Source organism: Phyllobates terribilis, unplaced genomic scaffold (genome assembly GCF_046119375.1).
Source record: "Phyllobates terribilis strain yellow unplaced genomic scaffold, ASM4611937v1 Scaffold_2__4_contigs__length_985480577, whole genome shotgun sequence".
Taxonomy (NCBI): domain Eukaryota; kingdom Metazoa; phylum Chordata; class Amphibia; order Anura; family Dendrobatidae; genus Phyllobates; species Phyllobates terribilis.
The window spans coordinates 567,334,187-567,406,275 of NW_027362762.1; positions in this window are offsets into that span (position 1 = coordinate 567,334,187).

Consider the following 72,089-nt stretch of genomic DNA (forward strand, 5'->3'; position numbering starts at 1 on the left):
ACTTTCAGATAGGGGAAATGTCAGTGAGCATTCCGATTTCAGTTCCAGAGCGATTCGCCCGATGAGTCCTTGATATTTATTCGTTTTCAGCCAATTTTCTGTATTTTTTAAAATTTCACTTTTTTGTGAAAATATACACTAAATGAGGGAATAATATGTGTGAGGGTACCCCAGGAGAGTTCCAAATGTGTGTGGGTAGAATATATATCGCACGGGGTAAAATTGAAAAAAGTTGAAAAAATTTTTTTTTTGGACTTAGTCATTTTTCCGGCGTTTATCAGACTTTCAGATAGGGCAAATGTCATTGAGCGTTCCGATTTCAGTTCCAGAGCGATTCGCCCAATGAGTCCTTGATATTTAGTCGTTTTCAGCCAATATTTTGGATTTTTGAAAATTTCACTTTTATGTGAAAATATCCACTAAATGAGGGAATAATATGTGTGAGGGTACCCCAGGAGAGTTAGAAATGTGTGTGGGTAGAATATATATCCCACGTGGGTAAAATTGAAAAAAGTTGAAAAAATTTTTTTTTTGGACTTTGTCATTTTTCTGGCGTTTATCAGACTTTCAGATAGGGTAAATGTCAGTGAGCGTTCCGATTTCAGTTCCAGAGCGATTCGCCCATTGAGTCCTTGATATTTAGTCGTTTTCAGCCAATTTTCGGGATTTTTGAAAATTTCACTTTTTTTTTAAAATATCCACTAAATGAGGGAAAAATATGTGTGAGGGTACCCCAGGAGAGTTCCAAATGAGTGTGGTAGAATATATCTCCCACGGGGGTAAAATTGGAAAAAGTTGAAAACATTTTTTTTTTTGGACTTAGTCATTTTTCCGGCGTTTATCAGACTTTCAGATAGGGTAAATGTCAGTGAGCGTTCCGATTTCAGTTCCAGAGCGATTCGCCCAATGAGTCCTTGATATTTAGTCGTTTTCAGCCAATTTTCGGGATTTTTGAAAATTTCACTTTTTTGTGAAAATATCCACTAAATGAGGGAATAATATGTGTGAGGGTACCCCAGGAGAGTTCCAAATGAGTGTGGGTAGAATATATATCCCACGGGGGTAAAATTGAAAAAAGTTGAAAAAATTTTTTTTTTGGACTTAGTCATTTTTCCGGCGTTTATCAGACTTTCAGATAGGGTAAATGTCAGTGAGCGTTCCGTTTTCAGTTCCAGAGCGATTCACCCAATGAGACCTTGATATTTAGTCGTTTTCAGCCAATTTTCGTGATTTTTGAAAATTTCACTTTTTTGTGAAAATATCCACTAAATGAGGGAATAATATGTGTGAGGGTACCCCAGGAGAGTTCCAAATGAGTGTGGGTAGAATATATCTCCCACGGGGGTAAAATTGAAAAAAGTTGAAAACATTTTTTTTTTGGACTTAGTCATTTTTCCGGCGTTTATCAGACTTTCAGATAGGGGAAATGTCAGTGAGCGTTCCGATTTCAGTTCCAGAGCGATTCGCCCCATGAATCCTTGATATTTAGTTGTTTTCAGCAAATTTTCTGGATTTTTGAAATTTTCACTTTTTTGTGAAAATATCCACTAAATGAGGGAATAATATGTGTGAGGGTATCCCAGGAGAGTTCCAAATGTGTGTGGGTAGAATATGTATCCCACGGGGGTAAAATTGAAAAAAGTTGAAAAATTTTTTTTTTTGGACTAAGTCATTTTTCCGGCATTTATCCGACTTTCAGATAGGGGAAATGTCAGTGAGTGTTCCGATTTCAGTTCCAGAGCGATTCGCCCAAAGAGCCCTTGATATTTAGTCTTTTTCAGCCAATTTTCTGGATTTTTGAAAATTTCACTTTTTTTGTGAAAATATCCACTAAATAAGGGAATAATATGTGTGAGGGTACCCCAGGAGAGTTCCAAATGTGTGTGGGTAGAATAAATTTCCCACGGGGGTATAATTGAAAAAAGTTGAAAAAATTTTTTTTTTCGACTTAGTCATTTTTCCGGCGTTTATCAGACTTTCAGATAGGGCAAATGTCATTGAGCGTTCCGATTTCAGTTCCAGAGCGATTCGCCCAATGAGTCTTTGATATTTAGTCGTTTTCAGCCAATTTTCGTGATTTTTGAAAATTTCACTTTTTTGTGAAAATATCCACTAAATGAGGGAATAATATGTGTGAAGGTACCCCAGGAGAGTTAGAAATGTGTGTGGGTAGAATATATATCCCACGTGGGTAAAATTGAAAAAAGTTGAAAACATTTTTTTTTTTGACTTTGTCATTTCTCTGGCGTTTATCAGACTTTCAGATAGGGTAAATGTCAGTGAGCGTTCCGATTTCAGTTCCAGAGCGATTCGCCCAATGAGTCCTTGATATTTAGTCGTTTTCAGCCAATTTTCGGGATTTTTGAAAATTTCACTTTTTTGTGAAAATATCCACTAAATGAGGGAAAAATATGTGTGAGGGTACCCCAGGAGAGTTCCAAATGAGTGTGGGTAGAATATATCTCCCACGGGGGTAAAATTGAAAAAAGTTGAAAACATTTTTTTTTTGGACTTAGTCATTTTTCCGGCGTTTATAAGACTTTCAGATAGGGTAAATGTCAGTGAGCGTTCCGATTTCAGTTCCAGAGCGATTCACCCAATGAGTCCTTGATATTTAGTCGTTTTCAGCCAATTTTCGGGATTTTTGAAAATTTCACTTTTTTGTGAAAATATCCACTAAATGAGGGAATAATATGTGTGAGGGTATCCCAGGAGAGTTCCAAATGTGTGTGGGTAGAATATATATCCCACGGGGGTAAAATTGAAAAAAGTTGAAAAATTTTTTTTTTTGGACTAAGTCATTTTTCCGGCGTTTATCAGACTTTCAGATAGGGGAAATGTCAGTGAGTGTTCCGATTTCAGTTCCAAAGCGATTCGCCCAAAAAGCCCTTGATATTTAGTCTTTTTCAGCCAATTTTCTGGATTTTTGAAAATTTCACTTTTTTTGTGAAAATATCCACTAAATGAGGGAATAATATGTGTGAGGGTACCCCAGGAGAGTTCCAAATGTGTGTGGGTAGAATAAATTTCCCACGGGGGTATAATTGAAAAAAGTTTAAAAAAATATTTTTTTGGACTTAGTCATTTTTCCTGCGTTTATCAGACTTTCAGATAGGGGAAATGTCAGTGAGCATTCCGATTTCAGTTCCAGAGCGATTCGCCCAATGAGTCCTTGATATTTATTCGTTTTCAGCCAATTTTCTGTATTTTTTAAAATTTCACTTTTTTGTGAAAATATACACTAAATGAGGGAATAATATGTGTGAGGGTACCCCAGGAGAGTTCCAAATGTGTGTGGGTAGAATATATATCGCACGGGGTAAAATTGAAAAAAGTTGAAAAAATTTTTTTTTTGGACTTAGTCATTTTTCCGGCGTTTATCAGACTTTCAGATAGGGCAAATGTCATTGAGCGTTCCGATTTCAGTTCCAGAGCGATTCGCCCAATGAGTCCTTGATATTTAGTCGTTTTCAGCCAATATTTTGGATTTTTGAAAATTTCACTTTTATGTGAAAATATCCACTAAATGAGGGAATAATATGTGTGAGGGTACCCCAGGAGAGTTAGAAATGTGTGTGGGTAGAATATATATCCCACGTGGGTAAAATTGAAAAAAGTTGAAAAAATTTTTTTTTTGGACTTTGTCATTTTTCTGGCGTTTATCAGACTTTCAGATAGGGTAAATGTCAGTGAGCGTTCCGATTTCAGTTCCAGAGCGATTCGCCCAATGAGTCCTTGATATTTAGTCGTTTTCAGCCAATTTTCGGGATTTTTGAAAATTTCACTTTTTTGTGAAAATATCCACTAAATGAGGGAATAATATGTGTGAGGCTACACCAGGAGAGTTCCAAATGAGTGTGGGTAGAATATATCTCCCACAGGGGTAAAATTGAAAAAAGTTGAAAACATTTTTTTTTTGGACTTAGTCATTTTTCCGGCGTTTATCAGACTTTCAGATAGGGTAAATGTCAGTGAGCGTTCCGATTTCAGTTCCAGAGCGATTCACCCAATGAGTCCTTGATATTTAGTCGTTTTCAGCCAATTTTCGGGATTTTTGAAAATGTCACTTTTTTGTGAAAATATCCACTAAATGAGGGAATAATATGTGTGAGGGTACCCCAGGAGAGTTCCAAATGAGTGTGGGTAGAATATATATCCCACGGGGGTAAAATTGAAAAAAGTTGAAACTTTTTTTTTTTGGACTTAGTAATTTTTCCGGCGTTTATCAGACTTTCAGATAGGGGAAATGTCAGTGACATTTCGATTTCAGTTCCAGAGCGATTCGCCCCATGAATCCTTGATATTTAGTTGTTTTCAGCAAATTTTCAGGATTTTTGAAAATTTCACTTTTTTGTGAAAATATCCACTAAATGAGGGAATAATATGTGTGAGGGTATCCCAGGAGAGTTCCAAATGTGTGTGGGTAGAATATATATCCCACGGGGGTAAAATTGAAAAAAGTTGAAAAATTTTTTTTTTTGGACTAAGTCATTTTTCCGGCGTTTATCAAACTTTCAGATAGGGGAAATGTCAGTGAGTGTTCCGATTTCAGTTCCAGAGCAATTCGCCCAAAGAGCCCTTGATATTTAGTCTTTTTCAGCCAATTTTCTGGATTTTTGAAAATTTCACTTTTTTTGTGAAAATATCCACTAAATGAGGGAATAATATGTGTGAGGGTACCCCAGGAGAGTTCCAAATGTGTGTGGGTAGAATAAATTTCCCACGGGGGTATAATTGAAAAAAGTTGCAAAAAATTTTTTTTTGGACTTAGTCATTTTTCCTGCGTTTATCAGACTTTCTGATAGGGGAAATGTCAGTGAGCATTCCGATTTCAGTTCCAGAGCGATTCGCCCAATGAGTCCTTGATATTTATTCGTTTTCAGCCAATTTTCTGGATTTTTTAAAATTTCACTTTTTTGTGAAAATATGCACTAAATGAGGGAATAATATGTGTGAGGGTACCCCAGGAGAGTTCCAAATGTGTGTGGGTAGAATATTTATCGCACGGGGGTAAAATTGAAAAAAGTTGAAAAAATTTTTTTTTTGGACTAAGTCATTTTTCCGGCGTTTATCAAACTTTCAGATAGGGGAAATGTCAGTGAGTGTTCCGATTTCAGTTCCAGAGCGATTCGCCCAAAGAGCCCTTGATATTTAGTCTTTTTCAGCCAATTTTCTGGATTTTTGAAAATTTCACTTTTTTTGTGAAAATATCCACTAAATGAGGGAATAATATGTGTGAGGGTACCCCAGGAGAGTTCCAAATGTGTGTGGGTAGAATAAATTTCCCACGGGGGTATAATTGAAAAAAGTTGCAAAAAATTTTTTTTTGGACTTAGTCATTTTTCCTGCGTTTATCAGACTTTCTGATAGGGGAAATGTCAGGGAGCATTCCGATTTCAGTTCCAGAGCGATTCGCCCAATGAGTCCTTGATATTTAGTCGTTTTCAGCCAATTTTCGGGATTTTTGAAAATGTCACTTTTTTGTGAAAATATCCACTAAATGAGGGAACAATATGTGTGAGGGTACCCCAGGAGAGTTCCAAATGAGTGTGGGTAGAATATATCTCCCACGGGGGTAAAATTGAAAAAAGTTGAAAAATTTTTTTTTTTGGACTTAGTCATTTTTCCGGCGTTTATCAGACTTTCAGATAGGGGAAATGTCAGTGAGCGTTCCGATTTCAGTTCCAGAGCGATTCGCCCAATGAGTCCTTGATATTTAGTCTTTTTCAGCCAATTTTCTGGATTTTTGAAAATTTCACTTTTTTGTGAAAATATCCACTAAATGAGGGAATAATATGTGTGAGGGTACCCCAGGAGAGTTCCAAATGTGTGTGGGTAGAATATATATCGCACGGGGGTAAAATTGAAAAAAGTTGAAAAATTTTTTTTTTTGGACTTAGTCATTTTTCCGGCGTTTATCAGACTTTCAGATAGGGTAAATGTCAGTGAGCGTTCCGATTTCAGTTCCAGAGCGATTCACCCAATGAGTCCTTGATATTTAGTCGTTTTCAGCCAATTTTCGGGAATTTTTGAAAATTTCACTTTTTTGTGAAAATATCCACTAAATGAGGGAATAATATGTGTGAGGGTACCCCAGGAGAGTTCCAAATGAGTGTGGGTAGAATATATATCCGACGGGGGTAAAATTGAAAAAAGTTGAAACATTTTTTTTTTGGACTTAGTCATTTTTCCGGCGTTTATCATACTTTCAGATAGGGTAAATGTCAGTGAGCGTTCCGATTTCAGTTCCAGAGCGATTCACCCAATGAGTTTTTGATATTTAGTCGTTTTCAGCCAATTTTCCGGGATTTTTTGAAAATTTCACTTTTTTGTGAAAATATCCACTAAATGAGGGAATAATATGTGTGAGGGTACCCCAGGAGAGTTCCAAATGAGTGTGGGTAGAATATATATCCGACGGGGGTAAAATTGAAAAAAGTTGAAACATTTTTTTTTTGGACTTAGTCATTTTTCCTGCGTTTATCAGACTTTCAGATAGGGGAAATGTCAGTGAGCGTTCCGATTTCAGTTCCAGAGCGATTCGCCCAATGAGTCCTTGATATTTAGTCGTTTTCAGCCAATTTTCGGGATTTTTGAAAATTTCACTTTTTTGTGAAAATATCCACTAAATGAGGGAGTAATATGTGTGAGGGTACCCCAGGAGAGTTAGAAATGTGTGTGGGTAGAATATATATCCCACGTGGGTAAAATTGAAAAAAGTTGAAACATTTTTTTTTTTGGACTTAGTCATTTTTCCGGCGTTTATCAGACTTTCAGATAGGGGAAATGTCAGTGAGCGTTCCGATTTCAGTTCCAGAGCGATTCGCCCAATGAGTCCTTGATATTTAGTCGTTTTCAGCCAATTTTCGGGATTTTTGAAAATTTCACTTTTTTGTGAAAATATCCACTAAATGAGGGAATAATATGTGTGAGGGTACCCCAGGAGAGTTCCAAATGAGTGTGGGTAGAATATATATCCCACGGGGGTAAAATTGAAAAAAGTTGAAAAAATTTTTTTTTTGGACTTAGTCATTTTTCCGGCGTTTATCAGACTTTCAGATAGGGCAAATGTCATTGAGCGTTTCGATTTCAGTTCCAGAGCGATTCGCCCAATGAGTCCTTGATATTTAGTCGTTTTCAGCCAATATTTTGGATTTTTGAAAATTTCACTTTTATGTGAAAATATCCACTAAATGAGGGAATAATATGTGTGAGGGTACCCCAGGAGAGTTAGAAATGTGTGTGGGTAGAATATATATCCCACGGGGGTAAAATTGAAAAAAGTTGAAAAATTTTTTTTTTTGGACTAAGTCATTTTTCCGGCGTTTATCCGACTTTCAGATAGGGGAAATGTCAGTGAGTGTTCCGATTTCAGTTCCAGAGCGATTCGCCCAAAGAGCCCTTGATATTTAGTCTTTTTCAGCCAATTTTCTGGATTTTTGAAAATTTCACTTTTTTTGTGAAAATATCCACTAAATGAGGGAATAATATGTGTGAGGGTACCCCAGGAGAGTTCCAAATGAGTGTGGGTAGAATATATATCCGACGGGGGTAAAATTGAAAAAAGTTGAAACATTTTTTTTTTGGACTTAGTCATTTTTCCGGCGTTTATCAGACTTTCAGATAGGGTAAATGTCAGTGAGCGTTCCGATTTCAGTTCCAGAGCGATTCACCCAATGAGTCTTTGATATTTAGTCGTTTTCAGCCAATTTTCCGGGATTTTTTGAAAATTTCACTTTTTTGTGAAAATATCCACTAAATGAGGGAATAATATGTGTGAGGGTACCCCAGGAGAGTTCCAAATGAGTGTAGGTAGAATATATATCCGACGGGGGTAAAATTGAAAAAAGTTGAAACATTTTTTTTTTGGACTTAGTCATTTTTCCTGCGTTTATCAGACTTTCAGATAGGGGAAATGTCAGTGAGCGTTCCGATTTCAGTTCCAGAGCGATTCGCCCAATGAGTCCTTGATATTTAGTCGTTTTCAGCCAATTTTCGGGATTTTTGAAAATTTCACTTTTTTGTGAAAATATCCACTAAATGAGGGAGTAATATGTGTGAGGGTACCCCAGGAGAGTTAGAAATGTGTGTGGGTAGAATATATATCCCACGTGGGTAAAATTGAAAAAAGTTGAAACATTTTTTTTTTTGGACTTAGTCATTTTTCCGGCGTTTATCAGACTTTCAGATAGGGGAAATGTCAGTGAGCGTTCCGATTTCAGTTCCAGAGCGATTCTCCCAATGAGTCCTTGATATTTAGTCGTTTTCAGCCAATTTTCTGGATTTTTGAAAATTTCACTTTTTTGTGAAAATATCCACTAAATGAAGGAATAATATGTGTGAGGGTACCCCAGGAGAGTTCCAAATGTGTGTGGGTAGAATATATATCGCACGGGGGTAAAATTGAAAAAAGTTGAAAAATTTTTTTTTTTGGACTTAGTAATTTTTCCAGCGTTTGTCAGACTTTCAGATAGGGGAAATGTCAGTGAGCGTTCCGATTTCAGTTCCAGAGCGATTCGCCCAATGAGTCCTTGATATTTAGTCGTTTTCAGCCAATTTTCGGGATTTTTGAAAATTTCACTTTTTTGTGAAAATATCCACTAAATGAGGGAATAATATGTGTGAGGGTATCCCAGGAGAGTTCCAAATGTGTGTGGGTAGAATATATATCCCACGGGGGTAAAATTGAAAAAAGTTGAAAAATTTTTTTTTTTGGACTAAGTCATTTTTCCGGCGTTTATCAGACTTTCAGATAGGGGAAATGTCAGTGAGTGTTCCGATTTCAGTTCCAAAGCGATTCGCCCAAAAAGCCCTTGATATTTAGTCTTTTTCAGCCAATTTTCTGGATTTTTGAAAATTTCACTTTTTTTGTGAAAATATCCACTAAATGAGGGAATAATATGTGTGAGGGTACCCCAGGAGAGTTCCAAATGTGTGTGGGTAGAATAAATTTCCCACGGGGGTATAATTGAAAAAAGTTTAAAAAAATATTTTTTTGGACTTAGTCATTTTTCCTGCGTTTATCAGACTTTCAGATAGGGGAAATGTCAGTGAGCATTCCGATTTCAGTTCCAGAGCGATTCGCCCGATGAGTCCTTGATATTTATTCGTTTTCAGCCAATTTTCTGTATTTTTTAAAATTTCACTTTTTTGTGAAAATATACACTAAATGAGGGAATAATATGTGTGAGGGTACCCCAGGAGAGTTCCAAATGTGTGTGGGTAGAATATATATCGCACGGGGTAAAATTGAAAAAAGTTGAAAAAATTTTTTTTTTGGACTTAGTCATTTTTCCGGCGTTTATCAGACTTTCAGATAGGGCAAATGTCATTGAGCGTTCCGATTTCAGTTCCAGAGCGATTCGCCCAATGAGTCCTTGATATTTAGTCGTTTTCAGCCAATATTTTGGATTTTTGAAAATTTCACTTTTATGTGAAAATATCCACTAAATGAGGGAATAATATGTGTGAGGGTACCCCAGGAGAGTTAGAAATGTGTGTGGGTAGAATATATATCCCACGTGGGTAAAATTGAAAAAAGTTGAAAAAATTTTTTTTTTGGACTTTGTCATTTTTCTGGCGTTTATCAGACTTTCAGATAGGGTAAATGTCAGTGAGCGTTCCGATTTCAGTTCCAGAGCGATTCGCCCATTGAGTCCTTGATATTTAGTCGTTTTCAGCCAATTTTCGGGATTTTTGAAAATTTCACTTTTTTTTTAAAATATCCACTAAATGAGGGAAAAATATGTGTGAGGGTACCCCAGGAGAGTTCCAAATGAGTGTGGTAGAATATATCTCCCACGGGGGTAAAATTGGAAAAAGTTGAAAACATTTTTTTTTTTGGACTTAGTCATTTTTCCGGCGTTTATCAGACTTTCAGATAGGGTAAATGTCAGTGAGCGTTCCGATTTCAGTTCCAGAGCGATTCGCCCAATGAGTCCTTGATATTTAGTCGTTTTCAGCCAATTTTCGGGATTTTTGAAAATTTCACTTTTTTGTGAAAATATCCACTAAATGAGGGAATAATATGTGTGAGGGTACCCCAGGAGAGTTCCAAATGAGTGTGGGTAGAATATATATCCCACGGGGGTAAAATTGAAAAAAGTTGAAAAAATTTTTTTTTTGGACTTAGTCATTTTTCCGGCGTTTATCAGACTTTCAGATAGGGTAAATGTCAGTGAGCGTTCCGTTTTCAGTTCCAGAGCGATTCACCCAATGAGACCTTGATATTTAGTCGTTTTCAGCCAATTTTCGTGATTTTTGAAAATTTCACTTTTTTGTGAAAATATCCACTAAATGAGGGAATAATATGTGTGAGGGTACCCCAGGAGAGTTCCAAATGAGTGTGGGTAGAATATATCTCCCACGGGGGTAAAATTGAAAAAAGTTGAAAACATTTTTTTTTTGGACTTAGTCATTTTTCCGGCGTTTATCAGACTTTCAGATAGGGGAAATGTCAGTGAGCGTTCCGATTTCAGTTCCAGAGCGATTCGCCCCATGAATCCTTGATATTTAGTTGTTTTCAGCAAATTTTCTGGATTTTTGAAATTTTCACTTTTTTGTGAAAATATCCACTAAATGAGGGAATAATATGTGTGAGGGTATCCCAGGAGAGTTCCAAATGTGTGTGGGTAGAATATGTATCCCACGGGGGTAAAATTGAAAAAAGTTGAAAAATTTTTTTTTTTGGACTAAGTCATTTTTCCGGCATTTATCCGACTTTCAGATAGGGGAAATGTCAGTGAGTGTTCCGATTTCAGTTCCAGAGCGATTCGCCCAAAGAGCCCTTGATATTTAGTCTTTTTCAGCCAATTTTCTGGATTTTTGAAAATTTCACTTTTTTTGTGAAAATATCCACTAAATAAGGGAATAATATGTGTGAGGGTACCCCAGGAGAGTTCCAAATGTGTGTGGGTAGAATAAATTTCCCACGGGGGTATAATTGAAAAAAGTTGAAAAAATTTTTTTTTTCGACTTAGTCATTTTTCCGGCGTTTATCAGACTTTCAGATAGGGCAAATGTCATTGAGCGTTCCGATTTCAGTTCCAGAGCGATTCGCCCAATGAGTCTTTGATATTTAGTCGTTTTCAGCCAATTTTCGTGATTTTTGAAAATTTCACTTTTTTGTGAAAATATCCACTAAATGAGGGAATAATATGTGTGAAGGTACCCCAGGAGAGTTAGAAATGTGTGTGGGTAGAATATATATCCCACGTGGGTAAAATTGAAAAAAGTTGAAAACATTTTTTTTTTTGACTTTGTCATTTCTCTGGCGTTTATCAGACTTTCAGATAGGGTAAATGTCAGTGAGCGTTCCGATTTCAGTTCCAGAGCGATTCGCCCAATGAGTCCTTGATATTTAGTCGTTTTCAGCCAATTTTCGGGATTTTTGAAAATTTCACTTTTTTGTGAAAATATCCACTAAATGAGGGAAAAATATGTGTGAGGGTACCCCAGGAGAGTTCCAAATGAGTGTGGGTAGAATATATCTCCCACGGGGGTAAAATTGAAAAAAGTTGAAAACATTTTTTTTTTGGACTTAGTCATTTTTCCGGCGTTTATAAGACTTTCAGATAGGGTAAATGTCAGTGAGCGTTCCGATTTCAGTTCCAGAGCGATTCACCCAATGAGTCCTTGATATTTAGTCGTTTTCAGCCAATTTTCGGGATTTTTGAAAATTTCACTTTTTTGTGAAAATATCCACTAAATGAGGGAATAATATGTGTGAGGGTATCCCAGGAGAGTTCCAAATGTGTGTGGGTAGAATATATATCCCACGGGGGTAAAATTGAAAAAAGTTGAAAAATTTTTTTTTTTGGACTAAGTCATTTTTCCGGCGTTTATCAGACTTTCAGATAGGGGAAATGTCAGTGAGTGTTCCGATTTCAGTTCCAAAGCGATTCGCCCAAAAAGCCCTTGATATTTAGTCTTTTTCAGCCAATTTTCTGGATTTTTGAAAATTTCACTTTTTTTGTGAAAATATCCACTAAATGAGGGAATAATATGTGTGAGGGTACCCCAGGAGAGTTCCAAATGTGTGTGGGTAGAATAAATTTCCCACGGGGGTATAATTGAAAAAAGTTTAAAAAAATATTTTTTTGGACTTAGTCATTTTTCCTGCGTTTATCAGACTTTCAGATAGGGGAAATGTCAGTGAGCATTCCGATTTCAGTTCCAGAGCGATTCGCCCAATGAGTCCTTGATATTTATTCGTTTTCAGCCAATTTTCTGTATTTTTTAAAATTTCACTTTTTTGTGAAAATATACACTAAATGAGGGAATAATATGTGTGAGGGTACCCCAGGAGAGTTCCAAATGTGTGTGGGTAGAATATATATCGCACGGGGTAAAATTGAAAAAAGTTGAAAAAATTTTTTTTTTGGACTTAGTCATTTTTCCGGCGTTTATCAGACTTTCAGATAGGGCAAATGTCATTGAGCGTTCCGATTTCAGTTCCAGAGCGATTCGCCCAATGAGTCCTTGATATTTAGTCGTTTTCAGCCAATATTTTGGATTTTTGAAAATTTCACTTTTATGTGAAAATATCCACTAAATGAGGGAATAATATGTGTGAGGGTACCCCAGGAGAGTTAGAAATGTGTGTGGGTAGAATATATATCCCACGTGGGTAAAATTGAAAAAAGTTGAAAAAATTTTTTTTTTGGACTTTGTCATTTTTCTGGCGTTTATCAGACTTTCAGATAGGGTAAATGTCAGTGAGCGTTCCGATTTCAGTTCCAGAGCGATTCGCCCAATGAGTCCTTGATATTTAGTCGTTTTCAGCCAATTTTCGGGATTTTTGAAAATTTCACTTTTTTGTGAAAATATCCACTAAATGAGGGAATAATATGTGTGAGGCTACACCAGGAGAGTTCCAAATGAGTGTGGGTAGAATATATCTCCCACAGGGGTAAAATTGAAAAAAGTTGAAAACATTTTTTTTTTGGACTTAGTCATTTTTCCGGCGTTTATCAGACTTTCAGATAGGGTAAATGTCAGTGAGCGTTCCGATTTCAGTTCCAGAGCGATTCACCCAATGAGTCCTTGATATTTAGTCGTTTTCAGCCAATTTTCGGGATTTTTGAAAATGTCACTTTTTTGTGAAAATATCCACTAAATGAGGGAATAATATGTGTGAGGGTACCCCAGGAGAGTTCCAAATGAGTGTGGGTAGAATATATATCCCACGGGGGTAAAATTGAAAAAAGTTGAAACTTTTTTTTTTTGGACTTAGTAATTTTTCCGGCGTTTATCAGACTTTCAGATAGGGGAAATGTCAGTGACATTTCGATTTCAGTTCCAGAGCGATTCGCCCCATGAATCCTTGATATTTAGTTGTTTTCAGCAAATTTTCAGGATTTTTGAAAATTTCACTTTTTTGTGAAAATATCCACTAAATGAGGGAATAATATGTGTGAGGGTATCCCAGGAGAGTTCCAAATGTGTGTGGGTAGAATATATATCCCACGGGGGTAAAATTGAAAAAAGTTGAAAAATTTTTTTTTTTGGACTAAGTCATTTTTCCGGCGTTTATCAAACTTTCAGATAGGGGAAATGTCAGTGAGTGTTCCGATTTCAGTTCCAGAGCGATTCGCCCAAAGAGCCCTTGATATTTAGTCTTTTTCAGCCAATTTTCTGGATTTTTGAAAATTTCACTTTTTTTGTGAAAATATCCACTAAATGAGGGAATAATATGTGTGAGGGTACCCCAGGAGAGTTCCAAATGTGTGTGGGTAGAATAAATTTCCCACGGGGGTATAATTGAAAAAAGTTGCAAAAAATTTTTTTTTGGACTTAGTCATTTTTCCTGCGTTTATCAGACTTTCTGATAGGGGAAATGTCAGTGAGCATTCCGATTTCAGTTCCAGAGCGATTCGCCCAATGAGTCCTTGATATTTATTCGTTTTCAGCCAATTTTCTGGATTTTTTAAAATTTCACTTTTTTGTGAAAATATGCACTAAATGAGGGAATAATATGTGTGAGGGTACCCCAGGAGAGTTCCAAATGTGTGTGGGTAGAATATTTATCGCACGGGGGTAAAATTGAAAAAAGTTGAAAAAATTTTTTTTTTGGACTAAGTCATTTTTCCGGCGTTTATCAAACTTTCAGATAGGGGAAATGTCAGTGAGTGTTCCGATTTCAGTTCCAGAGCGATTCGCCCAAAGAGCCCTTGATATTTAGTCTTTTTCAGCCAATTTTCTGGATTTTTGAAAATTTCACTTTTTTTGTGAAAATATCCACTAAATGAGGGAATAATATGTGTGAGGGTACCCCAGGAGAGTTCCAAATGTGTGTGGGTAGAATAAATTTCCCACGGGGGTATAATTGAAAAAAGTTGCAAAAAATTTTTTTTTGGACTTAGTCATTTTTCCTGCGTTTATCAGACTTTCTGATAGGGGAAATGTCAGGGAGCATTCCGATTTCAGTTCCAGAGCGATTCGCCCAATGAGTCCTTGATATTTAGTCGTTTTCAGCCAATTTTCGGGATTTTTGAAAATGTCACTTTTTTGTGAAAATATCCACTAAATGAGGGAATAATATGTGTGAGGGTACCCCAGGAGAGTTCCAAATGAGTGTGGGTAGAATATAGATCCCACGGGGTAAAATTGAAAAAAGTTGAAAAAAATTTTTTTTTGGACTTAGTCATTTTTCCGGCGTTTATCAGACTTTCAGATAGGGCAAATGTCATTGAGCATTCCGATTTCAGTACCAGAGCGATTCGCCCAATGATTCTTTGATATTTAGTCGTTTTCAGCCAATATTTTGGATTTTTGAAAATTTCACTTTTTTGTGAAAATATCCACTAAATGAGGGAATAATATGTGTGAGGGTACCCCAGGAGAGTTCCAAATGTGTGTGGGTAGAATATATATCCCACGTGGGTAAAACTGAAAAAAGTTGAAAAAATTTTTTTTTGGACTTAGTCATTTTTCTGGCGTTTATCAGACTTTCAGATAGGGTAAATGTCAGTGAGCGTTCCGATTTCAGTTCCAGAGAGATTCACCGAATGAGTCCTTGATATTTAGTCGTTTTCAGCCAATTTTCGTGATTTTTGAAAATTTTACTTTTTTGTGAAAATATCCACTAAATGAGGGAATAATATGTGTGAGGGTACCCCAGGAGAGTTCCAAATGTGTTTGGGTAGAATAAATTTCCCACGGGGGTATAATTGAAAAAAGTTGAAAAAAATTTTTTTTTGGACTTAGTAATTTTTCCCGCGTTTATCAGACTTTCAGATAGGGCAAATGTCATTGAGCGTTTCGATTTCAGTTTCAGAGCGATTCGCCCAATGAGTCCTTGATATTTAGTCGTTTTCAGCCAATTTTCGGGATTTTTGAAAATTTCACTTTTTTGTGAAAATATCCACTAAATGAGGGAATAATATGTGTGAGGGTACCCCAGGAGAGTTCCAAATGAGTGTGGGTAGAATATATATCCCACGGGGGTAAAATTGAAAAAAGTTAAAAACATTTTTTTTTTGGACTTAGTAATTTTTCCCGCGTTTATCAGACTTTCAGATAGGGCAAATGTCATTGAGCGTTTCGATTTCAGTTTCAGAGCGATTCGCCCAATGAGTCCTTGATATTTAGTCGTTTTCAGCCAATTTTCGGGATTTTTGAACATTTCACTTTTTTGTAAAAATATTCACTAAATGATGGAATAATATGTGTGAGGGTACCCCAGGAGAGATCAAAATGTTTGTGGGTAGAATATATATCCCACGGGGGTACAATTGAAAAAAGTTGAAACAATTTTTTTTTTGGACTTAGTCATTTTTCCGGCGTTTATCAGACTTTCAGATAGGGAAAATGTCAGTGAGCGTTCTGATTTCAGTTCCAGAGCGATTCGCCCAATGAGTCCTTGATATTTAGTCGTTTTCAGCAAATATTTTGGATTTTTGAAAATTTCACTTTTTTGTGAAAATATCCACTAAATGAGGGAATAATATGTGTGAGAGTACCCCAGGAGAGTTAGAAATGTGTGTGGGTACAATATATATCCCACGTGGGTAAAATTGAAAAAAGTTGAAAAATTTTTTTTTTGTACTTAGTCATTTTTCCGGCGTTTATCAGACTTTCAGATGGGGTAAATGTCAGTAAGCGTTCCGATTTCAGTTCCAGAGCGATTCGCCCAATGAGTCCTTGACATTTAGTCGTTTTCAGCCAATTTTCGGGATTTTTGATAATGTCACTTTTTTGTAAAAATATTTACTAAATGAGGGAATAATATATGTGAGGGTACCCGAGCAGAGATCAAATGTTTGTGGTTAGAATATATATATCACGGGGGTAAAATTGAAAAAAGTTGAAAATTTTTTTTTCAGACTTAGTCATTTTTCTGGCGTTTATCAGACTTTCAGATTGGGGGAAATGTCAGTGAGCGTTCCGATTTCAGTTCCAGAGCGATTCGCCCAATGAGTCCTTGATATTTAGTTCATTTTCGGCCAATATTTTGGATTTTTGAAAATTTCACTTTTTTGTGAAAATATCCACTAAATGAGGGAATAATATGTGTGAGGGTACCCCAGGAGAGTTACAAATGTGTGTGGGTAGAATATATATCCCACGTGGGTAAAATTGAAAATAGTTGAAAAATTTTTTTTTTTGGACTGTCATTTTTCCGGCGTTTATCAGACTTTCAGATAGGGCAAATGTCAGTAAGCGTTCCGATTTCAGTTCCAGAGCGATTTGCCCAATGAGTCCTTGATATTTATTCGTTTTCAGCCAATTTTCGGGATTTTTGAAAATTTTACTTTTTTGTGAAAATATCCACTAAATGAGGGAATAATATGTGTGAGGGTACCCCAGGAGAGTTACAAATGTGTGTGGGTAGAATATATATCCCACATGGGTAAAATTGAAAAAAGTTGAAAACATTTTTTTTTTGGACTTAGTCATTTTTCCGGCGTTTATCAGACTTTCAGATAGGGCAAATGTCAGTGAGCGTTCCGATTTCAGTTCCAGAGCGATTCGCCCAGTGAGTCCTTGATATTTAGTCGTTTTCAGCCAATTTTCTGGATTTTTAAAAATTTCACTTTTTTGTGAAAATATCCACTAAATGAGGGAATAATATGTGTGAGGGTACCCCAGGAGAGTTCCAAATGTGTGTGGGTAGAATATATATCCCACGGGGGTAAAATTGAAAAAAGTTGAAAAATTTTTTTTTTTGTACTTAGTCATTTTTCCGGCGTTTATCAGACTTTCAGATAGGGTAAATGTCAGTGAGCGTTCCGATTTCAGTTCCAGAGCGATTCGCCCAATGAGTCCTTGACATTTAGTCGTTTTCAGCCAATTTTTGGGATTTTTGAAAATGTCACTTTTTTGTAAAAATATTCACTAAATGAGGGAATAATATATGTGAGGGTACCCGAGCAGAGATCAAATGTGTGTGGGTAGAATATATATCTCACGGGGTAAAATTGAAAAAAGTTGAAAAAATTTTTTTTTTGGAATTAGTCATTTTTCCGGCGTTTATCAGACTTTCAGTTGGGGGAAATGTCAGTGAGCGTTCCGATTTCAGTTCCAGAGCGATTCGCCCAATGAGTCCTTGATATTTAGTTCATTTTCAGCCAATATTTTGGATTTTTGAAAATTTCACTTTTTTGTGAAAATATCCACTAAATGAGGGAATAATATGTGTGAGGGTACCCCAGGAGAGTTCCAAATGTGTGTGGGTAGAATATATATCTCACGGGGGTAAAATTGAAAAAAGTTGAAATTTTTTTTTTTCAGACTTAGTCATTTTTCCGGCGTTTATCAGACTTTCAGATTGGGGGAAATGTCAGTGAGCGTTCCGATTTCAGTTCCAGAGCGATTCGCCCAATGAGTCCTTGATATTTAGTCGTTTTCAGCCAATTTTCTGGATTTTTAAAAATTTCACTTTTTTGTGAAAATATCCACTAAATGAGGGAATAATATGTGTGAGGGTACCCCAGGAGAGTTCCAAATGTGTGTGGGTAGAATATATATCCCACGTGGGTAAAATTGAAAAAAGTTTAAAACATTTTTTTTTTGGACTTAGTCATTTTTCCGGCGTTTATCAGACTTTCAGATAGGGCAAATATCAGTGAGCATTCCGATTTCAGTTCCAGAGCGATTCGCCCAATGAGTCCTTGATATTTAGTCGTTTTCAGCCAATTTTCTGGATTTTTGAAAATGTCACTTTTTTGTGAAAATATCCACTAAATGAGGGAATAATATGTGTGAGGGTACCCCAGGAGAGTTCCAAATTACTGTGGGTAGAATATATATCCCACGGGGGTAAAATTGAAAAAACTTGAAAACATTTCTTTTTTGGACTTAGTCATTTTTCCGGCGTTTATCAGACTTTCAGATAGGGTAAATGTCAGTGAGCGTTCCGATTTCAGTTCCAGAGCGATTCGCCCAATGAGTCCTTGATATTTAGTCGTTTTCAGCCAATTTTCGGGATTTTTGAAAATTTCACTTTTTTGTAAAAATATTCACTAAATGAGGGAATAATATCTGTGAGGGTACCCCAGGAGAGTTCCAAATGAGTGTGGGTAGAATATATATCCCACGGGGGTAAAATTGAAAAAAGTTGAAAAAAATTTTTTTTTGGACTTAGTCATTTTTCCGGCGTTTATCAGACTTTCAGATTGGGGGAAATGTCAGTGAGCGTTCCGATTTCAGTTCCAGAGCGAATCGCCCAATGATTCCTTGATATTTAGTTGATTTTCAGCCAATATTTTGGATTTTTGAAAATTTCACTTTTTTGTGAAAATATCCACTAAATGAGGGAATAATATGTGTGAGGGTACCCCAGGAAAGCTACAAATGTGTGTGGGTAGAATATATATCCCACGGGGTAAAATTGAAAAAAGTTGAAAAAATTTTTTTTTTGGACTTAGTCATTTTTCCGGCGTTTATCAGACTTTCAGATAGGGCAAATGTCAGTAAGCGTTCCGATTTCAGTTCCAGAGCGATTCGCCCAATGAGTCCTTGATATTTAGTTGTTTTCAGCCAATTTTCTGGATTTTTGAAAATTTAACTTTTTTGTGAAAATATCCACTAAATGAGGGAATAATATGTGTGAGGGTACCCCAGGAGAGTTACAAATGTGTGTGGGTAGAATATATATCGCACGGGGGTAAAATGGAATTTTAGGTTGGAAAAATTTTTTTTTTGGACTGTCATTTTTCCGGCGTTTATCAGACTTTCAGATAGGGCAAATGTCAGTGAGCGTTTCGATTTCAGTTCCAGAGCGATTCGCCCAGTGAGTCCTTGATATTTAGTCGTTTTCAGCCAATTTTCTGGATTTTTAAAAATTTCACTTTTTTGTGAAAATATCCACTAAATGAGGGAATAATATGTGTGAGGGTACCCCAGGAGAGTTCCAAATGTGTGTGGGTAGAATATATATCCCACGGGGGTAAAATTGAAAAAAGTTGAAAAATTTTTTTTTTTGTACTTAGTCATTTTTCCGGCGTTTATCAGACTTTCAGATAGGGTAAATGTCAGTGAGCGTTCCGATTTCAGTTCCAGAGCGATTCGCCCAATGAGTCCTTGACATTTAGTCGTTTTCAGCCAATTTTCGGGATTTTTGAAAATGTCACTTTTTTGTAAAAATATTCACTAAATGAGGGAATAATATATGTGAGGGTACCCGAGCAGAGATCAAATGTGTGTGGGTAGAATATATATCTCACGGGGTAAAATTGAAAAAAGTTGAAAAAATTTTTTTTTTGGAATTAGTCATTTTTCCGGCGTTTATCAGACTTTCAGTTGGGGGAAATGTCAGTGAGCGTTCCGATTTCAGTTCCAGAGCGATTCGCCCAATGAGTCCTTGATATTTAGTTCATTTTCAGCCAATATTTTGGATTTTTGAAAATTTCACTTTTTTGTGAAAATATCCACTAAATGAGGGAATAATATGTGTGAGGGTACCCCAGGAGAGTTCCAAATGTGTGTGGGTAGAATATATATCCCACATTGTTAAAATTGAAAAAAGTTGAAAACATTTTTTTTTTGGACTTAGTCATTTTTCCGGCGTTTATCAGACTTTCAGATAGGGCAAATGTCAGTGAGCGTTCCGATTTCATTTCCAGAGCGATTCGCCCAGTGAGTCCTTGATATTTAGTCGTTTACAGCCAATTTTCTGGATTTTTGAAAATTTCACTTTTTTGTGAAAATATCCTCTAAATGAGGGAATAATATGTGTGAGGGTACCCCAGGAGAGTTCCAAATGTGTGTGGGTAGAATATATATCTCACGGGGGTAAAATTGAAAAAAGTTGAAATTTTTTTTTTTCAGACTTAGTCATTTTTCCGGCGTTTATCAGACTTTCAGATAGGGGAAATGTCAGTGAGCGTTCCGATTTCTGTTCCAGAGCGATTCGCCCAAGGAGTCCTTGATATTTAGTCGTTTTCAGCCAATATTTTGGATTTTTGAAAATTTCACTTTTTTGTGAAAATATCCACTAAATGAGGGAATAGTATGTGTGAGGGTACCCCAGGAGAGTTACAAATGTGTGTGGGTAGAATATATATCCCACGTGGGTAAAATTGAAAAAAGTTTAAAACATTTTTTTTTTGGACTTAGTCATTTTTCCGGCGTTTATCAGACTTTCAGATAGGGCAAATATCAGTGAGCATTCCGATTTCAGTTCCAGAGCGATTCGCCCAATGAGTCCTTGATATTTAGTCGTTTTCAGCCAATTTTCTGGATTTTTGAAAATGTCACTTTTTTGTGAAAATATCCACTAAATGAGGGAATAATATGTGTGAGGGTACCCCAGGAGAGTTCCAAATTACTGTGGGTAGAATATATATCCCACGGGGGTAAAATTGAAAAAACTTGAAAACATTTCTTTTTTGGACTTAGTCATTTTTCCGGCGTTTATCAGACTTTCAGATAGGGTAAATGTCAGTGAGCGTTCCGATTTCAGTTCCAGAGCGATTCGCCCAATGAGTCCTTGATATTTAGTCGTTTTCAGCCAATTTTCGGGATTTTTGAAAATTTCACTTTTTTGTAAAAATATTCACTAAATGAGGGAATAATATCTGTGAGGGTACCCCAGGAGAGTTCCAAATGAGTGTGGGTAGAATATATATCCCACGGGGGTAAAATTGAAAAAAGTTGAAAAAAATTTTTTTTTGGACTTAGTCATTTTTCCGGCGTTTATCAGACTTTCAGATTGGGGGAAATGTCAGTGAGCGTTCCGATTTCAGTTCCAGAGCGAATCTCCCAATGATTCCTTGATATTTAGTTGATTTTCAGCCAATATTTTGGATTTTTGAAAATTTCACTTTTTTGTGAAAATATCCACTAAATGAGGGAATAATATGTGTGAGGGTACCCCAGGAGAGCTACAAATGTGTGTGGGTAGATTATATATCCCACGGGGTAAAATTGAAAAAAGTTGAAAAAATTTTTTTTTTGGACTTAGTCATTTTTCCGGCGTTTATCAGACTTTCAGATAGGGCAAATGTCAGTAAGCGTTCCGATTTCAGTTCCAGAGCGATTCGCCCAATGAGTCCTTGATATTTAGTTGTTTTCAGCCAATTTTCTGGATTTTTGAAAATTTAACTTTTTTGTGAAAATATCCACTAAATGAGGGAATAATATGTGTGAGGGTACCCCAGGAGAGTTACAAATGTGTGTGGGTAGAATATATATCGCACGGGGGTAAAATGGAATTTTAGGTTGGAAAAATTTTTTTTTTGGACTGTCATTTTTCCGGCGTTTATCAGACTTTCAGATAGGGCAAATGTCAGTAAGCGTTTCGATTTCAGTTCCAGAGCGATTCGCCCAATGAGTCCTTGATATTTAGTCGTTTTCAGCCAATTTTCTGGATTTTTAAAAATTTCACTTTTTTGTGAAAATATCCACTAAATGAGGGAATAATATGTGTGAGGGTACCCCAGGAGAGTTCCAAATGTGTGTGGGTAGAATATATATCCCACGGGGGTAAAATTGAAAAAAGTTGAAAAAATTTTTGTTTGTACTTAGTCATTTTTCCGGCGTTTATCAGACTTTCAGATAGGGGAAATGTCAGTGAGTGTTCCGATTTCAGTTCCAGAGCGATTCGCCCAATGAGTCCTTGACATTTAGTCGTTTTCAGCCAATTTTCGGGATTTTTGAAAATGTCACTTTTTTGTAAAAATATTCACTAAATGAGGGAATAATATATGTGAGGGTAGCCGAGCAGAGTTTCAAATGTGTGTGGGTAGAATATATATCTCACGGGGGTAAAATTGAAAAAAGTTGAAATTTTTTTTTTTCAGACTTAGTCATTTTTCCGGCGTTTATCAGACTTTCAGATAGGGTAAATGTCAGTGAGCGTTCCGATTTCAGTTCCAGAGCGATTCGCCCAATGAGTCCTTGATATTTAGTCGTTTTCAGCCAATTTTATGGATTTTTGAAAATTTCACTTTTTTGTAAAAATATTCACTAAATGATGGAATAATATGTGTGAGGGTACCCAGGGAGAGATCCAAATGTGTGTGGGTAGAATATATATCCCACGGGGGTAAAATTTAAAAAAGTTGAAAAAAATTTTTTTTTTGGACTTAGTCATTTTTCCGGGGTTTATCAGACTTTCAGATAGGGCAAATGTCAGTAAGCGTTCCGATTTCAGTTCCAGAGGGATTCGCCCAATGAGTCCTTGATATTTAGTCGTTTTCAGCCAATTTTCTGGATTTTTGAAAATTTCACTTTTTTGTGAAAATATCCACTAATTGAGGGAATAATATGTGTGAGGGTACCCCAGGAGAGTTCCAAATGTGTGTGGGTAGAATATATATACCATGGGGGTAAAATTGAAAAAAGTTGAAAAAAATTTTTTTTTGGACTTAGTCATTTTTCCGGCGTTTATCAGACTTTCAGATAGGGTAAATGTCAGTGAGCGTTCCGATTTCAGTTCCAGAGCCACTCCCCCAATGAGTCCTTGATATTTAGTCGTTTTCAGCCAATTCTCGGGCTTTTTGAAAATTTCACTTTTTTGTAAAAATATTCACTAAATGAGGGAATAACATCTGTGAGGGTACCCCAGGAGAGTTCCAAATGAGTGTGGGTAGAATATATATCCCACGGGGGTAAAATTGAAAAAAGTTGAAAAAATTTTTTTTTGTACTTAGTCATTTTTCCGGCGTTTATCAGTCTTTCAGATAGGGTAAATGTCAGTGAGCGTTCCGATTTCAGTTCCAGAGCGATTCGCCCAATGAGTCCTTGACATTTAGTCGTTTTCAGCCAATTTTCGGGATTTTTGAAAATGTCACTTTTTTGTAAAAATATTCACTAAATGAGGGAATAATATATGTGAGGGTTCCCGAGCAGAGTTTCAAATGTGTGTGGGTAGAATATATATCTCACGGGGGTAAAATTGAAAAAAGTTGAAATTTTTTTTTTTCAGACTTAGTCATTTTTCCGGCGTTTATCAGACTTTCAGATAGGGTAAATGTCAGTGAGCGTTCCGATTTCAGTTCCAGAGCGATTCGCCCAATGAGTCCTTGATATTTAGTCGTTTTCAGCCAATTTTCTGGATTTTTGAAAATTTCACTTTTTTTGTGAAAATATCCACTAAATGAGGGAATAATATGTGTGAGGGTACCCCAGGAGAGTTACAAATGTGTGTGGGTAGAATATATATCCCACGTGGGTAAAATTGAAAAAATTTTTTTTTTGGACTTAGTCATTTTTCCGGCGTTTATCAGACTTTCAGATAGGGCAAATGTCAGTAAGCGTTCCGATTTCAGTTCCAGAGGGATTCGCCCAATGAGTCCTTGACATTTAGTCGTTTTCAGCCAATTTTCTGGATTTTTGAAAATTTCACTTTTTTTGTGAAAATATCCACTAAATGAGGGAATAATATGTGTGAGGGTACCCCAGGAGAGTTGCAAATGTGTGTGGGTAGAATATATATCCCACGGGGGTAAAATTGAAAAAAGTTGAAAAAATTTTTTTTTTGGACTTAGTCATTTTTCTGGCGTTTATCAGACTTTCAGATAGGGCAATTGTCAGTAAGCGTTTCGATTTCAGTTCCAGAGCGATTCGCCCAATGAGTCCTTGATATTTAGTCGTTTTCAGCCAATTTTCTGGATTTTTAAAAATTTCACTTTTTTGTGAAAATATCCACTAAATGAGGGAATAATATGTGTGAGGGTACCCCAGGAGAGTTCCAAATGAGTGTGGGTAGAATATATATCCCACGGGGGTAAAATTGAAAAAAGTTGAAAAAATTTTTTTTTGGGACTTAGTCATTTTTCTGGCGTTTATCAGACTTTCAGATAGGGTAAATGTCAGTGAGCATTCCGATTTCAGTTCCAGAGCGATTCGCCCAATGAGTCCTTATTATTTAGTCGTTTTCAGCCAATTTTCTGGATTTTTGAAAATTTCACTTTTTTGTAAAAATATTCACTAAATGATGGAATAATATGTGTGAGGGTACCCCAGGAGAGATCCAAATGTGTGTGGGTAGAATATATATCCCACGGGGGTAAAATTTAAAAAAGTTGAAAAAAATTTTTTTTTGGGACTTAGTCATTTTTCCGGCGTTTATCAGACTTTCAGATAGGGCAAATGTCAGTGAGCGTTCCGATTTCAGTTCCAGAGCGATTCGCCCAATGAGTCCTTGATATTTAGTCGTTTTCAGCCAGTTTTATTGATTTTTGAAAATTTCACTTTTTTGTGAAAATATCCACTAAATGAGGGAATAATATGTGTGAGGGTACCCCAGGAGAGTTCCAAATGAGTGTGGGTAGAATATATATCCCACGGGGGTAAAATTGAAAAAAGTTGAAAACATTTCTTTTTTGGACTTAGTCATTTTTCCGGCAATTATCAGACTTTCAGATAGGGCAAATGTCATTGAGCGTTCCGATTTCAGTTGCAGAGCGATTCGCCCAATGAGTCCTTGATATTTAGTCGTTTTCAGCCAATTTTCGGGATTTTTGAAAATTTCACTTTTTTGTAAAAATATTCACTAAATGATGAAATAATATGTGTGAGGGTACCCCATGAGAGATCCAAATGTGTGTGGGTAGAATATATATCCCACGGGGTAAAATTGAAAAAAGTTGAAAACATTTCTTTTTTGGACTTAGTCATTTTTCCGGCGTTTATCAGACTTTCAGATAGGGCAAATGTCAGTAAGTGTTCCGATTTCAGTTCCAGAGCGATTCTCCCAATGAGTCCTTGACATTTAGGCGTTTTCAGCCAATTTTCTGGATTTTTGAAAATTTCACTTTTTTGTGAAAATATCCACTAAATGAGGGAATAATATGTTTGAGGGTACCCCAGGAGAGATCCAAATGTGTTTGGGTAGAATATATATCCCACGTGGGTAAAATTGAAAAAAGTTAAAAATTTTTTTTTTTTGGACTTAGTCATTTTTCGGGCGTTTATCAGACTTTCAGATAGGTCAAATGTCAGTAAGCGTTCCGATTTCAGTTCCAGAGCGATTCGCCCAATGAGTCCTTGATATTTAGTCGTTTTCAGCCAATTTTCGGGATTTTTGAAAATTTCACTTTTTTGTAAAAATATTCACTAAATGAGGGAATAATATGTGTGAGGGTACCCCAGGAGAGTTCCAAATGTGTGTGGGTAGAATATATATCCCACATGGGTAAAATTGAAAAAAGTTGAAAAAAATTTTTTTTTGGACATAGTCATTTTTCCGGCGTTTATCAGACTTTCAGATTGGGCAAATGTCAGTGAGCGTTCCGATTTCAGTTCCAGAGCGATTCTCCCAATGAGTCCTTGATATTTAGTCGTTTTCAGCCAATTTTCTCGATTTTTGAAAATTTAACTTTTTTGTGAAAATATCCACTAAATGAGGGAATAATATGTGTGAGTGTACCCCAGGAGAGTTCCAAATGTGTGTGGGTAGAATATATATCGCACGGGGGTAAAATTGAAAAAAGTTGAAAAAAATTTTTTTTTGGACTTAGTCATTTTTCCGGCGTTTATCAGACTTTCAGATAGGGCAAATGTCAGTAAGTGTTCCGATTTCAGTTCCAGAGCGATTCGCCCAATGAGTCCTTGATATTTAGTCGTTTTCAGACAATTTTCTGGATTTTTGAAAATTTCACTTTTTTGTGAAAATATCCACTAAATGAGGGAATAATATGGGTGAGGGTACCCTAGGAGAGTTCCAAATGAGTGTGGGTAGAACATATATCCCACGGGGGTAAGATTGGAAAAAGTTGAAATTTTTTTTTATCAGACTTAGTCATTTTTCCGGCGTTTATCAGACTTTCAGATAGGGGAAATGTCAGTGAGCGTTCCGATTTCAGTTCCAGAGCGATTCGCCCAATGAGTCCTTGATATTTAGTCGTTTTCAGCCAATTTTCGGGATTTTTGAAAATTTCACTTTTTTGTGAAAATATCCACTAAATGAGGGAATAATATATGTGAGGGTACCCAAGCAGAGTTTCAAATGTGTGTGGGTAGAATATATATCTCACGGGGGTAAAATTGAAAAAAGTTGAAATTTTTTTTTATCAGACTTAGTCATTTTTCTGGCGTTTATCAGACTTTCAGATAGGGGAAATGTCAGTGAGCGTTCCGATTTCAGTTCCAGAGCGATTCGCCCCATGAGTCCTTGATATTTAGTCATTTTCAGCCAATATTTTGGATTTTTGAAAATTTCACTTTTTTGTGAAAATATCCACTAAATGAGGGAATAATATGTGTGAGGGTACCCCAGGAGAGTTCCAAATGTGTGTGGGTAGAATATATATCGCACGGGGGTAAAATTGAAAAAGTTGAAAAAATTTTTTTTTTGACTTAGTCATTTTTCCGCCGTTTATCAGACTTTCAGATAGGGGAAATGTCAGTGAGCGTTCCGATTTCAGTTCCAGAGCGATTCGCCCAATGAGTCCTTGATATTTAGTCATTTTCAGCCAATATTTTGGATTTTTGAAAATTTCACTTTTTTGTGAAAATATCCGCTAAATGAGGGAATAATATGTGTGAGGGTACCCCAGGAGAGATCCAAATGTGTTTGGGTAGAATATATATCCCACATGGGTAAAATTGAAAAAAGTTGAAAATTTTTTTTTTCAGACTTAGTCATTTTTCCGGCGTTTATCAGACTTTCAGATAGGGCAAATGTCAGTAAGCGTTCCGATTTCAGTTCCAGCGCGAATCACCCAATGAGACCTTGATATTTAGTCGTTTTCAGCGAATTTTCGGGATTTTTGAAAATTTCACTTTTTTGTGAAAATATCCACTAAATGAGGGAATAATATGTGTGAGGGTATCCCAGGAGAGTTCCAAATGAGTGTGGGTAGAACATATATCCCACGGGGGTAAGATTGAAAAAAGTTGAAAAAATTTTTTTTTTGGACTTAGTCATTTTTCCGGCGTTTATCAGACTTTCAGATAGGGGAAATGTCAGTGAGCGTTCCGATTTCAGTTCCAGAGCGATTCGCCCAATGAGCCCTTGATATTTAGTCATTTTCAGCCAATATTTTGGATTTTTGAAAATTTCACTTTTTTGTGAAAATATCCGCTAAATGAGGGAATAATATGTGTGAGGGTACCCCAGGAGAGTTACAAATGTGTGTGGGTAGAATATATATCCCACATGGGTAAAATTGAAAAAAGTTGAAAAAAATTTTTTTTTGGACATAGTCATTTTTCCGGCGTTTATCAGACTTTCAGATAGGGCAAATGTCAGTGAGCGTTCCGATTTCAGTTCCAGAGCGATTCGCCCAATGAGTCCTTGATATTTAGTAGTTTTCAGTCAATTTTCGGGATTTTTGAAAATTTCACTTTTTTGTGAAAATATCCACTAAATGAGGGAATAATATGTGTGAGGGTTCCCCAGGAGAGTACCAAATGAGTGTGGGTAGAACATATATCCCACGGGGGTAAGATTGAAAAAAGTTGAAAAAATTTTTTTTTTGGACTTAGTCATTTTTCCGGCGTTTATCAGACTTTCAGATAGGGCAAATTTCATTGAGCGTTCCGATTTCAGTTCCAGAGCGATTCGCCCAATGAGTCCTTGATATTTAGTCGTTTTCAGCTAATTTTCGTGATTTTTGAAAATTTCACTTTTTTGTAAAAATATTCACTAAATGAGGGAATAATATGTGTGAGTGTACCCCAGGAGAGTTCCAAATGTGTGTGGGTAGAATATATATCGCACGGGGGTAAAATTGAAAAAAGTTGAAAAAATTTTTTTTTTGAACTTAGTCATTTTTCCGCCGTTTATCAGACTTTCAGATAGGGGAAATGTCAGTGAGCGTTCCGATTTCAGTTCCAGAGCGATTCGCCCAATGAGTCCTTGATATTAGTCGTTTTCAGCCAATTTTCGGGATTTTTGAAAATTTCACTTTTTTGTAAAAATATTCACTAAATGAGGGAATAATATATGTGAGGGTACCCGAGCAGAGTTTCAAATGTGTGTGGGTAGAATATATATCTCACGGGGGTAAAATTGAAAAAAGATGAAATTTTTTTTTATCAGACTTAGTCATTTTTCCGGCGTTTATCAGACTTTCAGATAGGGGAAATGTCAGTGAGCGTTCCGATTTCAGTTCCAGAGCGATTCGCCCAATGAGTCCTTGATATTTAGTCGTTTTCAGCCAATTTTCGGGATTTTTGAAAATTTCACTTTTTTGTAAAAATATTCACTAAATGAAGGAATAATATGTGTGAGGGTACCCCAGGAGAGTTCCAAATGTGTTTGGGTAGAATATATATCCCACATGGGTAAAATTGAAAAAAGTTGAAAACATTTTTTTTTTTGGACTTAGTAATTTTTCCGGCATTTATCAGACTTTCAGATAGGGCAAATGTCAGTAAGCGTTCCGATTTCAGTTCCAGCGCGAATCACCCAATGAGACCTTGATATTTAGTCGTTTTCAGCGAATTTTCGGGATTTTTGAAAATTTCACTTTTTTGTGAAAATATCCACTAAATGAGGGAATAATATGTGTGAGGGTACCCCAGGAGAGTTCCAAATGAGTGTGGGTAGAACATATATCCCACGGGGGTAAGATTGAAAAAAGTTGAAAAAATATTTTTTTTGGACTTAGTCATTTTTCCGGCGTTTATCAGACTTTCAGATAGGGGAAATGTCAGTTAGCGTTCCGATTTCAGTTCCAGAGCGATTCGCCCAATGAGTCCTTGATATTTAGTCGTTTTCAGCCAATATTTTGGATTTTTGAAAATTTCACTTTTTTGTGAAAATATCCACTAAATGAGGGAATAATATGTGTGAGGGTACCCCAGGAGAGTTACAAATGTGTGTGGGTAGAATATATATCCCACATGGGTAAAATTGAAAAAAGTTGAAAAAATTTTTTTTTTGGACATAGTCATTTTTCCGGCGTTTATCAGACTTTCAGATACAGCAAATGTCAGTGAGCGTTCCGATTTCAGTTCCAGAGCGATTCGCCCGATGAGTCCTTGATATTTAGTCGTTTTCAGTCAATTTTCGGGATTTTTGAAAATTTCACTTTTTTGTAAAAATATTCACTAAATGAGGGAATAATATATGTGAGGGTACCCGAGCAGAGTTTCAAATGTGTTTGGGTAGAATATATATCTCACGGGGGTAAAATTGAAAAAAGTTGAAATTTTTTTTTATCAGACTTAGTCATTTTTCCGGCGTTTATCAGACTTTCAGATAGGGGAAATGTCAGTGAGCGTTCCGATTTCAGTTCCAGAGTGATTCGCCCAATGAGTCCTTGATATTTAGTCGTTTTCAGCCAATATTTTGGATTTTTGAAAATTTCACTTTTTTGTGAAAATATCCACTAAATGAGGGAATAATATGTGTGAGGGTACCCCAGGAGAGTTACAAATGTGTGTGGGTAGAATATATATCCCACATGGGTAAAATTGAAAAAAGTTGAAAAAATTTTTTTTTTGGACATAGTCATTTTTCCGGCGTTTATCAGACTTTCAGATAGGGCAAATGTCAGTGAGCGTTCCGATTTCAGTTCCAGAGCGTTTCGCACAATGAGTCCTTGATATTTAGTCGTTTTCAGCCAATTTTCGGGATTTTTGAAAATTTCACTTTTTTGTGAAAATATCCACTAAATGAGGGAATAATATATGTGAGGGTACCCAAGCAGAGTTTCAAATGTGTGTGGGTAGAATATATATCTCACGGGGGTAAAATTGAAAAAAGTTGAAATTTTTTTTTATCAGACTTAGTCATTTTTCTGGCGTTTATCAGACTTTCAGATAGGGGAAATGTCAGTGAGCGTTCCGATTTCAGTTCCAGAGCGATTCGCCCCATGAGTCCTTGATATTTAGTCGTTTTCAGCCAATATTTTGGATTTTTGAAAATTTCACTTTTTTGTGAAAATATCCACTAAATGAGGGAATAATATGTGTGAGGGTACCCCAGGAGAGTTCCAAATGTGTGTGGGTAGAATATATATCGCACGGGGGTAAAATTGAAAAAGTTGAAAAAATTTTTTTTTTGACTTAGTCATTTTTCCGCCGTTTATCAGACTTTCAGATAGGGGAAATGTCAGTGAGCGTTCCGATTTCAGTTCCAGAGCGATTCGCCCAATGAGTCCTTGATATTTAGTCATTTTCAGCCAATATTTTGGATTTTTGAAAATTTCACTTTTTTGTGAAAATATCCGCTAAATGAGGGAATAATATGTGTGAGGGTACCCCAGGAGAGTTACAAATGTGTGTGGGTAGAATATATATCCCACATGGGTAAAATTGAAAAAAGTTGAAAAAATTTTTTTTTTGGACATAGTCATTTTTCCGGCGTTTATCAGACTTTCAGATAGGGCAAATTTCATTGAGCGTTCCGATTTCAGTTCCAGAGCGATTCGCCCAATGAGTCCTTGATATTAGTCGTTTTCAGCCAATTTTCGGGATTTTTGAAAATTTCACTTTTTTGTAAAAATATTCACTAAATGAGGGAATAATATATGTGAGGGTACCCGAGCAGAGTTTCAAATGTGTGTGGGTAGAATATATATCTCACGGGGGTAAAATTGAAAAAAGATGAAATTTTTTTTTATCAGACTTAGTCATTTTTCCGGCGTTTATCAGACTTTCAGATAGGGGAGATGTCAGTGAGCGTTCCGATTTCAGTTCCAGAGCGATTCGCCCAATGAGTCCTTGATATTTAGTCGTTTTCAGCCAATTTTCGGGATTTTTGAAAATTTCACTTTTTTGTAAAAATATTCACTAAATGAAGGAATAATATGTGTGAGGGTACCCCAGGAGAGTTCCAAATGTGTTTGGGTAGAATATATATCCCACATGGGTAAAATTGAAAAAAGTTGAAAACATTTTTTTTTTTGGACTTAGTAATTTTTCCGGCATTTATCAGACTTTCAGATAGGGCAAATGTCAGTAAGCGTTCCGATTTCAGTTCCAGCGCGAATCACCCAATGAGACCTTGATATTTAGTCGTTTTCAGCGAATTTTCGGGATTTTTGAAAATTTCACTTTTTTGTGAAAATATCCACTAAATGAGGGAATAATATGTGTGAGGGTACCCCAGGAGAGTTCCAAATGAGTGTGGGTAGAACATATATCCCACGGGGGTAAGATTGAAAAAAGTTGAAAAAATATTTTTTTTGGACTTAGTCATTTTTCCGGCGTTTATCAGACTTTCAGATAGGGGAAATGTCAGTGAGCGTTCCGATTTCAGTTCCAGACCGATTCGCCCAATGAGTCCTTGATATTTAGTCGTTTTCAGCCAATATTTTGGATTTTTGAAAATTTCACTTTTTTGTGAAAATATCCACTAAATGACGGAATAATATGTGTGAGGGTACCCGAGCAGAGTTTCAAATGTGTTTGGGTAGAATATATATCTCACGGGGGTAAAATTGAAAAAAGTTGAAATTTTTTTTTATCAGACTTAGTCATTTTTCCGGCGTTTATCAGACTTTCAGATAGGGGAAATGTCAGTGAGCGTTCCGATTTCAGTTCCAGAGTGATTCGCCCAATGAGTCCTTGATATTTAGTCGTTTTCAGCCAATATTTTGGATTTTTGAAAATTTCACTTTTTTGTGAAAATATCCACTAAATGAGGGAATAATATGTGTGAGGGTACCCCAGGAGAGTTACAAATGTGTGTGGGTAGAATATATATCCCACATGGGTAAAATTGAAAAAAGTTGAAAAAATTTTTTTTTTGGACATAGTCATTTTTCCGCCGTTTATCAGACTTTCAGATAGGGGAAATGTCAGTGAGCGTTCCGATTTCAGTTCCAGAGCGATTCGCCCAATGAGTCCTTGATATTTAGTCGTTTTCAGCCAATTTTCGGGATTTTTGAAAATTTCACTTTTTTGTAAAAATATTCACTAAATGAGGGAATAATATATGTGAGGGTACCCGAGCAGAGTTTCAAATGTGTGTGGGTAGAATAAATATCTCACGGGGGTAAAATTGAAAAAAGTTGAAATTTTTTTTTATCAGACTTAGTCATTTTTCCGGCGTTTATCAGACTTTCAGATGGGGAAATGTCAGTGAGCGTTCCGATTTCAGTTCCAGAGCGATTCGCCCAATGAGTCCTTGATATTTAGTCGTTTTCAGCCAATATTTTGGATTTTTGAAAATTTCACTTTTTTGTGAAAATATCCACTAAATGAGGGAATAATATGTGTGAGGGTACCCCAGGAGAGTTCCAAATGTGTGTGGGTAGAATATATATCTCACGGGGTAAAATTGAAAAAAGTTGAAAATTTTTTTTTTCAGACTTAGTCATTTTTCCGGCGTTTATCAGACTTTCAGATAGGGGAAATGTCAGTGAGCGTTCCGATTTCAGTTCCAGAGTGATTCGCCCAATGAGTCCTTGATATTTAGTTGTTTTCAGCCAATTTTCTGGATTTTTTAAAATTTCACTTTTTTGTGAAAATATCCACTAAATGAGGGAATAATATGTGTGAGGGTACCCCAGGAGAGATCCAAATGTGTTTGGGTAGAATATATATCCCACATGGGTAAAATTGAAAAAAGTTGAAAATTTTTTTTTTCAGACTTAGTCATTTTTCCGGCGTTTATCAGACTTTCAGATAGGGCAAATGTCAGTAAGCGTTCCGATTTCAGTTCCAGCGCGAATCACCCAATGAGACCTTGATATTTAGTCGTTTTCAGCGAATTTTCGGGATTTTTGAAAATTTCACTTTTTTGTGAAAATATCCACTAAATGAGGGAATAATATGTGTGAGGGTACCCCAGGAGAGTTCCAAATGAGTGTGGGTAGAACATATATCCCACGGGGGTAAGATTGAAAAAAGTTGAAAAAATTTTTTTTTTGGACTTAGTCATTTTTCCGGCGTTTATCAGACTTTCAGATAGGGGAAATGTCAGTGAGCGTTCCGATTTCAGTTCCAGAGCGATTCGCCCAATGAGTCCTTGATATTTAGTCGTTTTCAGCCAATATTTTGGATTTTTGAAAATTTCACTTTTTTGTGAAAATATCCACTAAATGAGGGAATAATATGTGTGAGGGTACCCCAGGAGAGTTACAAATGTGTGTGGGTAGAATATATATCCCACATGGGTAAAATTGAAAAAAGTTGAAAAAATTTTTTTTTTGGACATAGTCATTTTTCCGGCGTTTATCAGACTTTCAGATAGGGCAATTGTCAGTGAGCGTTACGATTTCAGTTCCAGAGCAATTCGCCCAATGAGTCCTTGATATTTAGTCGTTTTCAGCTAATTTTCGGGATTTTTGAAAATTTCACTTTTTTGTAAAAATATTCACTAAATGAGGGAATAATATGTGTGAGTGTACCCCAGGAGAGTTCCAAATGTGTGTGGGTAGAATATATATCGCACGGGGGTAAAATTGAAAAAAGTTGAAATTTTTTTTTATCAGACTTAGTCATTTTTCCGGCGTTTATCAGACTTTCAGATAGGGGAAATGTCAGTGAGCGTTCCGATATCAGTTCCAGAGCGATTCGCCCAATGACTCCTTGATATTTAGTCGTTTTCAGTCAATATTTTGGATTTTTGAAAATTTCACTTTTTTGTGAAAATATCCGCTAAATGAGGGAATAATATGTGTGAGGGTACCCCAGGAGAGTTACAAATGTGTGTGGGTAGAATATATATCCCACATGGGTAAAATTGAAAAAAGTTGAAAAAATTTTTTTTTTGGACATAGTCATTTTTCCGGCGTTTATCAGACTTTCAGATAGGGCAAATGTCAGTGAGCGTTCCGATTTCAGTTCCAGAGCGATTCGCCCAATGAGTCCTTGATATTTAGTCGTTTTCAGTCAATTTTCGGGATTTTTGAAAATTTCACTTTTTTGCGAAAATATCCACTAAATGAGGGAATAATATGTGTGAGGGTTCCCCAGGAGAGTTCCAAATGAGTGTGGGTAGAACATATATCCCACGGGGGTAAGATTGAAAAAAGTTGAAAAAATTTTTTTTTTGGACTTAGTCATTTTTCCGGCGTTTATCAGACTTTCAGATAGGGCAAATTTCATTGAGCGTTCCGATTTCAGTTCCAGAGCGATTCGCCCAATGAGTCCTTGATATTTAGTCGTTTTCAGCTAATTTTCGTGATTTTTGAAAATTTCACTTTTTTGTAAAAATATTCACTAAATGAGGGAATAATATGTGTGAGTGTACCCCAGGAGAGTTCCAAATGTGTGTGGGTAGAATATATATCGCACGGGGGTAAAATTGAAAAAAGTTGAAAATTTTTTTTTTCAGACTTAGTCATTTTTCCGGCGTTTATCAGACTTTCAGATAGGGCAAATGTCAGTAAGTGTTCCGATTTCAGTTCCAGCGCGAATCACCCAATGAGACCTTGATATTTAGTCGTTTTCAGCGAATTTTCGGGATTTTTGAAAATTTCACTTTTTTGTGAAAATATCCACTAAATGAGGGAATAATATGTGTGAGGGTACCCCAGGAGAGTTACAAATGTGTGTGGGTAGAATATATATCCCACATGGGTAAAATTGAAAAAAGTTGAAAAAATTTTTTTTTTGGACATAGTCATTTTTCCGGCGTTTATCAGACTTTCAGATAGGGCAAATGTAAGTGAGCGTTCCGATTTCAGTTCCAGAGCGATTCGCCCAATAAGTCCTTGATATTTAGTCGTTTTCAGCCAATATTTTGGATTTTTGAAAATTTCACTTTTTTGTGAAAATATCCACTAAATGAGGGAATAATATGTGTGAGGGTACCCCAGGAGAGTTACAAATGTGTGTGGGTAGAATATATATCCCACATGGGTAAAATTGAAAAAAGTTGAAAAAATTTTTTTTTTGGACATAGTCATTTTTCCGGCGTTTATCAGACTTTCAGATAGGGCAATTGTCAGTGAGCGTTACGATTTCAGTTCCAGAGCGATTCGCCCAATGAGTCCTTGATATTTAGTCGTTTTCAGCTAATTTTCGGGATTTTTGAAAATTTCACTTTTTTGTAAAAATATTCACTAAATGAGGGAATAATATGTGTGAGTGTACCCCAGGAGAGTTCCAAATGTGTGTGGGTAGAATATATATCTCACGGGGGTAAAATTGAAAAAAGTTGAAAAAATTTTTTTTTTGGACTTAGTCATTTTTCCGGCGTTTATCAGACTTTCAGATAGGGCAAATGTCAGTGAGCGTTCCGATTTCAGTTCCAGAGCGATTCGCCCAATGAGTCCTTGATATTTAGTCGTTTTCAGCCAATTTTCGGGATTTTTGAAAATTTCACTTTTTTGTAAAAATATTCACTAAATGAGGGAATAATATATGTGAGGGTACCCGAGTAGAGTTTCAAATGTGTGTGGGTAGAATATATATCTCACGGGGGTAAAATTGAAAAAAGTTGAAATTTTTTTTTATCAGACTTAGTCATTTTTCCGGCGTTTATCAGACTTTCAGATAGGGGAAATGTCTGAGCGTTCCGATATCAGTTCCAGAGCGATTCGCCCAATGACTCCTTGATATTTAGTCGTTTTCAGCCAATATTTTGGATTTTTGAAAATTTCACTTTTTTGTGAAAATATCCGCTAAATGAGGGAATAATATGTGTGAGGGTACCCCAGGAGAGTTACAAATGTGTGTGGGTAGAATATATATCCCACATGGGTAAAATTGAAAAAAGTTGAAAAAATTTTTTTTTTGGACATAGTCATTTTTCCGGCGTTTATCAGACTTTCAGATAGGGCAAATGTCAGTGAGCGTTCCGATTTCAGTTCCAGAGCGATTCGCCCAATGAGTCCTTGATATTTAGTCGTTTTCAGTCAATTTTCGGGATTTTTGAAAATTTCACTTTTTTGTGAAAATGTCCACTAAATGAGGGAATAATATGTGTGAGGGTTCCCCAGGAGAGTACCAAATGAGTGTGGGTAGAACATATATCCCACGGGGGTAAGATTGAAAAAAGTTGAAAAAATTTTTTTTTTGGACTTAGTCATTTTTCCGGCGTTTATCAGACTTTCAGATAGGGCAAATTTCATTGAGCGTTCCGATTTCAGTTCCAGAGCGATTCGCCCAATGAGTCCTTGATATTTAGTCGTTTTCAGCTAATTTTCGTGATTTTTGAAAATTTCACTTTTTTGTAAAAATATTCACTAAATGAGGGAATAATATGTGTGAGTGTACCCCAGGAGAGTTCCAAATGTGTGTGGGTAGAATATATATCGCACGGGGGTAAAATTGAAAAAAGTTGAAAATTTTTTTTTTCAGACTTAGTCATTTTTCCGGCGTTTATCAGACTTTCAGATAGGGCAAATGTCAGTAAGCGTTCCGATTTCAGTTCCAGCGCGAATCACCCAATGAGACCTTGATATTTAGTCGTTTTCAGCGAATTTTCGGGATTTTTGAAAATTTCACTTTTTTGTGAAAATATCCACTAAATGAGGGAATAATATGTGTGAGGGTACCCCAGGAGTGTTCCAAATGAGTGTGGGTAGAACATATATCCCACGGGGGTAAGATTGAAAAAAGTTGAAAAAATTTTTTTTTTGGACTTAGTCATTTTTCCGGCGTTTATCAGACTTTCAGATAGGGGAAATGTCAGTGAGCGTTCCGATTTCAGTTCCAGAGCGATTCGCCCAATGAGTCCTTGATATTTAGTCGCTTTCAGCCAATATTTTGGATTTTTGAAAATTTCACTTTTTTGTGAAAATATCCACTAAATGAGGGAATAATATGTGTGAGGGTACCCCAGGAGAGTTACAAATGTGTGTGGGTAGAATATATATCCCACATGGGTAAAATTGAAAAAAGTTGAAAAATTTTTTTTTTGGACATAGTCATTTTTCCGGCGTTTATCAGACTTTCAGATAGGGCAAATGTCAGTGAGCGTTCCGATTTCAGTTCCAGAGCGATTCGCCCAATAATCCTTGATATTTAGTCGTTTTCAGCCAATATTTTGGATTTTTGAAAATTTCACTTTTTTGTGAAAATATCCACTAAATGAGGGAATAATATGTGTGAGGGTACCCCAGGAGAGTTACAAATGTGTGTGGGTAGAATATATATCCCACATGGGTAAAATTGAAAAAAGTTGAAAAAATTTTTTTTTTGGACATAGTCATTTTTCCGGCGTTTATCAGACTTTCAGATAGGGCAATTGTCAGTGAGCGTTACGATTTCAGTTCCAGAGCGATTCGCCCAATGAGTCCTTGATATTTAGTCGTTTTCAGCTAATTTTCGGGATTTTTGAAAATTTCACTTTTTTGTAAAAATATTCACTAAATGAGGGAATAATATGTGTGAGTGTACCCCAGGAGAGTTCCAAATGTGTGTGGGTAGAATATATATCGCACGGGGGTAAAATTGAAAAAAGTTGAAAAAATTTTTTTTTTGGACTTAGTCATTTTTCCGGCGTTTATCAGACTTTCAGATAGGGCAAATGTCAGTGAGCGTTCCGATTTCAGTTCCAGAGCGATTCGCCCAATGAGTCCTTGATATTTAGTCGTTTTCAGCTAATTTTCGTGATTTTTGAAAATTTCACTTTTTTGTAAAAATATTCACTAAATGAGGGAATAATATGTGTGAGTGTACCCCAGGAGAGTTCCAAATGTGTGTGGGTAGAATATATATCGCACGGGGGTAAAATTGAAAAAAGTTGAAAAAATTTTTTTTTTGGACTTAGTCATTTTTCCGCCGTTTATCAGACTTTCAGATAGGGCAATTGTCAGTGAGCGTTACGATTTCAGTTCCAGAGCGATTCGCGCAATGAGTCCTTGATATTTAGTCGTTTTCAGCTAATTTTCGGGATTTTTGAAAATTTCACTTTTTTGTAAAAATATTCACTAAATGAGGGAATAATATGTGTGAGTGTACCCCAGGAGAGTTCCAAATGTGTGTGGGTAGAATATATATCGCACGGGGGTAAAATGGAAAAAAGTTGAAAAAAATTTTTTTTTGGACTTAGTCATTTTTCCGGCGTTTATCAGACTTTCAGATAGGGCAAATGTCAGTGAGCGTTCCGATTTCAGTTCCAGAGCGATTCGCCCAATGAGTCCTTGATATTTAGTCGTTTTCAGCCAATTTTCGGGATTTTTGAAAATTTCACTTTTTTGTAAAAATATTCACTAAATGAGGGAATAATATATGTGAGGGTACCCGAGCAGAGTTTCCAATGTGTGTGGGTAGAATATATATCTCACGGGGGTAAAATTGAAAAAAGTTGAAATTTTTTTTTATCAGACTTAGTCATTTTTCCGGCGTTTATCAGACTTTCAGATAGGGGAAATGTCAGTGAGCGTTCCGATATCAGTTCCAGAGCGATTCGCCCAATGACTCCTTGATATTTAGTCGTTTTCAGCCAATATTTTGGATTTTTGAAAATTTCACTTTTTTGTGAAAATATCCGCTAAATGAGGGAATAATATGTGTGAGGGTACCCCAGGAGAGTTACAAATGTGTGTGGGTAGAATATATATCCCACATGGGTAAAATTGAAAAAAGTTGAAAAAATTTTTTTTTTGGACATAGTCATTTTTCCGGCGTTTATCAGACTTTCAGATAGGGCAAATGTCAGTGAGCGTTCCGATTTCAGTTCCAGAGCGATTCGCCCAATGAGTCCTTGATATTTAGTCGATTTCAGTCAATTTTCGGGATTTTTGAAAATTTCACTTTTTTGTGAAAATATCCACTAAATGAGGGAATAATATGTGTGAGGGTTCCCCAGGAGAGTACCAAATGAGTGTGGGTAGAACATATATCCCACGGGGGTAAGATTGAAAAAAGTTGAAAAAATTTTTTTTTTGTACTTAGTCATTTTTCCGGCGTTTATCAGACTTTCAGATAGGGGAAATGTCAGTGAGCGTTCCGATTTCAGTTCCAGAGCGATTCGCCCAATGAGTCCTTGATATTTAGTCGTTTTCAGCTAATTTTCGTGATTTTTGAAAATTTCACTTTTTTGTAAAAATATTCACTAAATGAGGGAATAATATGTGTGAGTGTACCCCAGGAGAGTTCCAAATGTGTGTGGGTAGAATATATATCGCACGGGGGTAAAATTGAAAAAAGTTGAAAAAATTTTTTTTTTGGACTTAGTCATTTTTCCGGCGTTTATCAGACTTTCAGATAGGGCAAATGTCAGTGAGCGTTCCGATTTCAGTTCCAGAGCGATTCGCCCAATAAGTCCTTGATATTTAGTCGTTTTCAGCCAATTTTCGGGATTTTTGAAAATTTCACTTTTTTGTAAAAATATTCACTAAATAAGGGAATAATATATGTGAGGGTACCCGAGCAGAGTTTCAAATGTGTGTGGGTAGAATATATATCTCACGGGGGTAAAATTGAAAAAAGTTGAAATTTTTTTTTATCAGACTTAGTCATTTTTCCGGCGTTTATCAGACTTTCAGATAGGGGAAATGTCAGTGAGCGTTCCGATATCAGTTCCAGAGCGATTCGCCCAATGACTCCTTGATATTTAGTCGTTTTCAGCCAATATTTTGGATTTTTGAAAATTTCACTTTTTTGTGAAAATATCCGCTAAATGAGGGAATAATATGTGTGAGGGTACCCCAGGAGAGTTACAAATGTGTGTGGGTAGAATATATATCCCACATGGGTAAAATTGAAAAAAGTTGAAAAAATTTTTTTTTTGGACATAGTCATTTTTCCGGCGTTTATCAGACTTTCAGATAGGGCAAATGTCAGTGAGCGTTCCGATTTCAGTTCCAGAGCGATTCGCCCAATGAGTCCTTGATATTTAGTCGTTTTCAGTCAATTTTCAGGATTTTTGAAAATTTCACTTTTTTGTGAAAATATCCACTAAATGAGGGAATAATATGTGTGAGGGTTCCCCAGGAGAGTACCAAATGAGTGTGGGTAGAACATATATCCCACGGGGGTAAGATTGAAAAAAGTTGAAAAAAATTTTTTTTTGGACTTAGTCATTTTTCCGGCGTTTATCAGACTTTCAGATAGGGCAAATTTCATTGAGCGTTCCGATTTCAGTTCCAGAGCGATTCGCCCAATGAGTCCTTGATATTTAGTCGTTTTCAGCTAATTTTCGTGATTTTTGAAAATTTCACTTTTTTGTAAAAATATTCACTAAATGAGGGAATAATATGTGTGAGTGTACCCTAGGAGAGTTCCAAATGTGTGTGGGTAGAATATATATCGCACGGGGGTAAAATTGAAAAAAGTTGAAAAAATTTTTTTTTTGGACTTAGTCATTTTTCCGCCGTTTATCAGACTTTCAGATAGGGCAAATGTCAGTAAGCGTTCCGATTTCAGTTCCAGCGCGAATCACCCAATGAGACCTTGATATTTAGTCGTTTTCAGCGAATTTTCGGGATTTTTGAAAATTTCACTTTTTTGTGAAAATATCCACTAAATGAGGGAATAATATGTGTGAGGGTACCCCAGGAGTGTTCCAAATGAGTGTGGGTAGAACATATATCCCACGGGGGTAAGATTGAAAAAAGTTGAAAAAATTTTTTTTTTGGACTTAGTCATTTTTCCGGCGTTTATCAGACTTTCAGATAGGGGAAATGTCAGTGAGCGTTCCGATTTCAGTTCCAGAGCGATTCGCCCAATGAGTCCTTGATATTTAGTCGCTTTCAGCCAATATTTTGGATTTTTGAAAATTTCACTTTTTTGTGAAAATATCCACTAAATGAGGGAATAATATGTGTGAGGGTACCCCAGGAGAGTTACAAATGTGTGTGGGTAGAATATATATCCCACATGGGTAAAATTGAAAAAAGTTGAAAAATTTTTTTTTTGGACATAGTCATTTTTCCGGCGTTTATCAGACTTTCAGATAGGGCAAATGTCAGTGAGCGTTCCGATTTCAGTTCCAGAGCGATTCGCCCAATGAGTCCTTGATATTTAGTCGTTTTCAGTCAATTTTCGGGATTTTTGAAAATTTCACTTTTTTGTGAAAATATCCACTAAATGAGGGAATAATATGTGTGAGTGTACCCCAGGAGAGTTCCAAATGTGTGTGGGTAGAATATATATCGCACGGGGGTAAAATTGAAAAAAGTTGAAAAAATTTTTTTTTTGGACTTAGTCATTTTTCCGGCGTTTATCTGACTTTCAGATAGGGCAAATTTCATTGAGCGTTCCGATTTCAGTTCCAGAGCGATTCGCCCAATGAGTCCTTGATATTTAGTCGTTTTCAGCTAATTTTCGTGATTTTTGAAAATTTCACTTTTTTGTAAAAATATTCACTAAATGAGGGAATAATATGTGTGAGTGTACCCCAGGAGAGTTCCAAATGTGTGTGGGTAGAATATATATCGCACGGGGGTAAAATGGAAAAAAGTTGAAAAAAATTTTTTTTTGGACTTAGTCATTTTTCCGGCGTTTATCAGACTTTCAGATAGGGCAAATGTCAGTGAGCGTTCCGATTTCAGTTCCAGAGCGATTCGCCCAATGAGTCCTTGATATTTAGTCGTTTTCAGCCAATTTTCGGGATTTTTGAAAATTTCACTTTTTTGTAAAAATATTCACTAAATGAGGGAATAATATATGTGAGGGTACCCGAGCAGAGTTTCCAATGTGTGTGGGTAGAATATATATCTCACGGGGGTAAAATTGAAAAAAGTTGAAATTTTTTTTTATCAGACTTAGTCATTTTTCCGGCGTTTATCAGACTTTCAGATAGGGGAAATGTCAGTGAGCGTTCCGATATCAGTTCCAGAGCGATTCGCCCAATGACTCCTTGATATTTAGTCGTTTTCAGCCAATATTTTGGATTTTTGAAAATTTCACTTTTTTGTGAAAATATCCGCTAAATGAGGGAATAATATGTGTGAGGGTACCCCAGGAGAGTTACAAATGTGTGTGGGTAGAATATATATCCCACATGGGTAAAATTGAAAAAAGTTGAAAAAATTTTTTTTTTGGACATAGTCATTTTTCCGGCGTTTATCAGACTTTCAGATAGGGCAAATGTCAGTGAGCGTTCCGATTTCAGTTCCAGAGCGATTCGCCCAATGAGTCCTTGATATTTAGTCGATTTCAGTCAATTTTCGGGATTTTTGAAAATTTCACTTTTTTGTGAAAATATCCACTAAATGAGGGAATAATATGTGTGAGGGTTCCCCAGGAGAGTACCAAATGAGTGTGGGTAGAACATATATCCCACGGGGGTAAGATTGAAAAAAGTTGAAAAAATTTTTTTTTTGTACTTAGTCATTTTTCCGGCGTTTATCAGACTTTCAGATAGGGGAAATGTCAGTGAGCGTTCCGATTTCAGTTCCAGAGCGATTCGCCCAATGAGTCCTTGATATTTAGTCGTTTTCAGCTAATTTTCGTGATTTTTGAAAATTTCACTTTTTTGTAAAAATATTCACTAAATGAGGGAATAATATGTGTGAGTGTACCCCAGGAGAGTTCCAAATGTGTGTGGGTAGAATATATATCGCACGGGGGTAAAATTGAAAAAAGTTGAAAAAATTTTTTTTTTGGACTTAGTCATTTTTCCGGCGTTTATCAGACTTTCAGATAGGGCAAATGTCAGTGAGCGTTCCGATTTCAGTTCCAGAGCGATTCGCCCAATAAGTCCTTGATATTTAGTCGTTTTCAGCCAATTTTCGGGATTTTTGAAAATTTCACTTTTTTGTAAAAATATTCACTAAATAAGGGAATAATATATGTGAGGGTACCCGAGCAGAGTTTCAAATGTGTGTGGGTAGAATATATATCTCACGGGGGTAAAATTGAAAAAAGTTGAAATTTTTTTTTATCAGACTTAGTCATTTTTCCGGCGTTTATCAGACTTTCAGATAGGGGAAATGTCAGTGAGCGTTCCGATATCAGTTCCAGAGCGATTCGCCCAATGACTCCTTGATATTTAGTCGTTTTCAGCCAATATTTTGGATTTTTGAAAATTTCACTTTTTTGTGAAAATATCCGCTAAATGAGGGAATAATATGTGTGAGGGTACCCCAGGAGAGTTACAAATGTGTGTGGGTAGAATATATATCCCACATGGGTAAAATTGAAAAAAGTTGAAAAAATTTTTTTTTTGGACATAGTCATTTTTCCGGCGTTTATCAGACTTTCAGATAGGGCAAATGTCAGTGAGCGTTCCGATTTCAGTTCCAAAGCGATTCGCCCAATGAGTCCTTGATATTTAGTCGTTTTCAGTCAATTTTCAGGATTTTTGAAAATTTCACTTTTTTGTGAAAATATCCACTAAATGAGGGAATAATATGTGTGAGGGTTCCCCAGGAGAGTACCAAATGAGTGTGGGTAGAACATATATCCCACGGGGGTAAGATTGAAAAAAGTTGAAAAAAATTTTTTTTTGGACTTAGTCATTTTTCCGGCGTTTATCAGACTTTCAGATAGGGCAAATTTCATTGAGCGTTCCGATTTCAGTTCCAGAGCGATTCGCCCAATGAGTCCTTGATATTTAGTCGTTTTCAGCTAATTTTCGTGATTTTTGAAAATTTCACTTTTTTGTAAAAATATTCACTAAATGAGGGAATAATATGTGTGAGTGTACCCTAGGAGAGTTCCAAATGTGTGTGGGTAGAATATATATCGCACGGGGGTAAAATTGAAAAAAGTTGAAAAAATTTTTTTTTTGGACTTAGTCATTTTTCCGCCGTTTATCAGACTTTCAGATAGGGGAAATGTCATTGAGCGTTCCGATTTCAGTTCCAGAGCGATTCGCCCAATGAGTCCTTGATATTAGTCGTTTTCAGCCAATTTTCGGGATTTTTGAAAATTTCACTTTTTTGTAAAAATATTCACTAAATGAGGGAATAATATATGTGAGGGTACCCGAGCAGAGTTTCAAATGTGTGTGGGTAGAATATATATCTCACGGGGGTAAAATTGAAAAAAGTTGAAATTTTTTTTTATCAGACTTAGTCATTTTTCCGGCGTTTATCAGACTTTCAGATAGGGGAAATGTCAGTGAGCGTTCCGATATCAGTTCCAGAGCGATTCGCCCAATGACTCCTTGATATTTAGTCGTTTTCAGCCAATATTTTGAATTTTTGAAAATTTCACTTTTTTGTGAAAATATCCGCTAAATGAGGGAATAATATGTGTGAGGGTACCCCAGGAGAGTTACAAATGTGTGTGGGTAGAATATATATCCCACATGGGTAAAATTGAAAAAAGTTGAAAAAATTTTTTTTTTGGACAGTCATTTTTCCGGCGTTTATCAGACTTTCAGATAGGGCAAATGTCAGTGAGCGTTCCGATTTCAGTTCCAGAGCGATTCGCCCAATGAGTCCTTGATATTTAGTCGTTTTCAGTCAATTTTCAGTATTTTTGAAAATTTCACTTTTTTGTGAAAATATCCACTAAATGAGGGAATAATATGTGTGAGGGTTCCCCAGGAGAGTACCAAATGAGTGTGGGTAGAACATATATCCCACGGGGGTAAGATTGAAAAAAGTTGAAAAAATTTTTTTTTTGGACTTAGTCATTTTTCCGGCGTTTATCAGACTTTCAGATAGGGCAAATTTCATTCAGCGTTCCGATTTCAGTTCCAGAGCGATTCGCCCAATGAGTCCTTGATATTTAGTCGTTTTCAGCTAATTTTCGTGATTTTTGAAAATTTCACTTTTTTGTAAAAATATTCACTAAATGAGGGAATAATATGTGTGAGTGTACCCTAGGAGAGTTCCAAATGTGTGTGGGTAGAATATATATCGCACGGGGGTAAAATTGAAAAAAGTTGAAAAAATTTTTTTTTTGGACTTAGTCATTTTTCCGCCGTTTATCAGACTTTCAGATAGGGGAAATGTCAGTGAGCGTTCCGATTTCAGTTCCAGAGCGATTCGCCCAATGAGTCCTTGATATTAGTCGTTTTCAGCCAATTTTCGGGATTTTTGAAAATTTCACTTTTTTGTAAAAATATTCACTAAATGAGGGAATAATATATGTGAGGGTACCCGAGCAGAGTTTCAAATGTGTGTGGGTAGAATATATATCTCACGGGGGTAAAATTGAAAAAAGATGAAATTTTTTTTTATCAGACTTAGTCATTTTTCCGGCGTTTATCAGACTTTCAGATAGGGGAAATGTCAGTGAGCGTTCCGATTTCAGTTCCAGAGCGATTCGCCCAATGAGTCCTTGATATTTAGTCGTTTTCAGCCAATTTTCGGGATTTTTGAAAATTTCACTTTTTTGTAAAAATATTCACTAAATGAAGGAATAATATGTGTGAGGGTACCCCAGGAGAGTTTCAAATGTGTTTGGGTAGAATATATATCCCACATGGGTAAAATTGAAAAAAGTTGAAAACATTTTTTTTTTTGGACTTAGTCATTTTTCCGGCATTTATCAGACTTTCAGATAGGGCAAATGTCAGTAAGCATTCCGATTTCAGTTCCAGCGCGAATCACCCAATGAGACCTTGATATTTAGTCGTTTTCAGCGAATTTTCGGGATTTTTGAAAATTTCACTTTTTTGTGAAAATATCCACTAAATGAGGGAATAATATGTGTGAGGGTACCCCAGGAGAGTTACAAATGTGTGTGGGTAGAATATATATCCCACATGGGTAAAATTGAAAAAAGTTGAAAAAAATTTTTTTTTGGACATAGTCATTTTTCCGGCGTTTATCAGACTTTCAGATAGGGCAAATGTCAGTGAGCGTTCCGATTTCAGTTCCAGAGCGATTCGCCCAATAAGTCCTTGATATTTAGTCGTTTTCAGCCAATATTTTGGATTTTTGAAAATTTCACTTTTTTGTGAAAATATCCACTAAATGAGGGAATATTATGTGTGAGGGTACCCCAGGAGAGTTACAAATGTGTGTGGGTAGAATATATATCCCACATGGGTAAAATTGAAAAAAATTGAAAAAATTTTTTTTTTGGACTTAGTCATTTTTCCGGCGTTTATCAGACTTTCAGATAGGGCAAATTTCATTGAGCGTTCCGATTTCAGTTCCAGAGCGATTCGCCCAATGAGTCCTTGATATTTAGTCGTTTTCAGCTAATTTTCGTGATTTTTGAAAATTTCACTTTTTTGTAAAAATATTCACTAAATGAGGGAATAATATGTGTGAGTGTACCCCAGGAGAGTTCCAAATGTGTGTGGGTAGAATATATATCGCACGGGGGTAAAATTGAAAAAAGTTGAAAAAATTTTTTTTTTGGACTTAGTCATTTTTCCGCCGTTTATCAGACTTTCAGATAGGGGAAATGACAGTGAGCGTTCCGATTTCAGTTCCAGAGCGATTCGCCCAATGAGTCCTTGATATTAGTCGTTTTCAGCCAATTTTCGGGATTTTTGAAAATTTCACTTTTTTGTAAAAATATTCACTAAATGAGGGAATAATATATGTGAGGGTACCCGAGCAGAGTTTCAAATGTGTGTGGGTAGAATATATATCTCACGGGGGTAAAATTGAAAAAAGATGAAATTTTTTTTTATCAGACTTAGTCATTTTTCCGGCGTTTATCAGACTTTCAGATAGGGGAAATGTCAGTGAGCGTTCCGATTTCAGTTCCAGAGCGATTCGCCCAATGAGTCCTTGATATTTAGTCGTTTTCAGCTAATTTTCGTGATTTTTGAAAATTTCACTTTTTTGTAAAAATATTCACTAAATGAGGGAATAATATGTGTGAGTGTACCCCAGGAGAGTTCCAAATGTGTGTGGGTATAATATATATCGCACGGGGGTAAAATTGAAAAAAGTTGAAAAAATTTTTTTTTTGGACTTAGTCATTTTTCCGCCGTTTATCAGACTTTCAGATAGGGGAAATGTCAGTGAGCGTTCCGATTTCAGTTCCAGAGCGATTCGCCCAATGAGTCCTTGATATTAGTCGTTTTCAGCCAATTTTCGGGATTTTTGAAAATTTCACTTTTTTGTAAAAATATTCACTAAATGAGGGAATAATATATGTGAGGGTACCCGAGCAGAGTTTCAAATGTGTGTGGGTAGAATATATATCTCACGGGGGTAAAATTGAAAAAAGTTGAAATTTTTTTTTATCAGACTTAGTCATTTTTCCGGCGTTTATCAGACTTTCAGATAGGGGAAATGTCAGTGAGCGTTCCGATATCAGTTCCAGAGCGATTCGCCCAATGACTCCTTGATATTTAGTCGTTTTCAGCCAATATTTTGGATTTTTGAAAATTTCACTTTTTTGTGAAAATATCCGCTAAATGAGGGAATAATATGTGTGAGGGTACCCCAGGAGAGTTACAAATGTGTGTGGGTAGAATATATATCCCACATGGGTAAAATTGAAAAAAGTTGAAAAAATTTTTTTTTTGGACAGTCATTTTTCCGGCGTTTATCAGACTTTAAGATAGGGCAAATGTCAGTGAGCGTTCCGATTTCAGTTCCAGAGCGATTCGCCCAATGAGTCCTTGATATTTAGTCGTTTTCAGTCAATTTTCAGTATTTTTGAAAATTTCACTTTTTTGTGAAAATATCCACTAAATGAGGGAATAATATGTGTGAGGGTTCCCCAGGAGAGTACCAAATGAGTGTGGGTAGAACATATATCCCACGGGGGTAAGATTGAAAAAAGTTGAAAAATTTTTTTTTTTGGACTTAGTCATTTTTCCGGCGTTTATCAGACTTTCAGATAGGGCAAATTTCATTGAGCGTTCCGATTTCAGTTCCAGAGCGATTCGCCCAATGAGTCCTTGATATTTAGTCGTTTTCAGCTAATTTTCGTGATTTTTGAAAATTTCACTTTTTTGTAAAAATATTCACTAAATGAGGGAATAATATGTGTGAGTGTACCCCAGGAGAGTTCCAAATGTGTGTGGGTAGAATATATATCGCACGGGGGTAAAATTGAAAAAAGTTGAAAAAATTTTTTTTTTGGACTTAGTCATTTTTCCGCCGTTTATCAGACTTTCAGATAGGGGAAATGTCAGTGAGCGTTCCGATTTCAGTTCCAGAGCGATTCGCCCAATGAGTCCTTGATATTAGTCGTTTTCAGCCAATTTTCGGGATTTTTGAAAATTTCACTTTTTTGTAAAAATATTCACTAAATGAGGGAATAATATATGTGAGGGTACCCGAGCAGAGTTTCAAATGTGTGTGGGTAGAATATATATCTCACGGGGGTAAAATTGAAAAAAGATGAATTTTTTTTTTATCAGACTTAGTCATTTTTCCGGCGTTTATCAGACTTTCAGATAGGGGAAATGTCAGTGAGCGTTCCGATTTCAGTTCCAGAGCGATTCGCCCAATGAGTCCTTGATATTTAGTCGTTTTCAGCCAATTTTCGGGATTTTTGAAAATTTCACTTTTTTGTAAAAATATTCACTAAATGAAGGAATAATATGTGTGAGGGTACCCCAGGAGAGTTCCAAATGTGTTTGGGTAGAATATATATCCCACATGGGTAAAATTGAAAAAAGTTGAAAACATTTTTTTTTTTGGACTTAGTCATATTTCCGGCATTTATCAGACTTTCAGATAGGGCAAATGTCAGTAAGCGTTCCGATTTCAGTTCCAGCGCGAATCACCCAATGAGACCTTTATATTTAGTCGTTTTCAGCGAATTTTCGGGATTTTTGAAAATTTCACTTTTTTGTGAAAATATCCACTAAATGAGGGAATAATATGTGTGAGGGTACCCCAGGAGAGTTACAAATGTGTGTGGGTAGAATATATATCCCACATGGGTAAAATTGAAAAAAGTTGAAAAAAAATTTTTTTTGGACATAGTAATTTTTCCGGCGTTTATCAGACTTTCAGATAGGGCAAATGTAAGTGAGCGTTCCGATTTCAGTTCCAGAGCGATTCGCACAATGAGTCCTTGATATTTAGTCGTTTTCAGCTAATTTTCGGGATTTTTGAAAATTTCACTTTTTTGTAAAAATATTCACTAAATGAGGGAATAATATGTGTGAGTGTACCCCAGGAGAGTTCCAAATGTGTGTGGGTAGAATATATATCCCACATGGGTAAAATTGAAAAAAGTTGAAAAAATTTTTTTTTTGGACATAGTCATTTTTCCGGCGTTTATCAGACTTTCAGATAGGGCAAATGTCAGTGAGCGTTCCGATTTCAGTTCCAGAGCGATTCGCCCAATGAGTCCTTGATATTTAGTCGTTTTCAGTCAATTTTCGGGATTTTTGAAAATTTCACTTTTTTGTGAAAATATCCACTAAATGAGGGAATAATATGTGTGAGGGTTCCCCAGGAGAGTACCAAATGAGTGTGGGTAGAACATATATCCCACGGGGGTAAGATTGAAAAAAGTTGAAAAAATTTTTTTTTTGGACTTAGTCATTTTTCCGGCGTTTATCAGACTTTCAGATAGGGCAAATTTCATTGAGCGTTCCGATTTCAGTTCCAGAGCGATTCGCCCAATGAGTCCTTGATATTTAGTCGTTTTCAGCTAATTTTCGTGATTTTTGAAAATTTCACTTTTTTGTAAAAATATTCACTAAATGAGGGAATAATATGTGTGAGTGTACCCCAGGAGAGTTCCAAATGTGTGTGGGTAGAATATATATCGCACGGGGGTAAAATTGAAAAAAGTTGAAAAAATTTTTTTTTTGGACTTAGTCATTTTTCCGGCGTTTATCAGACTTTCAGATAGGGCAAATGTCAGTGAGCGTTCCGATTTCAGTTCCAGAGCGATTCGCCCAATGTTTCCTTGATATTTAGTCGTTTTCAGCCAATTTTCGGGATTTTTGAAAATTTCACTTTTTTGTAAAAATATTCACTAAATGAGGGAATAATATATGTGAGGGTACCCGAGCAGAGTTTCAAATGTGTGTGGGTAGAATATATATCTCACGGGGGTAAAATTGAAAAAAGTTGAAATTTTTTTTTTATCAGACTTAGTCATTTTTCCGGCGTTTATCAGACTTTCAGATAGGGGAAATGTCAGTGAGCGTTCCGATATCAGTTCCAGAGCGATTCGCCCAATGAGTCCTTGATATTTAGTCGTTTTCAGCCAATATTTCGGATTTTTGAAAATTTCACTTTTTTGTGAAAATATCCACTAAATGAGGGAATAATATGTGTGGGGGTACCCCAGGAGAGTTACAAATGTGTGTGGGTAGAATATATATCCCACATGGGTAAAATTGAAAAAAGTTGAAAAAATTTTTTTTTTGGACATAGTCATTTTTCCGGCGTTTATCAGACTTTCAGATAGGGCAAATGGCAGTGAGCGTTCCGATTTCAGTTCCAGAGCGATTCGCCCAATGAGTCCTTGATATTTAGTCGTTTTCAGCCAATTTTCGGGATTTTTGAAAATTTCACTTTTTTGTAAAAATATTCACTAAATGAGGGAATAATATGTGTGAGGGTACCCAAGCAGAGTTTCAAATGTGTGTGGGTAGAATATATATCGCACGGGGTAAAATTGAAAAAAGTTGAAAAAAATTTTTTTTTGTACTTAGTCATTTTTCCGCCGTTTATCAGATTTTCAGATAGGGGAAATGTCAGTGAGCGTTCCGATTTCAGTTCCAGAGCGATTCGCCCAATGAGTCCTTGATATTAGTCGTTTTCAGCCAATTTTCGGGATTTTTGAAAATTTCACTTTTTTGTAAAAATATTCACTAAATGAGGGAATAATATATGTGAGGGTACCCAAGCAGAGTTTCAAATGTGTGTGGGTAGAATATATATCTCACGGGGGTAAAATTGAAAAAAGATGAATTTTTTTTTTATCAGACTTAGTCATTTTTCCGGCGTTTATCAGACTTTCAGATAGGGCAAATGGCAGTGAGCGTTCCGATTTCAGTTCCAGAGCGATTCGCCCAATGAGTCCTTGATATTTAGTCGTTTTCAGCCAATTTTCGGGATTTTTGAAAATTTCACTTTTTTGTAAAAATATTCACTAAATGAGGAAATAATATGTGTGAGTGTACCCCAGGAGAGTTCCAAATGTGTGTGGGTAGAATATATATCGCACGGGGGTAAAATTGAAAAAAGTTGAAAAAAATTTTTTTTTGTACTTAGTCATTTTTCCGGCGTTTATCAGATTTTCAGATAGGGGAAATGTCAGTGAGCATTCCGATTTCAGTTCCAGAGCGATTCGCCCAATGAGTCCTTGATATTTAGTCGTTTTCAGCCAATTTTCGGGATTTTTGAAAATTTCACTTTTTTGTAAAAATATTCACTAAATGAGGGAATAATATATGTGAGGGTACCCGAGCAGAGTTTCAAATGTGTTTGGGTAGAATATATATCTCACGGGGGTAAAATTGAAAAAAGTTGAAATTTTTTTTTATCAGACTTAGTCATTTTTCCGGCGTTTATCAGACTTTCAGATAGGGGAAATGTCAGTGAGCGTTCCGATTTCAGTTCCAGAGTGATTCGCCCAATGAGTCCTTGATATTTAGTCGTTTTCAGCCAATATTTTGGATTTTTGAAAATTTCACTTTTTTGTGAAAATATCCACTAAATGAGGGAATAATATGTGTGAGGGTACCCCAGGAGAGTTACAAATGTGTGTGGGTAGAATATATATCCCACATGGGTAAAATTGAAAAAAGTTGAAAAAAAATTTTTTTTGGACATAGTAATTTTTCCGGCGTTTATCAGACTTTCAGATAGGGCAAATGTCAGTGAGCGTTCCGATTTCAGTTCCAGAGCGATTCGCACAATGAGTCCTTGATATTTAGTCGTTTTCAGCTAATTTTCGGGATTTTTGAAAATTTCACTTTTTTGTAAAAATATTCACTAAATGAGGGAATAATATGTGTGAGTGTACCCCAGGAGAGTTCCAAATGTGTGTGGGTAGAATATATATCCCACATGGGTAAAATTGAAAAAAGTTGAAAAAATTTTTTTTTTGGACATAGTCATTTTTCCGGCGTTTATCAGACTTTCAGATAGGGCAAATGGCAGTGAGCGTTCCGATTTCAGTTCCAGAGCGATTCGCCCAATGAGTCCTTGATATTTAGTCGTTTTCAGCCAATTTTCGGGATTTTTGAAAATTTCACTTTTTTGTAAAAATATTCACTAAATGAGGGAATAATATGTGTGAGGGTACCCAAGCAGAGTTTCAAATGTGTGTGGGTAGAGTATATATCGCACGGGGTAAAATTGAAAAAAGTTGAAAAAAATTTTTTTTTGTACTTAGTCATTTTTCCGCCGTTTATCAGATTTTCAGATAGGGGAAATGTCAGTGAGCGTTCCGATTTCAGTTCCAGAGCGATTCGCCCAATGAGTCCTTGATATTAGTCGTTTTCAGCCAATTTTCGGGATTTTTGAAAATTTCACTTTTTTGTAAAAATATTCACTAAATGAGGGAATAATATATGTGAGGGTACCCAAGCAGAGTTTCAAATGTGTGTGGGTAGAATATATATCTCACGGGGGTAAAATTGAAAAAAGATGAATTTTTTTTTTATCAGACTTAGTCATTTTTCCGGCGTTTATCAGACTTTCAGATAGGGCAAATGGCAGTGAGCGTTCCGATTTCAGTTCCAGAGCGATTCGCCCAATGAGTCCTTGATATTTAGTCGTTTTCAGCCAATTTTCGGGATTTTTGAAAATTTCACTTTTTTGTAAAAATATTCACTAAATGAGGAAATAATATGTGTGAGTGTACCCCAGGAGAGTTCCAAATGTGTGTGGGTAGAATATATATCGCACGGGGGTAAAATTGAAAAAAGTTGAAAAAAATTTTTTTTTGTACTTAGTCATTTTTCCGGCGTTTATCAGATTTTCAGATAGGGGAAATGTCAGTGAGCATTCCGATTTCAGTTCCAGAGCGATTCGCCCAATGAGTCCTTGATATTTAGTCGTTTTCAGCCAATTTTCGGGATTTTTGAAAATTTCACTTTTTTGTAAAAATATTCACTAAATGAGGGAATAATATATGTGAGGGTACCCGAGCAGAGTTTCAAATGTGTTTGGGTAGAATATATATCTCACGGGGGTAAAATTGAAAAAAGTTGAAATTTTTTTTTATCAGACTTAGTCATTTTTCCGGCGTTTATCAGACTTTCAGATAGGGGAAATGTCAGTGAGCGTTCCGATTTCAGTTCCAGAGTGATTCGCCCAATGAGTCCTTGATATTTAGTCGTTTTCAGCCAATATTTTGGATTTTTGAAAATTTCACTTTTTTGTGAAAATATCCACTAAATGAGGGAATAATATGTGTGAGGGTACCCCAGGAGAGTTACAAATGTGTGTGGGTAGAATATATATCCCACATGGGTAAAATTGAAAAAAGTTGAAAAAAAATTTTTTTTGGACATAGTAATTTTTCCGGCGTTTATCAGACTTTCAGATAGGGCAAATGTCAGTGAGCGTTCCGATTTCAGTTCCAGAGCGATTCGCACAATGAGTCCTTGATATTTAGTCGTTTTCAGCTAATTTTCGGGATTTTTGAAAATTTCACTTTTTTGTAAAAATATTCACTAAATGAGGGAATAATATGTGTGAGTGTACCCCAGGAGAGTTCCAAATGTGTGTGGGTAGAATATATATCGCACGGGGGTAAAATTGAAAAAAGTTGAAATTTTTTTTTATCAGACTTAGTCATTTTTCCGGCGTTTATCAGACTTTCAGATAGGGCAAATTTCATTGAGTGTTCCGATTTCAGTTCCAGAGCGATTCGCCCAATGAGTCCTTGATATTTAGTCGTTTTCAGCAAATTTTCGTGATTTTTGAAAATTTCACTTTTTTGTAAAAATATTCACTAAATGAGGGAATAATATGTGTGAGTGTACCCGAGCAGAGTTTCAAATGTGTGTGGGTAGAATATATATCTCACGGGGGTAAAATTGAAAAAAGATGAAACTTTTTTTTATCAGACTTAGTCATTTTTCCGGCGTTTATCAGACTTTCAGATAGGGGAAATGTCAGTGAGCGTTCCGATTTCAGTTCCAGAGCGATTCGCCCAATGAGTCCTTGATATTTAGTCGTTTTCAGCCAATTTTCGGGATTTTTGAAAATTTCACTTTTTTGTAAAAATATTCACTAAATGAAGGAATAATATGTGTGAGGGTACCCCAGGAGAGTTCCAAATGTGTTTGGGTAGAATATATATCCCACATGGGTAAAATTGAAAAAAGTTGAAAACATTTTTTTTTTTGGACTTAGTCATTTTTCCGGCATTTATCAGACTTTCAGATAGGGCAAATGTCAGTAAGCGTTCCGATTTCAGTTCCAGCCCGAATCACCCAATGAGACCTTGATATTTAGTCGTTTTCAGCGAATTTTCGGGATTTTTGAAAATTTCACTTTTTTGTGAAAATATCCACTAAATGAGGGAATAATATGTGTGAGGGTACCCCAGGAGAGTTCCAAATGAGTGTGGGTAGAACATATATTCCACGGGGGTAAGATTGAAAAAAGTTGAAAAAATTTTTTTTTTGGACTTAGTCATTTTTCCGCCGTTTATCAGACTTTCAGATAGGGGAAATGTCAGTGAGCGTTCCGATTTCAGTTCCAGAGCGATTCGCCCAATGAGTCCTTGATATTTAGTCGTTTTCAGCCAATATTTTGGATTTTTGAAAATTTCACTTTTTTGTAAAAATATTCACTAAATGAGGGAATAATATATGTGAGGGTACCCGAGCAGAGTTTCAAATGTGTGTGGGTAGAATATATATCTCACGGGGGTAAAATTGAAAAAAGTTGAAATTTTTTTTTATCAGACTTAGTCATTTTTCCGGCGTTTATCAGACTTTCAGATAGGGGAAATGTCAGTGAGCGTTTCGATTTCAGCTCCAGAGCGATTCGCCCAATGACTCCTTGATATTTAGTCGTTTTCAGCCAATATTTTGGATTTTTGAAAATTTCACTTTTTTGTGAAAATATCCGCTAAATGAGGGAATAATATGTGTGAGGGTACCCCAGGAGAGTTACAAATGTGTGTGGGTAGAATATATATCCCACATGGGTAAAATTGAAAAAAGTTGAAAAAATTTTTTTTTTTGGACATAGTCATTTTTCCGGCGTTTATCAGACTTTCAGATAGGGCAAATGTCAGTGAGCGTTCCGATTTCAGTTCCAGAGCGATTCGCCCAATGAGTCCTTGATATTTAGTCGTTTTCAGTCAATTTTCGGGATTTTTGAAAATTTCACTTTTTTGTGAAAATATCCACTAAATGAGGGAATAATATGTGTGAGGGTACCCCAGGAGAGTTACAAATGTGTGTGGGTAGAATATATATCCCACATGTGTAAAATTGAAAAAAGTTGAAAAAATTTTTTTTTTGGACATAGTCATTTTTCCGGCGTTTATCAGACTTTCAGATAGGGCAAATGGCAGTGAGCGTTCCGATTTCAGTTCCAGAGCGATTCGCCCAATGAGTCCTTGATATTTAGTCGTTTTCAGCCAATTTTCGGGATTTTTGAAAATTTCACTTTTTTGTAAAAATATTCACTAAATGAGGAAATAATATGTGTGAGTGTACCCCAGGAGAGTTCCAAATGTGTGTGGGTAGAATATATATCGCACGGGGGTAAAATTGAAAAAAGTTGAAAAAAATTTTTTTTTGTACTTAGTCATTTTTCCGGCGTTTATCAGATTTTCAGATAGGGGAAATGTCAGTGAGCGTTCCGATTTCAGTTCCAGAGCGATTCGCCCAATGAGTCCTTGATATTTAGTCGTTTTCAGCCAATTTTCGGGATTTTTGAAAATTTCACTTTTTTGTAAAAATATTCACTAAATGAGGGAATAATATATGTGAGGGTACCCGAGCAGAGTTTCAAATGTGTTTGGGTAGAATATATATCTCACGGGGGTAAAATTGAAAAAAGTTGAAATTTTTTTTTATCAGACTTAGTCATTTTTCCGGCGTTTATCAGACTTTCAGATAGGGGAAATGTCAGTGAGCGTTCCGATTTCAGTTCCAGAGTGATTCGCCCAATGAGTCCTTGATATTTAGTCGTTTTCAGCCAATATTTTGGATTTTTGAAAATTTCACTTTTTTGTGAAAATATCCACTAAATGAGGGAATAATATGTGTGAGGGTACCCCAGGAGAGTTACAAATGTGTGTGGGTAGAATATATATCCCACATGGGTAAAATTGAAAAAAGTTGAAAAAAAATTTTTTTTGGACATAGTAATTTTTCCGGAGTTTATCAGACTTTCAGATAGGGCAAATGTCAGTGAGCGTTCCGATCTCAGTTCCAGAGCGATTCGCACAATGAGTCCTTGATATTTAGTCGTTTTCAGCCAATTTTCGGGATTTTTGAAAATTTCACTTTTTTGTGAAAATATCCACTAAATGAGGGAATAATATATGTGAGGGTACCCGAGCAGAGTTTCAAATGTGTGTGGGTAGAATATATATCTCACGGGGGTAAAATTGAAAAAAGTTTAAATTTTTTTTTATCAGACTTAGTCATTTTTCCGGCGTTTATCAGACTTTCAGATAGGGGAAATGTCAGTGAGCGTTCCGATTTCAGTTCCAGAGCGATTCGCCCAATGAGTCCTTGATATTTAGTCGTTTTCAGCTAATTTTCGGGATTTTTGAAAATTTCACTTTTTTGTAAAAATATTCACTAAATGAGGGAATAATATGTGTGAGTGTACCCCAGGAGAGTTCCAAATGTGTGTGGGTAGAATATATATCCCACGGGGGTAAGATTGAAAAAAGTTGAAAAAATTTTTTTTTTGGACTTAGTCATTTTTCCGGCGTTTATCAGACTTTCAGATAGGGCAAATTTCATTGAGTGTTCCGATTTCAGTTCCAGAGCGATTCGCCCAATGAGTCCTTGATATTTAGTCGTTTTCAGCCAATTTTCGGGATTTTTGAAAATTTCACTTTTTTGTAAAAATATTCACTAAATGAAGGAATAATATGTGTGAGGGTACCCCAGGAGAGTTCCAAATGTGTTTGGGTAGAATATATATCCCACATGGGTAAAATTGAAAAAAGTTGAAAACATTTTTTTTTTTGGACTTAGTCATATTTCCGGCATTTATCAGACTTTCAGATAGGGCAAATGTCAGTAAGCGTTCCGATTTCAGTTCCAGCGCGAATCACCCAATGAGACCTTTATATTTAGTCGTTTTCAGCGAATTTTCGGGATTTTTGAAAATTTCACTTTTTTGTGAAAATATCCACTAAATGAGGGAATAATATGTGTGAGGGTACCCCAGGAGAGTTACAAATGTGTGTGGGTAGAATATATATCCCACATGGGTAAAATTGAAAAAAGTTGAAAAAAAATTTTTTTTGGACATAGTAATTTTTCCGGCGTTTATCAGACTTTCAGATAGGGCAAATGTAAGTGAGCGTTCCGATTTCAGTTCCAGAGCGATTCGCACAATGAGTCCTTGATATTTAGTCGTTTTCAGCTAATTTTCGGGATTTTTGAAAATTTCACTTTTTTGTAAAAATATTCACTAAATGAGGGAATAATATGTGTGAGTGTACCCCAGGAGAGTTCCAAATGTGTGTGGGTAGAATATATATCCCACATGGGTAAAATTGAAAAAAGTTGAAAAAATTTTTTTTTTGGACATAGTCATTTTTCCGGCGTTTATCAGACTTTCAGATAGGGCAAATGTCAGTGAGCGTTCCGATTTCAGTTCCAGAGCGATTCGCCCAATGAGTCCTTGATATTTAGTCGTTTTCAGTCAATTTTCGGGATTTTTGAAAATTTCACTTTTTTGTGAAAATATCCACTAAATGAGGGAATAATATGTGTGAGGGTTCCCCAGGAGAGTACCAAATGAGTGTGGGTAGAACATATATCCCACGGGGGTAAGATTGAAAAAAGTTGAAAAAATTTTTTTTTTGGACTTAGTCATTTTTCCGGCGTTTATCAGACTTTCAGATAGGGCAAATTTCATTGAGCGTTCCGATTTCAGTTCCAGAGCGATTCGCCCAATGAGTCCTTGATATTTAGTCGTTTTCAGCTAATTTTCGTGATTTTTGAAAATTTCACTTTTTTGTAAAAATATTCACTAAATGAGGGAATAATATGTGTGAGTGTACCCCAGGAGAGTTCCAAATGTGTGTGGGTAGAATATATATCGCACGGGGGTAAAATTGAAAAAAGTTGAAAAAATTTTTTTTTTGGACTTAGTCATTTTTCCGGCGTTTATCAGACTTTCAGATAGGGCAAATGTCAGTGAGCGTTCCGATTTCAGTTCCAGAGCGATTCGCCCAATGTTTCCTTGATATTTAGTCGTTTTCAGCCAATTTTCGGGATTTTTGAAAATTTCACTTTTTTGTAAAAATATTCACTAAATGAGGGAATAATATATGTGAGGGTACCCGAGCAGAGTTTCAAATGTGTGTGGGTAGAATATATATCTCACGGGGGTAAAATTGAAAAAAGTTGAAATTTTTTTTTTATCAGACTTAGTCATTTTTCCGGCGTTTATCAGACTTTCAGATAGGGGAAATGTCAGTGAGCGTTCCGATATCAGTTCCAGAGCGATTCGCCCAATGAGTCCTTGATATTTAGTCGTTTTCAGCCAATATTTCGGATTTTTGAAAATTTCACTTTTTTGTGAAAATATCCACTAAATGAGGGAATAATATGTGTGGGGGTACCCCAGGAGAGTTACAAATGTGTGTGGGTAGAATATATATCCCACATGGGTAAAATTGAAAAAAGTTGAAAAAATTTTTTTTTTGGACATAGTCATTTTTCCGGCGTTTATCAGACTTTCAGATAGGGCAAATGGCAGTGAGCGTTCCGATTTCAGTTCCAGAGCGATTCGCCCAATGAGTCCTTGATATTTAGTCGTTTTCAGCCAATTTTCGGGATTTTTGAAAATTTCACTTTTTTGTAAAAATATTCACTAAATGAGGGAATAATATGTGTGAGGGTACCCAAGCAGAGTTTCAAATGTGTGTGGGTAGAATATATATCGCACGGGGTAAAATTGAAAAAAGTTGAAAAAAATTTTTTTTTGTACTTAGTCATTTTTCCGCCGTTTATCAGATTTTCAGATAGGGGAAATGTCAGTGAGCGTTCCGATTTCAGTTCCAGAGCGATTCGCCCAATGAGTCCTTGATATTAGTCGTTTTCAGCCAATTTTCGGGATTTTTGAAAATTTCACTTTTTTGTAAAAATATTCACTAAATGAGGGAATAATATATGTGAGGGTACCCAAGCAGAGTTTCAAATGTGTGTGGGTAGAATATATATCTCACGGGGGTAAAATTGAAAAAAGATGAATTTTTTTTTTATCAGACTTAGTCATTTTTCCGGCGTTTATCAGACTTTCAGATAGGGCAAATGGCAGTGAGCGTTCCGATTTCAGTTCCAGAGCGATTCGCCCAATGAGTCCTTGATATTTAGTCGTTTTCAGCCAATTTTCGGGATTTTTGAAAATTTCACTTTTTTGTAAAAATATTCACTAAATGAGGAAATAATATGTGTGAGTGTACCCCAGGAGAGTTCCAAATGTGTGTGGGTAGAATATATATCGCACGGGGGTAAAATTGAAAAAAGTTGAAAAAAATTTTTTTTTGTACTTAGTCATTTTTCCGGCGTTTATCAGATTTTCAGATAGGGGAAATGTCAGTGAGCATTCCGATTTCAGTTCCAGAGCGATTCGCCCAATGAGTCCTTGATATTTAGTCGTTTTCAGCCAATTTTCGGGATTTTTGAAAATTTCACTTTTTTGTAAAAATATTCACTAAATGAGGGAATAATATATGTGAGGGTACCCGAGCAGAGTTTCAAATGTGTTTGGGTAGAATATATATCTCACGGGGGTAAAATTGAAAAAAGTTGAAATTTTTTTTTATCAGACTTAGTCATTTTTCCGGCGTTTATCAGACTTTCAGATAGGGGAAATGTCAGTGAGCGTTCCGATTTCAGTTCCAGAGTGATTCGCCCAATGAGTCCTTGATATTTAGTCGTTTTCAGCCAATATTTTGGATTTTTGAAAATTTCACTTTTTTGTGAAAATATCCACTAAATGAGGGAATAATATGTGTGAGGGTACCCCAGGAGAGTTACAAATGTGTGTGGGTAGAATATATATCCCACATGGGTAAAATTGAAAAAAGTTGAAAAAAAATTTTTTTTGGACATAGTAATTTTTCCGGCGTTTATCAGACTTTCAGATAGGGCAAATGTCAGTGAGCGTTCCGATTTCAGTTCCAGAGCGATTCGCACAATGAGTCCTTGATATTTAGTCGTTTTCAGCTAATTTTCGGGATTTTTGAAAATTTCACTTTTTTGTAAAAATATTCACTAAATGAGGGAATAATATGTGTGAGTGTACCCCAGGAGAGTTCCAAATGTGTGTGGGTAGAATATATATCCCACATGGGTAAAATTGAAAAAAGTTGAAAAAATTTTTTTTTTGGACATAGTCATTTTTCCGGCGTTTATCAGACTTTCAGATAGGGCAAATGGCAGTGAGCGTTCCGATTTCAGTTCCAGAGCGATTCGCCCAATGAGTCCTTGATATTTAGTCGTTTTCAGCCAATTTTCGGGATTTTTGAAAATTTCACTTTTTTGTAAAAATATTCACTAAATGAGGGAATAATATGTGTGAGGGTACCCAAGCAGAGTTTCAAATGTGTGTGGGTAGAGTATATATCGCACGGGGTAAAATTGAAAAAAGTTGAAAAAAATTTTTTTTTGTACTTAGTCATTTTTCCGCCGTTTATCAGATTTTCAGATAGGGGAAATGTCAGTGAGCGTTCCGATTTCAGTTCCAGAGCGATTCGCCCAATGAGTCCTTGATATTAGTCGTTTTCAGCCAATTTTCGGGATTTTTGAAAATTTCACTTTTTTGTAAAAATATTCACTAAATGAGGGAATAATATATGTGAGGGTACCCAAGCAGAGTTTCAAATGTGTGTGGGTAGAATATATATCTCACGGGGGTAAAATTGAAAAAAGATGAATTTTTTTTTTATCAGACTTAGTCATTTTTCCGGCGTTTATCAGACTTTCAGATAGGGCAAATGGCAGTGAGCGTTCCGATTTCAGTTCCAGAGCGATTCGCCCAATGAGTCCTTGATATTTAGTCGTTTTCAGCCAATTTTCGGGATTTTTGAAAATTTCACTTTTTTGTAAAAATATTCACTAAATGAGGAAATAATATGTGTGAGTGTACCCCAGGAGAGTTCCAAATGTGTGTGGGTAGAATATATATCGCACGGGGGTAAAATTGAAAAAAGTTGAAAAAAATTTTTTTTTGTACTTAGTCATTTTTCCGGCGTTTATCAGATTTTCAGATAGGGGAAATGTCAGTGAGCATTCCGATTTCAGTTCCAGAGCGATTCGCCCAATGAGTCCTTGATATTTAGTCGTTTTCAGCCAATTTTCGGGATTTTTGAAAATTTCACTTTTTTGTAAAAATATTCACTAAATGAGGGAATAATATATGTGAGGGTACCCGAGCAGAGTTTCAAATGTGTTTGGGTAGAATATATATCTCACGGGGGTAAAATTGAAAAAAGTTGAAATTTTTTTTTATCAGACTTAGTCATTTTTCCGGCGTTTATCAGACTTTCAGATAGGGGAAATGTCAGTGAGCGTTCCGATTTCAGTTCCAGAGTGATTCGCCCAATGAGTCCTTGATATTTAGTCGTTTTCAGCCAATATTTTGGATTTTTGAAAATTTCACTTTTTTGTGAAAATATCCACTAAATGAGGGAATAATATGTGTGAGGGTACCCCAGGAGAGTTACAAATGTGTGTGGGTAGAATATATATCCCACATGGGTAAAATTGAAAAAAGTTGAAAAAAAATTTTTTTTGGACATAGTAATTTTTCCGGCGTTTATCAGACTTTCAGATAGGGCAAATGTCAGTGAGCGTTCCGATTTCAGTTCCAGAGCGATTCGCACAATGAGTCCTTGATATTTAGTCGTTTTCAGCTAATTTTCGGGATTTTTGAAAATTTCACTTTTTTGTAAAAATATTCACTAAATGAGGGAATAATATGTGTGAGTGTACCCCAGGAGAGTTCCAAATGTGTGTGGGTAGAATATATATCGCACGGGGGTAAAATTGAAAAAAGTTGAAATTTTTTTTTATCAGACTTAGTCATTTTTCCGGCGTTTATCAGACTTTCAGATAGGGCAAATTTCATTGAGTGTTCCGATTTCAGTTCCAGAGCGATTCGCCCAATGAGTCCTTGATATTTAGTCGTTTTCAGCAAATTTTCGTGATTTTTGAAAATTTCACTTTTTTGTAAAAATATTCACTAAATGAGGGAATAATATGTGTGAGTGTACCCGAGCAGAGTTTCAAATGTGTGTGGGTAGAATATATATCTCACGGGGGTAAAATTGAAAAAAGATGAAACTTTTTTTTATCAGACTTAGTCATTTTTCCGGCGTTTATCAGACTTTCAGATAGGGGAAATGTCAGTGAGCGTTCCGATTTCAGTTCCAGAGCGATTCGCCCAATGAGTCCTTGATATTTAGTCGTTTTCAGCCAATTTTCGGGATTTTTGAAAATTTCACTTTTTTGTAAAAATATTCACTAAATGAAGGAATAATATGTGTGAGGGTACCCCAGGAGAGTTCCAAATGTGTTTGGGTAGAATATATATCCCACATGGGTAAAATTGAAAAAAGTTGAAAACATTTTTTTTTTTGGACTTAGTCATTTTTCCGGCATTTATCAGACTTTCAGATAGGGCAAATGTCAGTAAGCGTTCCGATTTCAGTTCCAGCCCGAATCACCCAATGAGACCTTGATATTTAGTCGTTTTCAGCGAATTTTCGGGATTTTTGAAAATTTCACTTTTTTGTGAAAATATCCACTAAATGAGGGAATAATATGTGTGAGGGTACCCCAGGAGAGTTCCAAATGAGTGTGGGTAGAACATATATTCCACGGGGGTAAGATTGAAAAAAGTTGAAAAAATTTTTTTTTTGGACTTAGTCATTTTTCCGCCGTTTATCAGACTTTCAGATAGGGGAAATGTCAGTGAGCGTTCCGATTTCAGTTCCAGAGCGATTCGCCCAATGAGTCCTTGATATTTAGTCGTTTTCAGCCAATATTTTGGATTTTTGAAAATTTCACTTTTTTGTAAAAATATTCACTAAATGAGGGAATAATATATGTGAGGGTACCCGAGCAGAGTTTCAAATGTGTGTGGGTAGAATATATATCTCACGGGGGTAAAATTGAAAAAAGTTGAAATTTTTTTTTATCAGACTTAGTCATTTTTCCGGCGTTTATCAGACTTTCAGATAGGGGAAATGTCAGTGAGCGTTTCGATTTCAGCTCCAGAGCGATTCGCCCAATGACTCCTTGATATTTAGTCGTTTTCAGCCAATATTTTGGATTTTTGAAAATTTCACTTTTTTGTGAAAATATCCGCTAAATGAGGGAATAATATGTGTGAGGGTACCCCAGGAGAGTTACAAATGTGTGTGGGTAGAATATATATCCCACATGGGTAAAATTGAAAAAAGTTGAAAAAATTTTTTTTTTTGGACATAGTCATTTTTCCGGCGTTTATCAGACTTTCAGATAGGGCAAATGTCAGTGAGCGTTCCGATTTCAGTTCCAGAGCGATTCGCCCAATGAGTCCTTGATATTTAGTCGTTTTCAGTCAATTTTCGGGATTTTTGAAAATTTCACTTTTTTGTGAAAATATCCACTAAATGAGGGAATAATATGTGTGAGGGTACCCCAGGAGAGTTACAAATGTGTGTGGGTAGAATATATATCCCACATGTGTAAAATTGAAAAAAGTTGAAAAAATTTTTTTTTTGGACATAGTCATTTTTCCGGCGTTTATCAGACTTTCAGATAGGGCAAATGGCAGTGAGCGTTCCGATTTCAGTTCCAGAGCGATTCGCCCAATGAGTCCTTGATATTTAGTCGTTTTCAGCCAATTTTCGGGATTTTTGAAAATTTCACTTTTTTGTAAAAATATTCACTAAATGAGGAAATAATATGTGTGAGTGTACCCCAGGAGAGTTCCAAATGTGTGTGGGTAGAATATATATCGCACGGGGGTAAAATTGAAAAAAGTTGAAAAAAATTTTTTTTTGTACTTAGTCATTTTTCCGGCGTTTATCAGATTTTCAGATAGGGGAAATGTCAGTGAGCGTTCCGATTTCAGTTCCAGAGCGATTCGCCCAATGAGTCCTTGATATTTAGTCGTTTTCAGCCAATTTTCGGGATTTTTGAAAATTTCACTTTTTTGTAAAAATATTCACTAAATGAGGGAATAATATATGTGAGGGTACCCGAGCAGAGTTTCAAATGTGTTTGGGTAGAATATATATCTCACGGGGGTAAAATTGAAAAAAGTTGAAATTTTTTTTTATCAGACTTAGTCATTTTTCCGGCGTTTATCAGACTTTCAGATAGGGGAAATGTCAGTGAGCGTTCCGATTTCAGTTCCAGAGTGATTCGCCCAATGAGTCCTTGATATTTAGTCGTTTTCAGCCAATATTTTGGATTTTTGAAAATTTCACTTTTTTGTGAAAATATCCACTAAATGAGGGAATAATATGTGTGAGGGTACCCCAGGAGAGTTACAAATGTGTGTGGGTAGAATATATATCCCACATGGGTAAAATTGAAAAAAGTTGAAAAAAAATTTTTTTTGGACATAGTAATTTTTCCGGAGTTTATCAGACTTTCAGATAGGGCAAATGTCAGTGAGCGTTCCGATCTCAGTTCCAGAGCGATTCGCACAATGAGTCCTTGATATTTAGTCGTTTTCAGCCAATTTTCGGGATTTTTGAAAATTTCACTTTTTTGTGAAAATATCCACTAAATGAGGGAATAATATATGTGAGGGTACCCGAGCAGAGTTTCAAATGTGTGTGGGTAGAATATATATCTCACGGGGGTAAAATTGAAAAAAGTTTAAATTTTTTTTTATCAGACTTAGTCATTTTTCCGGCGTTTATCAGACTTTCAGATAGGGGAAATGTCAGTGAGCGTTCCGATTTCAGTTCCAGAGCGATTCGCCCAATGAGTCCTTGATATTTAGTCGTTTTCAGCTAATTTTCGGGATTTTTGAAAATTTCACTTTTTTGTAAAAATATTCACTAAATGAGGGAATAATATGTGTGAGTGTACCCCAGGAGAGTTCCAAATGTGTGTGGGTAGAATATATATCCCACGGGGGTAAGATTGAAAAAAGTTGAAAAAATTTTTTTTTTGGACTTAGTCATTTTTCCGGCGTTTATCAGACTTTCAGATAGGGCAAATTTCATTGAGTGTTCCGATTTCAGTTCCAGAGCGATTCGCCCAATGAGTCCTTGATATTTAGTCGTTTTCAGCAAATTTTCGTGATTTTTGAAAATTTCACTTTTTTGTAAAAATATTCACTAAATGAGGGAATAATATGTGTGAGTGTACCCGAGCAGAGTTTCAAATGTGTGTGGGTAGAATACATATCTCACGGGGGTAAAATTGAAAAAAGATGAAACTTTTTTTTATCAGACTTAGTCATTTTTCCGGCGTTTATCAGACTTTCAGATAGGGGAAATGTCAGTGAGCGTTCCGATTTCAGTTCCAGAGCGATTCGCCCAATGAGTCCTTGATATTTAGTCGTTTTCAGCCAATTTTCGGGATTTTTGAAAATTTCACTTTTTTGTAAAAATATTCACTAAATGAAGGAATAATATGTGTGAGGGTACCCCAGGAGAGTTCCAAATGTGTTTGGGTAGAATATATATCCCACATGGGTAAAATTGAAAAAAGTTGAAAACATTTTTTTTTTTGGACTTAGTCATTTTTCCGGCATTTATCAGACTTTCAGATAGGGCAAATGTCAGTAAGCGTTCCGATTTCAGTTCCAGCCCGAATCACCCAATGAGACCTTGATATTTAGTCGTTTTCAGCGAATTTTCGGGATTTTTGAAAATTTCACTTTTTTGTGAAAATATCCACTAAATGAGGGAATAATATGTGTGAGGGTACCCCAGGAGAGTTCCAAATGAGTGTGGGTAGAACATATATTCCACGGGGGTAAGATTGAAAAAAGTTGAAAAAATTTTTTTTTTGGACTTAGTCATTTTTCCGCCGTTTATCAGACTTTCAGATAGGGGAAATGTCAGTGAGCGTTCCGATTTCAGTTCCAGAGCGATTCGCCCAATGAGTCCTTGATATTTAGTCGTTTTCAGCCAATATTTTGGATTTTTGAAAATTTCACTTTTTTGTAAAAATATTCACTAAATGAGGGAATAATATATGTGAGGGTACCCGAGCAGAGTTTCAAATGTGTGTGGGCAGAATATATATCTCACGGGGGTAAAATTGAAAAAAGTTGAAATTTTTTTTTATCAGACTTAGTCATTTTTCCGGCGTTTATCAGACTTTCAGATAGGGGAAATGTCAGTGAGCGTTTCGATTTCAGCTCCAGAGCGATTCGCCCAATGACTCCTTGATATTTAGTCGTTTTCAGCCAATATTTTGGATTTTTGAAAATTTCACTTTTTTGTGAAAATATCCGCTAAATGAGGGAATAATATGTGTGAGGGTACCCCAGGAGAGTTACAAATGTGTGTGGGTAGAATATATATCCCACATGGGTAAAATTGAAAAAAGTTGAAAAAATTTTTTTTTTTGGACATAGTCATTTTTCCGGCGTTTATCAGACTTTCAGATAGGGCAAATGTCAGTGAGCGTTCCGATTTCAGTTCCAGAGCGATTCGCCCAATGAGTCCTTGATATTTAGTCGTTTTCAGTCAATTTTCGGGATTTTTGAAAATTTCACTTTTTTGTGAAAATATCCACTAAATGAGGGAATAATATGTGTGAGGGTACCCCAGGAGAGTTACAAATGTGTGTGGGTAGAATATATATCCCACATGTGTAAAATTGAAAAAAGTTGAAAAAATTTTTTTTTTGGACATAGTCATTTTTCCGGCGTTTATCAGACTTTCAGATAGGGCAAATGGCAGTGAGCGTTCCGATTTCAGTTCCAGAGCGATTCGCCCAATGAGTCCTTGATATTTAGTCGTTTTCAGCCAATTTTCGGGATTTTTGAAAATTTCACTTTTTTGTAAAAATATTCACTAAATGAGGAAATAATATGTGTGAGTGTACCCCAGGAGAGTTCCAAATGTGTGTGGGTAGAATATATATCGCACGGGGGTAAAATTGAAAAAAGTTGAAAAAAATTTTTTTTTGTACTTAGTCATTTTTCCGGCGTTTATCAGATTTTCAGATAGGGGAAATGTCAGTGAGCGTTCCGATTTCAGTTCCAGAGCGATTCGCCCAATGAGTCCTTGATATTTAGTCGTTTTCAGCCAATTTTCGGGATTTTTGAAAATTTCACTTTTTTGTAAAAATATTCACTAAATGAGGGAATAATATATGTGAGGGTACCCGAGCAGAGTTTCAAATGTGTTTGGGTAGAATATATATCTCACGGGGGTAAAATTGAAAAAAGTTGAAATTTTTTTTTATCAGACTTAGTCATTTTTCCGGCGTTTATCAGACTTTCAGATAGGGGAAATGTCAGTGAGCGTTCCGATTTCAGTTCCAGAGTGATTCGCCCAATGAGTCCTTGATATTTAGTCGTTTTCAGCCAATATTTTGGATTTTTGAAAATTTCACTTTTTTGTGAAAATATCCACTAAATGAGGGAATAATATGTGTGAGGGTACCCCAGGAGAGTTACAAATGTGTGTGGGTAGAATATATATCCCACATGGGTAAAATTGAAAAAAGTTGAAAAAAATTTTTTTTTTGGACATAGTCATTTTTCCGGCGTTTATCAGACTTTCAGATAGGGCAAATGTCAGTGAGCGTTCCGATTTCAGTTCCAGAGCGATTCGCACAATGAGTCCTTGATATTTAGTCGTTTTCAGCCAATTTTCGGGATTTTTGAAAATTTCACTTTTTTGTGAAAATATCCACTAAATGAGGGAATAATATATGTGAGGGTACCCAAGCAGAGTTTCAAATGTGTGTGGGTAGAATATATATCTCACGGGGGTAAAATTGAAAAAAGTTGAATTTTTTTTTATCAGACTTAGTCATTTTTCCGGCGTTTATCAGACTTTCAGATAGGGGAAATGTCAGTGAGCGTTCCGATTTCAGTTCCAGAGCGATTCGCCCAATGAGTCCTTGATATTTAGTCGTTTTCAGCCAATATTTTGGATTTTTGAAAATTTCACTTTTTTGTGAAAATATCCACTAAATGAGGGAATAATATGTGTGAGGGTACCCCAGGAGAGTTACAAATGTGTGTGGGTAGAATATATATCCCACATGGGTAAAATTGAAAAAAGTTGAAAAAAAATTTTTTTTGGACATAGTAATTTTTCCGGAGTTTATCAGACTTTCAGATAGGGCAAATGTCAGTGAGCGTTCCGATCTCAGTTCCAGAGCGATTCGCACAATGAGTCCTTGATATTTAGTCGTTTTCAGCCAATTTTCGGGATTTTTGAAAATTTCACTTTTTTGTGAAAATATCCACTAAATGAGGGAATAATATATGTGAGGGTACCCAAGCAGAGTTTCAAATGTGTGTGGGTAGAATATATATCTCACGGGGGTAAAATTGAAAAAAGTTGAAATTTTTTTTTATCAGACTTAGTCATTTTTCCGGCGTTTATCAGACTTTCAGATAGGGGAAATGTCAGTGAGCGTTCCGATTTCAGTTCCAGAGCGATTCGCCCAATGAGTCCTTGATATTTAGTCGTTTTCAGCCAATATTTTGGATTTTTGAAAATTTCACTTTTTTGTGAAAATATCCACTAAATGAGGGAATAATATGTGTGAGGGTACCCCAGGAGAGTACCAAATGAGTGTGGGTAGAACATATATCCCACGGGGGTAAGATTGAAAAAAGTTGAAAAAATTTTTTTTTTGGACTTAGTCATTTTTCCACCGTTTATCAGACTTTCAGATAGGGGAAATGTCAGTGAGCGTACCGATTTCAGTTCCAGAGCGATTCGCCCAACGAGTCCTTGATATTAGTCGTTTTCAGCCAATTTTCGGGATTTTTGAAAATTTCACTTTTTTGTAAAAATATTCACTAAATGAGGGAATAATATATGTGAGGGTACCCAAGCAGAGTTTCAAATGTGTGTGGGTAGAATATATATCTCACGGGGGTAAAATTGAAAAAAGATGAAATTTTTTTTTATCAGACTTAGTCATTTTTCCGGCGTTTATCAGACTTTCAGATAGGGGAAATGTCAGTGAGCGTTCCGATTTCAGTTCCAGAGCGATTCGCCCAATGAGTTCTTGATATTTAGTCGTTTTCAGCCAATATTTCGGATTTTTGAAAATTTCACTTTTTTGTGAAAATATCCACTAAATGAGGGAATAATATGTGTGGGGGTACCCCAGGAGAGTTACAAATGTGTGTGGGTAGAATATATATCCCACATGGGTAAAATTGAAAAAAGTTGAAAAAATTTTTTTTTTGGACATAGTCATTTTTCCGGCGTTTATCAGACTTTCAGATAGGGCAAATGGCAGTGAGCGTTCCGATTTCAGTTCCAGAGCGATTCGCCCAATGAGTCCTTGATATTTAGTCATTTTCAGCCAATTTTCGGGATTTTTGAAAATTTCACTTTTTTGTAAAAATATTCACTAAATGAGGAAATAATATGTGTGAGTGTACCCCAGGAGAGTTCCAAATGTGTGTGGGTAGAATATATATCGCACGGGGGTAAAATTGAAAAAAGTTGAAAAAAATTTTTTTTTGTACTTAGTCATTTTTCCGGCGTTTATCAGATTTTCAGATAGGGGAAATGTCAGTGAGCGTTCCGATTTCAGTTCCAGAGCGATTCGCCCAATGAGTCCTTGATATTTAGTCGTTTTCAGCCAATTTTCGGGATTTTTGAAAATTTCACTTTTTTGTAAAAATATTCACTAAATGAGGGAATAATATATGTGAGGGTACCCGAGCAGAGTTTCAAATGTGTGTGGGTAGAATATATATCTCACGGGGGTAAAATTGAAAAAAGTTGAAATTTTTTTTTATCAGACTTAGTCATTTTTCCGGCGTTTATCAGACTTTCAGATAGGTGAAATGTCAGTGAGCGTTCCGATTTCAGTTCCAGAGCGATTCGCCCAATGAGTCCTTGATATTTAGTCGTTTTCAGCCAATATTTTGGATTTTTGAAAATTTCACTTTTTTGTGAAAATATCCACTAAATGAGGGAATAATATGTGTGAGGGTACCCCAGGAGAGTTACAAATGTGTGTGGGTAGAATATATATCCCACATGGGTAAAATTGAAAAAAGTTGAAAAAATTTTTTTTTTGGACATAGTCATTTTTCCGGCGTTTATCAGACTTTCAGATAGGGCAAATGTCAGTGAGCGTTCCGATTTCAGTTACAGAGCGATTCGCACAATGAGTCCTTGATATTTAGTCGTTTTCAGCCAATTTTCGGGATTTTTGAAAATTTCACTTTTTTGTGAAAATATCCACTAAATGAGGGAATAATATATGTGAGGGTACCCGAGCAGAGTTTCAAATGTGTTTGGGTAGAATATATATCTCACGGGGGTAAAATTGAAAAAAGTTGAAATTTTTTTTTATCAGACTTAGTCATTTTTCCGGCGTTTATCAGACTTTCAGATAGGGGAAATGTCAGTGAGCGTTCCGATTTCAGTTCCAGAGCGATTCGCCCAATGAGTCCTTGATATTTAGTCGTTTTCAGCCAATATTTTGGATTTTTGAAAATTTCACTTTTTTGTGAAAATATCCACTAAATGAGGGAATAATATGTGTGAGGGTACCCCAGGAGAGTTACAAATGTGTGTGGGTAGAATATATATCCCACATGGGTAAAATTGAAAAAAGTTGAAAAAAAATTTTTTTTGGACATAGTAATTTTTCCGGAGTTTATCAGACTTTCAGATAGGGCAAATGTCAGTGAGCGTTCCGATCTCAGTTCCAGAGCGATTCGCACAATGAGTCCTTGATATTTAGTCGTTTTCAGCCAATTTTCGGGATTTTTGAAAATTTCACTTTTTTGTGAAAATATCCACTAAATGAGGGAATAATATATGTGAGGGTACCCAAGCAGAGTTTCAAATGTGTGTGGGTAGAATATATATCTCACGGGGGTAAAATTGAAAAAAGTTGAAATTTTTTTTTATCAGACTTAGTCATTTTTCCGGCGTTTATCAGACTTTCAGATAGGGGAAATGTCAGTGAGCGTTCCGATTTCAGTTCCAGAGCGATTCGCCCAATGAGTCCTTGATATTTAGTCGTTTTCAGCCAATATTTTGGATTTTTGAAAATTTCACTTTTTTGTGAAAATATCCACTAAATGAGGGAATAATATGTGTGAGGGTACCCCAGGAGAGTACCAAATGAGTGTGGGTAGAACATATATCCCACGGGGGTAAGATTGAAAAAAGTTGAAAAAATTTTTTTTTTGGACTTAGTCATTTTTCCACCGTTTATCAGACTTTCAGATAGGGGAAATGTCAGTGAGCGTACCGATTTCAGTTCCAGAGCGATTCGCCCAACGAGTCCTTGATATTAGTCGTTTTCAGCCAATTTTCGGGATTTTTGAAAATTTCACTTTTTTGTAAAAATATTCACTAAATGAGGGAATAATATATGTGAGGGTACCCAAGCAGAGTTTCAAATGTGTGTGGGTAGAATATATATCTCACGGGGGTAAAATTGAAAAAAGATGAAATTTTTTTTTATCAGACTTAGTCATTTTTCCGGCGTTTATCAGACTTTCAGATAGGGGAAATGTCAGTGAGCGTTCCGATTTCAGTTCCAGAGCGATTCGCCCAATGAGTTCTTGATATTTAGTCGTTTTCAGCCAATATTTCGGATTTTTGAAAATTTCACTTTTTTGTGAAAATATCCACTAAATGAGGGAATAATATGTGTGGGGGTACCCCAGGAGAGTTACAAATGTGTGTGGGTAGAATATATATCCCACATGGGTAAAATTGAAAAAAGTTGAAAAAATTTTTTTTTTGGACATAGTCATTTT